Below are 72089 nucleotides of genomic sequence, written 5' to 3' on the forward strand. Positions count from 1 at the left end.
TTTGAGTTTTCATTGGTAATTACAGCCTGTGGCTCCTGGCCTGACAGGCAAGGAGAAAAGCTTAAGGGCAGTCAGTGCTTTGCTGTGTGGGACAAGCACTGTGGAGCTAAGTGTTCCTCTGACACTGCTACGTCGGACCCGTGGGCGCGTCGCCCTCTGCACCCTGACAGGGTCTCTCTGCGGCTGCTCTTGCCCTGTCCAGACTGTGACAGGCCGTAATTTTGCACTAACCTCTGTCATGACCTCCCCCCTCGCCCCGCCATCCCTCAAAACCCCTAAAACACGGGGCACTAGCGTTAGCACTTTTCAGCATCCTTCTCTCGAACATATCTCACTGAATACTAAAAGAGAGCCTTATGACGGATGTCTTGTGAAGCTATGACCTGCTCTGAAACGACTTGTTAAATTGAGTCTTTTTTTTCTCTTCCTTCTTACCTACACACTTGTCCTGCAGGCATGAGGACGAGATGAATGCTGTCATAGAGTGATAGAGTATGCTGAACGAATTGCTTGACAGATGAGAAAATGCCTGTATTTCTTTGATATGACAAATCCCCATGGAAAAACAGACAATGAGACACATGCATGGTTCCCTTTTTATCTCTCTGCAAGGAAAGGGTGTACGAACTAGTATGTAATTGCCCTCTTTGTCCTGAACGTGATGAGGTAGAAATGGAATGTAAATCATTGGAATTGAGTTGTTGTCTCATTTTCTTATTGCCATGTGATCTTCATTTTGATTGATGTTGGTCTGGAAGTATTTTCTCTCCTCTAAAAATGATTCACTTGGGCTTTCAGTGCTTTGTAGTTCTCCCGACTCCTTCACTCGGCCATTCCATAACAAACAGTACAGACAATACCTGACGCATGCATCCTTGTTAATAAGCCACAGTGAAATGGAGTCACATTCAACCTTTTACTCCTGATGTGTATGTGCTGCTGTGTGGACAGTACTGAGCCTATAAAGTCATTCAGGACGGATGAGAAGAGCATGAGTGTCAGAGGTCAGTAGAGTAGCCTCAAGTTAAAAGTACTAAGTTTAACAATATATGACTCAAACAGATTAAAGGTAAAAAATTTCAATCACAGTACACTATTATGTCCAGATGTTTGTAGACACCTGCTCATCAGTGTTTCTTCTGAAATCAAGGATACTGATAATGAGTTTCGACATTTTGCCATAGTAAAAACCTGCAAGGATGGAGTACAGTAGTTGCTGGAAAATTGTTGTAAGGATTTGGTTGCAAACATCCACAAGAGCATTAATGACATCAGGTGATTAATGACATCACTGATGTTGAATGATTAGATTTGTATCACACTCTCCACTGTAATCCATTCCATAAGTACTAGATGGAGCACCATCAATTCAGAGAATGCAGTTCCATTGCTCCACATCCCACAGTTGGCTTTATACGCTTGCCATTAGGCACTCCAGAGCATCCCATTCTATTGGCAATGCTTTTCAATGGATGCAACTTAAAGCAGTACCTGAAGTTGCCAATTAGAAGCGGTGTGAACATTTTTGGAAGAAATGAAGAGGATGAGAGAGATCACTATAAACTTGCTTTGTATTTTTCTTTCAAAGTTGAGAAAATATGTCTGTAACCTGGGGTCATTTATGTCCTTTGTTTTTATTGGCCTAGTTTATGACCCACAGAGGTTTCCATATCATGATGCAATGTTAAACACAAAGACACTCTCAATGAATGGTCTTTGGGCTATGGTCAGGGTATACTTACTGGTGTTAAAACATCCTGAGAGCAGCAAGGCCCTTCCTTGGGTTCTTATATATGTTGTCCATATTGGCTTGAAAGGTGAGCTTATTGTCAATTACTGTTATTAAATATTTGAAGTAAGTGACCTGATGCACTTCCTGACCCTTTATGCTGATTTAATTGTGTGCAGGTCCTGAGCTGCCTCCTTTCATTTTGCCTCCTATACATTGGTCCCTAGTGTTAGAGACATTGAGGTCTAGGAAGCTGTTACTGAATCATGTATTGACAGTGGGGAAGAAGCAACAGCAGGGGTTGGTTTCCCATACATGGATTAAGCCTAGAACTGGTTTGCTCATCATTCTGAATGGAGATTCTACACTAAAATGGAAATGTAGTACAGTACAAGGGTCAATCCCAAGAATTTGTGTTATATTGTTGGATAGCAGTGTTCATGCTGGTGGGGTAGGCTAATATATGTTATAGGTACACTATTACATAATAGTCATTTTGTAAGTTCAGACCATGCCTTCAACATGGTGGTAGTATGAGGGAAGACTGATTGATGGAGGGGGGAGGAATTTGAGAAATTGGGCTGGAGTGCTGACTACATGATGATATCAACCTAACATTTAGCATACAGATACAGTATTTGGGTGGTTCTTGGCTTTTGACTCGACCTATGGATTCCTTTCCTCACTTGTGGGTGCTATCCTTTGAAAATTCTCATCTAGCACAAAAGATATCAAAACTGTACTGAAGTAAATGTAACTGAGAAACCGGAACTATAATTATTGTCATCTGCAGGATCTGAAGCTGGCAGCATTAGATTCATTTTACTTTTTCTCACAGCACAGACTTAAATTTTTAAGCTTTAGACCAAACTGGAAATGTAAGCTTCAGAGCTTGTGTGTTATAAGTTGGTTTATGTATTTATGGTTTATGTATTTATTGATGGTTTATTTTTATTAGCAGGAGAACTAGCGTGAGTTTTGCTGCCTTGGACAGTCTTATAGAGGTCAGGCAGATCAATGCAGCTGAATCAGCCTCTGCAGTCCTTTCAACCCACTTCCAGTCAGTCAGGACTGGGGGTGGTCAGAGTGCAGCTCAGGGGGAGGTCAGGCCTAGGCTGTAATGAAGTAATGAGGCCTGCAGGTTCCTCCACACTATGCTGGGCCAGGTCACAGACACATGTGAGGAATACACAAAGCTCCCTCTCTCATCTGCCCTCTGTGTGTGGGGCCTGTTCACATCTCTCACTCTGTCTCTGAGGTTTGGTGAAGGTCATTAAATGTCCATGATGGAGTGTTGTGAGAATACAGAAAGAGAGTGCAGGAGCAGATGGTTATTTCCTGTGGAAAAGAAGAGTCTCAAGTTGCTTTCCAAGATCTGGTTGACCTTATAACATTCTGTTACGATGAAATAATAACTATGTGGATTTTCCTGGCTGGCAATATTGATGCCAATGTTAGCAGTCATGCCTGCAGTACTCTATGAGTCTATGCACCGTAAAATCCTATTTCCTGTGAAATATATTCCATCCTCATGTAAGTGGGGGTTTACGCTGGACCCTGTCTTATTAGTAGGTAGAACTCCATAGAACTTGAGCGATCCATATCTCAGTCATGAAAATGGATAAGTGAGAGAAGATCGATTCCAGCAGCCCAGATGCTGGAGGTCCAGTAGAGCTAGCCTAGCTCTCTCTCATCTGATATGTACATATTTGAAATGAGAGCTATTGATGTGGACATGTATCAGCCATGTCTATCCATGGCTGTAAACCCATCATTGCTGCAGAGATACAAAGCATGAATGAATGAATAGTTGGACCTTCTCACTCACTCTTATTCTTCTTTACTTCTCTTTGTGACAAGAGGCACACAAGGCTTGAACATCACTTCTCCACTTGGTTCGGTCTGCAGCTGCGCAACATGCTGAATTCCACGTGCTCCAGCCTGCTCTGTTCCTCTCCACCTCCACCATTCTCCGCCAAGTTGTTTTTGGGCGGCCCCTTTTCCTTCTTCCTTCTGGTGTCCACTCGAGGGCAACCGCACAGTCATCATTCCTGTCCCTTCTCAGCACATGCCCAATCCAGTTCCATCTCCTTCTTCTAACCTCCTCGCTGATCTTCTCCGCTCCTGCCATCTCTAGCACCTTTCTGTTGGATACATGCTGCTGCCATCTGATTCTGAGTATCCTTCTCAAACACTTGGTCTGGAAGATGTCCAATTTCTCTTCCTCTCCCTTGGTCAGCTTCCAGGCTTCACACCCGTAAAGTAGTATTGATAGCACTAGACTCTTAAAAAAGGATGCTTTTGTTTTTCTGCTGATGTTTCCGGCTTGCCAGATGTTTGATAGCCACTTCATCTGTGCACTGGCCAAGGATATTCTTTTCTTGACATCTGCTGTGCCTCCTCCATCCTTGGTGACATTTGCACCTAGATAAGCGAAGCTTTCTACTTCTTCCACTTCTTGTCCGCCAGCCTTCAGCTTGTCTTCACTCCTACTGTTGAATTTCATAACTTTGCATTTCTGTCTGTTCAGTTTCAATCCAACTTTAGCTGCTTTGTCCTCCAGTTTTGTCGTTTTGCTTTGTAGCTGCTTCATGGTTGAGGAGAGAAGGGCGAGATCATCTGCGAAATCGAGGTCCTCCAGCATACTCATGAAGTTCCATCTTATCCCAATTCCCCTACCCTCCACCGTTTTCCGCATCACCCAGTCTATTACAAGGAGGAACAAAAATCCTGACATACAGCATCCCTGTTTTACTCCGGTGATGACTGGGAACTCAGTCTGTCGTCTCGTTGTCAACAATGACGGAGCACTGAAAGTCTTCATAAAGGGCCTTGATCACCTGTATAAATTTCTGAGGGATTCCATAATGGCGCATGATGATCCATAGGCTGTCACAATGTATGGAATCGAAGGCCTTTTCGAAGTCAACAAAATGGACGTACAATGTTGCATTCCACTCATTGCTTTGCTCTAGAATATTCCTAAGGATAAATATCTGGCCTGCTGTCCCTCTGCCTGCTCTAAATCCAGCCTGTTCCTTTCTGAGCAAAGAATCCACTCCTGCCTATATCCTGTTGACTATCATCTTGCTGAGAACCTTGCTGACCAAGGGTAGTAGGGTAACCCCTCGCCAATTTCCACATTCCTGAAGGTTGCCCTAATCTTGCAAATGAGTCCTTTTCTCCATTGTGTTGGCTTTTTCTCTTTCTCCCAGATAAGGTCAAAAATCCTTTTCATTTCTTTACTAGTCTGTTCGATGTCTGCTTTAAGCATTTCTGCTGTGATGTGCTCTGCTCCAGACGCTTTTCCTTTCCTTAGGTCCTTCATTGCTCTCTTAATTTCCTGGATGGTTGGTGCTTCCACCTGTATATCCAGTTCTTCTATCTCCTCCTCTTCCTCCTGTGGTGGTTCCTCAGGCGTGTCTTTGTTGAGAATTTCCTGAAAGTGCTCCTTACATCTCCTCAATCTGGCTTCTTGGCTCTTCAGCAACTCTCCGTTCTTATCCTTAAGTGTGGCTGTTGGTCTGCTTCCTTGCTTTGTCAATGTCCTCACAATGTTGTGCAGTTCTTTCTGCCTTCCATTCTCCGCTGCGTTCTGTGCTCTCTCTGCTTTCTCTGCCATCCATCTTCTCCTATCCTCCCTAACACTCTTCTTTACTTCTCTGTCCTTCTCTCGGTACTCTTCTTTCATTCTACTTTGTATTCTCTCCGAGCGTGTACTGTTAATCCTGTTCTTGATGTTCCTCCTCTCCTCAATAAGTTTCCAGCTGTTATCACTTATCCATGACTTGTTCTTCCCTTTTCTAAAGCCGAGTATTTCTTCTGCTGTCTTAACATACGCATTCTTCTGTTGTTCCCATGCCTCCTCTATATCTTCACTCCCCGTCTTGTTCTCTTCCAGCTTGCTCCTTACTGCCTCACAGTATCTCTTCTTTGTTTCTTCATTTCGTAAACGTTCAACGTCTAATCTCGGCTTGACCTTCTTGTTGTTACTGTGTGAGTTGAGGCGCAGCCTAATACGAGTCCTCACCAGTTGGTGATCACTGTTGGCATCAGCCCCTCTCTGTGCTCGGGATTCTTGTTATAATGACCTCCATTGCCCACTGATCAGAAGATGGTCAATTTGGTTCTTCACTTTTCCATCTGCTGACGTCCATGTTGCTTTATGGATGTCCTTGTGAGGAAATAATATTCCTGTGATGACAAGTCCGTTCTGCTGACAGAACTCACAAAGTCTTCCTCCGTTTTCATTCTGTGTTCCCAACCCATGTACACCCATTGTCCTTTCATATCCCATGTTGTCATTTCCAACTTTTCCATTAAAATCGCCCATGATGATAATGATGTCGTTTTTGCTGCACCCATCAACTGTTTCTTGAAGTTCTTGGTAAAACTGTTTCTTGAAGTTCCTGGTCTTCCTTCTCGTTGTGTGGTGCATATACTTGTATAACAGTCACCCTCCTTTGTCTTGAGTAAAATCTTGCAGTTATGATCCTCTTGTTTATGGGTGAGAGATTTCACTGTCTCCCCATTCATCATGATGGCAACTCCTCCCTCGTGCAGTTGTTTGTCACTGCTGAAGATCACGGTTTGTCCCAAATTCATCTTCACTCTACCTGCTCCTGTCCACCTGCACTCGCTTATCCCTAGGATATCCAGATTGTATCTTTGCATCTCCTTCGTGATCTGTGCTGCTGCTCCTCCTCTTTACATCGTCTTCACATTCCAATGTCTAATGGTGAAAGTAATTTTGGGGCTTGCAAAGGACTTTGTCAGACGCTGAGCTTCCCGTAGGCTTTCACCCATTGTTATCGTAGTGCCTAACATGTCGCAGTCCCCGCCCCCACCCCAGGGTTTGATTCAAGGTGATGTTCGTCGTTTCTGTAACTTGTTGGTTTTTATGGGAGGAGGTAGTTGGCCTCTTGCCCAACCCCAAGCTTGGAGGGCCAGTGGTTTTCTGTCAGGGTTTTCCTTCCCTTAGATGGACTGCCCTCCCAGGCTAACGAATTCCATCTACCCGAAGCAACTGGTTTTGAGGCGCCAGTGACTCGCCTTCGCCCCTTCTCCTGTTAGTAGAAGCAGTTCCGCCGTGAGCAGGCCAGGAGTTGGACATTGGTTGTCAGAGGCTTAATGAGACGCACGGCATGTGGGAGTATTTTGTATGGAGTGGGAGCTTATCCCCACTACCACCCCCGGCTGTGACAACCTTCTCACTCACTGAGTTTGCCTAAACATCAAATTTTTATACATCATCTGTCAGTTCCTCCAAGAACGTACCTGACTGGAACAGCCTTGTTAACATAGAGTTAAGGTGTCAGGGTCATAGTTCAGGAGGAACTCTTGAATATTTCTACCTGGTCATTATTGATTTTGTGAATAGAGAATGGTAGGTTTTTTGGTACAGTTGTGATACCACCATTGTTTGTTTAATGTCCATTCAAAAGACTAAGAATGCAGGTTATTCATTTTTCAGCATCAGGAAAAAAGGAAGAAAAGATATATTTAACAGAAACATACAGAAGCATTAACAACTAAATATGATAAAATATGTGTACAGTATTTAGGGAGTAGTGTTGAATTAGCCTGTATTATAGCAATTCTTTTCTAATTCTATACTGGATTCTTTTTGGGGAAATGCATGGATATTTTTCCACATCATCAAAAGTTTAGTCTTGGAAGTTGGTGGCATTTTTGGCTTTTCTTGATCCATGTAAAAGCAAACACATGCAAACTTTCTTTTCAGTTTTTCAAAGCTTTTTGACAGCTACACATCCTTTGAGTCCAATAACACTGAGTGTTCTTCTTGAAGTACAATGATGGACAGAAACCCCTGTGGATTTGGCAGAACTTAAGCAAGAGTGAAGCTTGTTTTTCTTTCTTTCTGTTCTGCTCTGCTTATCTTATTGTGAGAATTGTGGTCTAGCTTGGTAGTTAGGAGTGAACCTTTAAATAATATGCCTTGTCACCCATTTTCCTTTGACTTTGCCCTTTCTTATGCAAGTAGATTACCTTATATCTCCTCAGACAATATATACTGAAATAAATCATACATAATGACTATTTTGGAACAAGAAATTAAACAAACGCAAGGTGGCCTTTTACACATTACTGTATATAAGCTATGTTTTCAGTCGAGGGTGTCATTTACAATAACAAAACAAAAACCTCTCCTGATTATAGGATCTTTATTTCCAGCACAATCATTCCTGGACTGTAGCTCTCTATAGCCCCAAGAGAGAAAGCCTTTGTCAAAGTCTTTTGTTTTCTGCCGTTGAACATGGACAGCTCCACACTGGGCCAGTCAATGGCAATCATTTGTTTGCTGAAGTATAATGTGGCTGAAACAAAAGCCAGCTTCAGTGGAATGCTAATGCGGCTTTTGATGTGCTGATGAGGACCACTCTGCGACTATAGCAAGACTGATTTTTTTTAATGGCACATTTTTGTGTGTGCGTGTCCTTGCATGTCAAACCTCACTGTAGGAGGTCAAACAGAACGCTGAACCAAATCTCACATAAGGCGCGGTGCAAGGTTTCATCATCCCTCCACACTACAGATTGTCTTTGCTTAACATTGTTATTTGAAATCGGTAAGGGGGGATTTGGCCTGCGCCACCTGTGGGGCTCCCGAGTCCTGCTGTTTTGTAATTTCTCAAATTAAATCCTTTTGCAACTCATATTATGCCAGAGAGGTTGCCAAGGGTAAAGATGAAAGGAAGGACACTGGCTTTTAGGGCAAGTTTTGGCTTGGCCCAGTTTGCCGCCTGAACGAACAATCATGTGATTTAGAGCTCCAGCAAAGCTGAGGGAACATATAAACTGGGAGATATCTTAGTGCTAATTTGTGGGCGACCTAAGTAGCACCATTTGATTGCACCCCCCATGCTTAATCATAGACATAATTGAGGAACTAGAGTGGTGGTTTGAAAATCGTCCAGGCCCACTTCAGTTGAGAAGCTTGACAAAGACAAGGAGAGATCAAAGCCTGGGTTTCTAATGTTTCTCCACCTTGTGTCCATTCTACCTCACACCTCTGAAATATATAGTCTTCTGGTCTTCATGGCTAGTTTGGCTTTGTCTAGGTAAATGAGTTCCATAATTGGCAGGTGTGCTCCATGCCTCGCCCATCGTTGCACAATAATGAGATCTTGACTGCTTCTCTTAATGATGGAGGGGCTTTGATATTAAAATCAACACTAGCTAACGTGCTCGGAATTGGATACAATGCATATCAGTGTAATCCCTCTGATCTCCAGCTAGAATGTTAATAGGTGCTCCCTTTGAATATAGATGCTGGGATGTGAGGTTATGCTGATTGCTTATGCATGCTGCCGTAAGTTTGATTCCTATTTCATGTACAAGAGACCTACCGATGAGGCTTATGCGCTTCTGCATGTGCTCATCTGGAAATGTTGAATATTCCTTTATAAAACAAAGTGCTTGACGGAGTGGAGAGAGTGATATGTGTGTAGAAAATGAATAAAGGTAAGAGCATTCCAGAGGTGCACCTCCTGGCTCTGCTACATTATTCAGTAGAGCTTGTCTACAGCTTCTCACCTCAGAGTGTTGGATCTTTGTCCATCTTTTGCTCTGTATGGCTGTTTTCTTGCTTATGGAGTGAACAGTTTTATATTTTATCTCATTATTTGTCCTTTGAGTGAAATTACTAATGTCCCTGGTTCCTGTGCCACAAGTCTTTTGTGAATGCTGAAAACATTGTCATTCCATCCTCAGGCCGCTCATGCGTCTTTTGGCACCGGTTAAAATTCTGTCTCAGAGACAAAACCGTTTGCTTATGCAGAAGGTGCCTTTTAATGTTTCTATTGTTGTAGCAGTCTATCGACATACACGTCTCCAAAAACAGTTCTCTGAATGTCAAGTGCTGGTTACTATCAGTTTTAGCTCCCTATCTTACCTTCATACTGTATTCCAAGGGTAACACTTTTTCACAAAGGTCACATTACCTGTCACATTACATTCATCCATCATTATCCTAGGCTACACCTGCCTAGCAATGCTGTGTGTCTGTGTTTAAACCACATTTTTTATGCTTGAGACTATGTTCACACCACAGGATTAAATGCTCGGCTTCAATTTATTACTCAAATATGGGAAAAATATATCCAGATTTTTTGCTTGATTTGTTTGTGGACTTCCAAGACTGTACAGTGCCATGCAAAATTTCGAGACTGTCAGGAAAAAGAGCAATAAACAAAAAAAAACAAGCTTTTCAGTATTCAGTGCATCCACCCTTTGCCTTTATTAATGGAGGAGTTTCATTCCATTATGCTATATATCTGTTTATAACTATGTTGGATATCATTTTTTTTAAAGAATAGCATCTGACTTATAATGGAAAACATGGTGACATTTCCCTTATAAAGGCGATATTACTCATAATATAGGATATTTCTTGCATTTGTAAAGGCCATAACAATGTATATCATGAAAAAAGGAAAATTCTTCAAAGTGTTGTGTAGTGCAATTCGGAATGAAACTCTTCAGTTCTCCTTAGGAGACTTTTTTCAAAGAAATCTGCAAGGATATTTTTCCACACCTCCAAAGTTCAGTCTTAGAAGTTGGTTGCATTTTCTGCTTCTCATAATCCAGGTAATCCCAGAGACATTCAGTGATATTGAGGTCAAAGCTCTGGGGTGGTCAGCCCACTGTTATTTTTATTCTCAGTTGAAGGATGGACACAAACATCTGTGGATTTTTTCCAATCTGAAGCAAGAGTGGAGCTTCGTTTTCTCTTATCTCTCAAAGATGAAAATGCTGTTCATCTGATTGGGGCAGTATTGACGGTCTACCAGATATTGCATGGTTGTGAAGTGTTCAGTTTTCTCTATATCTTTTAATAAATTCAGTTTCTTTATGGAAGAGATTGATCTTACATCTAATCACCCAATCTCCTCAGAAATATCTCCTGATAAACAGTTTACTTTAAATGAAATAATTGATGGGTAGTCCCAGAAATTGGATTGGGGTGACTTTTACCTGTAGTGTGAACTAATGTCTTTGAAAACGGTGCTGTGTGGTTTGCATTGATACTCTGATGCTGATGTGAGGAAACCTCTGTGCTGGGATTTGGTGTAGTGGTATATGAGCTCGTAGACACTCTAGAGTTATGACAAGGTGGCAGGCGGGGCCTGATCAAAGGGATTAGTCTTTGCAGCGTCTAGCTGATTTCAGCGGCCTTAGACCCAGGGCATAGAATGCTGTAATTCCTAATATCATGGCTTGCCAGGTCCACACATCGTAAAGCATATTTCAGTGCATGCATATGCCTGGCTTCAGCCTCATATCCTCATTAATACAGTCACGCCACGTTTTTAACACATAGTAGAGAAGACGCAATTTTACTCTTCAACAACTGCTGTGCACCTCAAGAAAAGCTGTACTCCTACCACCACAGCTGAGGCTTCTTTATATAGCCATTTCATACTGTAACAAAAACCATTACCACAGCAAACAGCCCCACAGGGGACACCATCTTATTCCATGAGCCTTTGCTCCAATAAAAGCTATAAAGTAATACCATATAACCAAACTTTACAGCAAAAAATAAGAAAAGCCTGATGTTGTTCAGCAGAGGACACTTTTTGGTACCAAAGAGCCCTCGTTTGTGCTGATTTAAGGTTCTGGTGCTAAATTGCTAAGCAGATGTCTTCCTTTAAAAGGCTCAGCTCATAAAATAAACAAGAGGAATAAGTGTAACCTGCAGCCCTCCCTTCACCCAAGCCAATCCATTTAAAAGTGCCTTCAGATTTATGAAAAGATTCTGTACAATAGAGGCTTTAATGTGCTTTATTAATATTTTTTAGTTTATGAAATTGGATGAAAGGGGTCATGGTAGCCATTAAGCAGATTAATGGTCTATGTTGGGTAAAGAAGATGCAATAAACCTAAAAGTTAATGCTGTCGTCGCCACGGAAAAAGGGCTGATGGGAACGCAAGCCGGAAAGCAACTAATAGACATAATTCAGTAAGGTAATGTCTGATAACTGCAGACAAGATGGATATCGCTTGGCAATATTATGGAGTGTGTCGAGAAGCGCGGGCACATTTATGTACATTATTTATGCCTGGTAATGAACACCATAATGAAAAGTGGACACACCGATAAATATGAGGCAGCAATAGATCCTGCCTGATAATCATTGGCGCAATTAACGTGTCCCTCCGAAGTGCCGTCAGCCAGGAGTTTTTCTTTCCTTGCCCCAAAGTAAATTCTGGACTAAAACATCTGATTTAATCATAGATATGGCTCTGAGCGAAAGAGAGGGCCCGAGGCAGGAAATAAAGGAAATAACCTGCTTCTTCCATCATGCAAGATGATGAAAAGTAGTTTACACCCACTTAATTGGTGAGGAATGTTGAAAGCTCTCATTTGCAGTGGCTACCCAGTCATTTATAAATATGTGTCTTTTGAAGGTAATGACTTGTCTGCACAAATGGGTAGAATTACCCTCCCATAGATTGTTCAATTATCATTCGTCTAGTTTGCTTTGGCTCGTGCCCTGTCATGTCACAGCCTCGCTTAAAGATAGTGTTAAAAAGAGGGAGCATTTGTTTATTTAATTAAGAGCACTTTTACATGAAACCTGCTGACAATGACATTGCCATGCCATGAACATTTCATGGCAGATGTCATATGTTGTCAAAAGTTGTCATGATAGATTTTGTTCTGTAATATGACAGTGTCATGTTACCATTTCTGGCAATTGTCATGACTTATACCATATATGCGACAGTTAGTTGCTAAGGCTCATTCTGATTTGTTGACAAGCATGTTTTTCTCACAACAAATGTATTAATGTATTTAAAGTATTAGCCGTCAGTTAGCCATCATTACATTTCTCAGTTTCTCATGAAATGCACAAAAAAAAAAAAATCAAACGAACATTTTTCTTGAGACGATTCCTGAGACAACAGAACAAACTATACATATATTACAAAAATGTTCAATTTTGCAGTACATAATGTTTCAGAAATTGAGGTTACCAATACTTTTGTCCATAACGGACCACCTGAAAAGTGTCTAATTTTTCATCATGTATTTAGCTAAAAGAAGACAAAATGATTTGCTGTAATGAAACTGGCTGGGACTTAATTGAGAACTGTAGTAGGTTTAAAGGAAGCCAGTCTCTTTACTACAAGCTGTTTGATGTGTTATTTTTATCTTTATCTTTTAGCTAAATAAATGGAAAACTTAGGCACTTTTTAAGCGGTCCCTTAAAAACTAAGGTGATGTGCATTTTTTGAAACATTATCAGAGATGCTTTAATACAATGGGAGATGACATTGCTCTATTGTTTGGCATTGAGGAATAGCTTAACAACAGCAGAAAATGGCTGTCTAAAACTAAGGCAGCTGTCTCGTTGCCTTGCTTTCTATGTTGTCTCTTAAGTCAGTGCCTTATTAGGCCATTTTGATGAAGGTACATGCAACTGAATCTCGTTTGAGAAGTACTTTGAAGGCATAGGACATCATGACATTGCCCAGATACGACTCACTGCCAGCTGTTAGCATTTAGATGTCAGTTTTAGCTGTTAACACCTTTCACTCACAAAAATGTCTCTTTATAACGAACCTAAGCCAGTGGAGTTGTGTTACAACAGTTCTCATCAGCAACGGCAAACCTGGTCATGAGTGTCACTTTTACATAAGTTAGTTTTGAAGGCATCATAATTGCTTTTATAATACGCTGAAATACTGGTGTTTACAAACAACAGCTGTTTTGCTCTGCATATACTTGCACTACAAAGAAGTGTTACTGCTGCTGTAGCTAGCTCTGCTGTCAGATCTTTTTCTGGGTTGCTGCCTCTGCACCAAGCTGTTGTGTAATGTTTATTGCCCAGAAGAACACAGTTTGGATGTTTGCTGGCTTGCAAGTTAGTTAAATGTGTGCTATTTTGTGCTGCTTTGGTTTATTTATAAAACAATGGCAATTGCCAAGAGGAATCCCACTTTGGCAAAGTTGAATATTTGAGATTCATGAGTCTTAAGATGGTCATTCATGGGTATTTATAATTATTTGACAAGAATAAGACCTCTTTTGGATGTTAATTTCAATAAAAAGTGAGGAGAGAAAGTAAAATATCAGCGATTGTAACATTTAATTCATATAAAATCTACTTTGTTATCAGCAACACGAGGGGTTACGTTTTCAGCAGAACGGATTTCCAATATTAAGGCACATATGATCTCATTTTTGGGGTTTCTTTGGTTTACTTTTTTATTTCGCACAACTGTTGAAAAAAACAACTTGAGGTTGTGCGTTATAACTAACAAAACTAACAAAACTAACAAAAATTAGCATTTGATATAAGCTTGACATTAAACATTATAGTATCTGTCGTGTTTATGGCACAGTTCTGCCAGTGTTATGTAGCAGTGCTGAAGTAAAGCTCTACCATGAAAAGCTGTAGTAGCACTACAGGTATCCTGTGTTTTTGGCTAGGGCTCAGTGGTGTATTTAGAGAGGTGATTGAAGTCTGTGTGACTTTTAGTTCAGGACATCTAGGCCTTACAAAATATGTCTGTAGAGGAGGTGTTAAGAGTGCCCTTTGTCCAAGTTTTATTGGAATGTATGTGTGTGAGAGTGTGTATATGTGTGTGCGCATGCACCAGAGTGTGTAGCCTGCTGTCTGGCTGTGATAAACTGCCATTACTGAGCTGCTTGTCAGCCAGAGGTGATCTATCAGTGTCAGAACTACTCAGCCTGCTGAACATCCCCCATTCTCATGCCCATATCAAAGCCTATCTCTGTCTGCCCAAGCCTCTTCAGTCCCTCTCTTCCCCTAACCTGAGCCCTGCCAGACGTCTACAGGCTGCTCCAGTCTCATTCACAATTTATAGATCATACCTGCACGTACTCACTGTCTTTGATATATTATGTAAACCATTCTTAGCTTCAAATTGTAGCATTCCTTCTCCAGTCCAAACAGCCCATTTATGGAATTTAAGCTACAAAAACAGCTCATTTGGAATGTATTATTTTATTTGCTGTCATGAAAAGCAACACATTTCCATATATCCACCCATTCACATTGAAGTTATAAGTAGTGTTTCAACCTGGACTGAACAGGGTAGGGCAACCAATCCGTAATGAGGTCATTTGCATATATATCAGTCTTCAAAGAACATTAACAAACCCAGTTTGTAATAAGGGATCAGGAACATTTGGAAAATGGTCATGTTACATTAAATCATGACTGTTTTTGGTACATAAACTAACACGAAAGTGGTGAAAATAGTTGGATTTAGTATTTAAAACATTTGATATCTCATGACTTAAGATTGATGCGTCACATTTGAATACATTTTAACCAAAATGGTTTATATTAATTGGATAAAGTGACAACTAGAACTACAACTAGCGATGACTTTTGTAATCAGTTAACTGGTTAATCGGTTAATTGGTTTGTTATGACTTCAATTAATTGATTATTCAGGAAAAGTGTGGCCAGTAGTCTGTCAATATGTCACGCCTGCCACCAATCCGCATACGCTTCAGGACTACAATTCCCAGAATCCGTTGTGGACTCGTGAGGAAGAGTTGTTTCCTTCCCTGTTTTCTGACTCAGACTCCGTTTCCCAAGATCCATTGCAAGACCACATGACCCAGGACACAACACCGTTGACCTATCAGCGATCCACATCACCTGAATACTGATTTCTCACAGCTGTGTAGTATGGGTGTGATAGTTTAGGATAGATATAAGCCCGGGCTTTAGTTCTGATCTATGCGAAGTATTGTTTTCTTTGGAGACTTACTGAGTGTTCTTTCCTGTGTGTATTATCTTCGTGTATGACATCCTGCCTGTGATTTCTCTTGACCCTGGTTTTGGACTTTCCCTTTTGGTACCTTTGCCTGGTTTGTTTGCTACTCTCTGCCTGTCCCCAAGTAAAACTTCACCTTTGGTTTTAAACTGCGAGTGTCTGCTTTTTGATCGCACGTCACATAATAACTAAATATTTCATGTAATATAATGATTATTCCTCTTTAGTCACAATTTTCTTACGAACAAAAACACGTACCCTATCTTATGAATCATATTTTTGTCAAGATCAACAATGCCACAAAATGCCTTTTGTATTGCACTAAAAATATTAGTTTACATTATTTCTTCTATAATAATAAAGCAACAATAAATTAATTAATTTGTGTGGTTGCTAAGATCATGTAATCAAACTTGATATTACCAAGCACACAGAAGCCCCTCATTCATCAGCCACGTCAGACATGCAGGGCCATGCATCCTACATGAAAACATAGAAAATTAAAAATATTTTTATATTTCAAGTGATGTAAATGAAGAGCACAATTGTAGTAAAGAGAGCTAATTGATATCAAGATTTGTTGCCAGTGATTTGTATTATTGATGCTATCCATAAGTACTGCAGTTGTTGCAGCCCACAGAAACTCTGGAAAGTCTGAGATGGTTACCGCACGCTTTAGAATTACTGATGACTTCCGTAATCTCAGTACTACAAAGGTCAGTATTGGGATGACAGTAAACAAATGATATGTTGTGTAGCTGTTGTGTCAGCTGAACAAGCTGCTCTCCCCACGACTATTCTTAAAACCCAAAATCTTTATTCATTTATTTACCTTGTGGTTGGTGTAGTGTAGTGGGTAACACCCCTGCCTTCTGTACTGTAGACTGGGGTTCAACCCCCACCTGGGTAAACACCCTACACTATACCAATAAGAGTCCTTGGGCAAGATTCCTTTGCCTACCTCTGTAAAAATGATCAAAATTGTAAGTTGCTCTGGATAAGAGCATCAGCCAAATGCTGTTACTTTACTCAATACATTTTTACACAGGTCCCATAATATATAGTATACCCATGGTATCTGTTCATGTTGTGTGGAAGAAAAAATCATTAGGATGGTGTTGTATAGATCGCGGTTTTCGTCACCCGAGATACTGTATTTCATTCTCCCCAGGTTGTTTTTCGCAGTCTGACACATGGAGGTGTGGAAAGCTCACTGATTTAGAGGTTACAGCCCCATGAGTGGTGCTTTCAGGAGAGTATAAGCCTTCAGTGTGACTTCATAAAGTAACAGTGTCTAGCTGTGGATGAGAAACATTCTTAGCTTTTCTTAGGAAATAATGGACCTTTGCTCATAGCCATACAAATAATGCAAGTAATTTAGTGAGGTTTGCAGGAACACCACCATCCTCATCCTCCATGACTCTTAATACTTGTCTTGTCTGGAACAGACAATCTTGAATCTTGTCTTATTTTGCTTGTTTGGCCCAACACAGCATGTTGAAACAGATTGTGCTGTCTGCAGTAGATACACTGGTATGGAACCTGGAATGGGGGAGGGCAGCTATTTTTTATATCTATTTTTTTTTCCTTTGGAGCAGTGAGTCACTAGCACATCAATGTATAAAATCTAATCTATTTTGCACATAAACAGATATTAATTTATCCTTTTACACATTCTGTTTCATTAAAAAAGAGATACTTAATGTAAGTGATAGACATATTAAAACAGAAGTGCTATGCATACACTCATACACCACTTTATTAGGTATACCTTGCTGGTAAAAGGTTGGACCCCCTTTTGTCTTCAGAACTGCCTTAATTCTTCATGGCATACTTTCAACAAGTTGTTGGAAACATTCCTCAGAGATTTTGTTTATTTATTTGAGTTACTGTTGCCTTTCTGTCATCTCGAACCAGTCTGCCCATTCTCCTCTGACCTCTCACATCAACAAGGCATTTTCGTCCACACAACTTCCGCTCACTGGATATTTTCTCTTTTTCAGACCGTTCTCTGTAAACCCTAGAGATGGTTGTGCGTGAAAATCCCAGTAGATCAGCAGTTTCTGAAATACTCAGACCAGCCCGTCTGGCACCAACAACCACGCCACGTTCAAAGTCACTTAAATCACTTTTCTTCCCCATTCTGATGCTCGGTTTGCACTTCAGCAAGTTGTCTTGGCCACCTCTACATGCGATTGGCTGATTAGTTATTTGTGTTAACAAGCAACTGAACACTATACACTCACCTAATAAAGTGGCCGGTGAGTGTATAGTGGCTATATTGTATGTATTTCTAGAAATCGTGTGTCATAATGTGTCAGAAACCACATAAGTAAGTCTACTTGAAATAGGTCGACATGCTATAAAGTCTCAGGGAGCCTACATTTATGTCCATTAATGGTAGATGGGGTACATGCAGAATGTTGTATGGTAAAATAATGGCTAAAGAAATTGTATTTTTTTATTCATGACTATTTTGCTATATATCGCTGTCACCTCACAGCAAGAAGAGCCTGAGTTTGGTTCCCCGGCCAGGCAACCTTTCAGTTTAGAGTTTGCATGTTCTCCCTGTGCAAGGATTTCTTCTGGGTACTGTGTTTTTCTCCCACAGTCCAAAGGCATGCAGTCAGGTCAACTGGACATGTTGAATTGCCTCTTGGTGTGAATGAGTGTGTGATTATGTATGTATGTGTGTTTGCCCTGCAATGGACTGGTGATCTGTCCAGGGTGTTTCCTGCTTTCTGTCCAATGACCGCTGGGGTACGCTACAGCTCCCCCATGACCTAGAAGGAAAAGCAGTTTAAGTAATGTGTGCGTGTGTGTGTGTGTGTGTGTGTGTGTGTGTGTGTGTATTTTACTATTATGAACAATACATAGAAAAACTCAGGAAATGTGTAGGTTCAATAGTTGTAAATACAATGGCTATATTTGCATTGTATCCCAACCCCTGCTTCCTATCACCACCACTGTAAAGAAATCTGAGTCTGTAAGGTTCTCTTCAATGGACCATTTTACATCAAACCACTCTGAATGATTTACTTTATATCCCAGCAAATGGAATTATGCAGAAATTTAGAAAAACTGATGGAATTCCCCTGTTACTATAACACTCGATTGACACACATTTTCTGGGACTTTAAGGCAAGCATGTGGTGATCTATGTTTGCAGTTTGCACAATGCTAATTATTGGGGTATAAGCCTTCATTACTTATTAACCAGACTGATTGTTTTACTTCTACACTAATTTTGAAATTGGTCATTGAATTAATTTTCTAATGCCTTGCTGCTCCAACCAAAAACAGTGATGCTCGCACTGTGGCAATGCTCAGCTGTATGTAACACAGGCCGAACAGCCCAATCACATACCTGCTCGCAGAATTTAGTGGCCGCTCGCTTCGGCCTAAAAATGATTGTCTCTTCAAAAAGCCATCTTTCCCCCTACATTGCTGCTTTACGTCCTAAGGGTAGAGAGTGCTGAATTGATTTGCGCACTGAAGCCCAGATTGAATTGATTTGCTCTTTGTGAGCTCTTCCATACACCTGTATTCTGGCGCTAGTCATTGGCCGGACTGCCTCCAGGCTGAGCCCTGTCATTTCAGAGCCTGTCACAGGCTGTTAGGTGTGACTCTGAATTCCCCACACCCCTCTCCGCGTCTCTGCTTGACCATAAACACAGTCTGGCACCCTGCCGTCTGCTTCATTATCTCGACGGAGGAGCGCAGGACCTGTTGGCCCACTGCTCCCAAAGCCGCTCTCGCTCTCTCCGAATCACTGCCCCGCAGGGTCTGGAAGTCCAATCTGGCTCAGATATATAAAAAAAGCCCTCTGTGGTCAGAGTCACAGAGCCTGGAATTGGAAAAGTGAACTGATTTTTTTCATACCTAGGCTAAAGACCCATGCATAGTTTGGAAAAAAGATAAATTGTGAGTCTTTATTTATGGGTAAAAAGAAGTGCTTTGTAATGAGCTTATAAAGAATAGTTCTTAATTATGCCAGACAAATGAGATTCTAGGAATAAGTAGGAGGGAGACTGCATAGTGAGTTTCTTCAAAGGGCCCTGATCTTGGAAAACTGAATGTCCTGTGCTATTTTAGATAAAATGGTAATGTTAAACATTGTTAAAGTTTCAAAATGTACCATTCACTCCCCAGGCTCATTGTTGTTTTGATGTTACTAAATTTAACCTTGCCCATTGATACTGAAGTTATCAGGAATGTTTCATCACTGGCTGCTTTAAAATGGGGCACAATAGAAGACAATTGGTACAGCAGCAATGTATGTATTTTACTCTTAAACAACATTACAACCCCAATTCCAATGAAGTTGGGACATTGGGTAAAACATAAATAAAAACAGAATATGATGATTGGCAAATCCTTTTCAACCTATGTTCAATTGAATACACTACAAAGACAAGATATTTAATGTTCAAATGGATAAAAAATTGATTTTTTGTTTTTTTGCAAATATTCACTCATTTTGAATTTGATGCCTGCAACATGTTCCAAAGAAGTAGGGACAGGGGCATGTTTACCACTGTGTTACATCACCTTTCCTTTTAACAACACTCAATAAGCGTTTGGGAACTGAGGACACTAATTGTTGAAGCTTTGCAGGTGGAATTCTTTCCTATTCTTGCTTGATGTACAACTTCAGTTGCTCAGCAGTCCGGGGTCTCCGTTGTCGTATTTTGCACTTCATAATGCGCCACACATTTTCAATGGGAGACAGGTCTGGACTGCAGGCAGGCCAGTCTAGTACCCACACTCTTTTACTACGAAGCCACGCTGTTGTAACACGTGCAGAATGTGGCTTGGCACTGTCTTGCTGAAATAAGCAGGATGTCCCTGAAAAAGACGTTGGTTGGATGGCAACGTATGTTACTCCAAAACCTGTATGTACCTTTCAGCATTAATGATGCCTTCACAGATGTGCAAGTTACCCATGCCATGGGCACTAACACACCCCCATACCATCAGAGATGCTGGCTTTTGAACTTTGCGCTGATAACAATCCAGAGAGTCCTTTTCCTCTTTGGCCTGGAGAACACGATGTCCATGGTTTCTGAAAACAATTTGAAATGTGGACTCGTCAGACCACAGGACACTTTTCCACTTTGCCTCAGTCCATCTCAGATGAGCTCAGGCCCAGAGCAGCCGGCGGCGTTTCTGGGTGTTGTTGATATCTGGCTTTCGCTTTGCATGGCAGAGTTTTAACTTGCACTTGTAAATGGAGCGACGAACTGTGTTCACTGACAATGGTTTTCTGAAGTGTTCAGATTCAGATTCCTTTATTGATCCCAGGGGGAAATTGCAGTTGTTACAGTTGCAGCCACTTATGTAAAAATAAACACTTTACTAATAATTTAAGAAAATATAGAGTAATTTACAGTATGTACACAAGATTTAAGTACTTATGAGTATAGTAAGGTGGCAGTGATTGTGATAGTAATATGAAACATCAGGTATAATGAAACATCAGGTTCCTGAGCCCATGTGATAATATCCGTTACAGAATGATGTCGGTTTTTAATGCAGTGCCACCTGAGGGATCGAAGGTCACAGGCATTCAATGTTGGTTTTCTGCCTTGCCGCTTACTTGCAGAGATTTCTCCAGATTCTCTGAATCTTTTGATGATATTATGGACTGTAGATGATGAAATCCCTAAATTCCTTGCAATTGCACGTTGAGAAATGTTGTTCTTAAACTGTTGGACTATTTGTTCACGCAGTTGTTCACAAAGTGGTGAACCTCACCCCATCCTTGCTTGTGAACGACTGAGCCTTTCAGGGATGCTCCCTTTATACTCAGTCATGACACTCACCTGTTTCCAGTTAACCTGTTCACCTGTGGAATGTTCCATACAGGTGTTTTTGAGCATTCCTCAACTTTCCCAGTCTTTTTTGCCCATCCCAACTTCTTTAGAATGTGTTGCAGGCATCAAATTCAAAATGAGTGAATATTTGCAAAAAACAATAAAGTTTATCTGTTTGAACATTAAATATCTTGTCTTTGTAGTGTATTCAATTGAATATAGGTTGAAAAGGATTTGCAAATCAACATATTCTTTTTTTATTTATGTTTTACCCAACGTCCCAACTTGGGGTTGTACATATAAGATGTGTTTTTGTTTTGGATTCCAGATAAAATGTCTATGTTAGCATTATAGATATCATGACCCCTGGTTCCTATTACTACCACTGTAAAGAAATCCAAGTCGCTAAGTCTCTCCACAGTTAAGTATCTGACATCAAACTACTCTGCATGACTTTACCTGCATCCTAACCACTGAATTATGCAGAAGGTTTGAGAAATTTGTGGAATTTGACTTTAAAGGTTGTCAAAGAGTCCAAATGAAAGCAAAAATGGATTTGAACATGAAATACTTAGTATTTTCATGCTTACAAGTCTTCTAGCTAGCATTGCAGTTCAGTCATATAGTTTTACCTTACATGAATAAAAAATACATGATGCAGTTATGTCTCTTGCACTTGTTTAACTCTGTCATAGTGAGTCCTTTCATTCTTGCTATGCATGCATGCTGAATCACAGCGCACTCCTACCAGATCTCGGTTGCAGGTGATGCTTATCTGGATGTCTTTTCAACAGTAGGTGGCAGTATTGCACTTCAGTCATTCCTCAGTTCCTTAAAACGAAGAGCATTGATGTATTTGTTTATAAAATGTTGAGTGGAGTTTAACGTATTGGCTGTAATCTGCCCTGGCCTGCAACTAGTCTCAGACAAATAGATATATGGATCTGTGATGAGAAAGCCAATGAGAGATACCAAGGAGATCAATATTTATAGTGCGGTAATGGGCTCTGAATAGAGACTGGGATTTCTCTTTCAATAGGAAAAGCAGTTGCCTGTATATGTGGGGTGGTTCTGAAGCACTGTTGAACTGTGGCCAGCTGATCAGCCAGTCGTGCTATATTTTCTGTACTTTTCTCTCTTTCGTTTTCTTTAAATCAGAATATCAACAGCTCTGGCTGATGGGTTAATGTAGACCTCTGTGCCGTACTGAATGCAGTTTTTCTGACTTTAGTTTGTTTTCCAGAAAAAGGCATATTAAAGGGTGCTCTTAATTTCATTTGTTTCCCACAATGACCTTTCCAAACCTCTCAGGCTGAGCACAATTACCACGCGCTGTTAAATAGATTGAATTAAAATTAATATTCCCTCAATTAAATGTTGTAAGGTTAACTAACTCTGAATGTTGAGGAGACAGTCCAATATGATTGTTGAACTGCCCTTGATTGCTTCTTGTAAAAAAAGGCCCTCGATATGCCTGAAATAGAAGGGAAATTATACATGAATACCTATGGGGGAATGATAAGGAGAAATGTCCCATTTTAATGAATCTATTGTGTGAATGGAAAGAAATTAATTATGCTCCTAAATATTGGGTGTTGAAATTGACAAAGAAATTAAAAGACCAATCAGGTGGAGAAAATAAATTGGCTTAATTGCCATTTAAAAAGATGATTCTGAAGGAAAACTTCTTTAATCAAACAGAGCAATAAGAAAGTGGTTGCTGGAAGTTAATTAGTTTATGCGGTAATTGGTAATAAAAGTATTGTAAAAGAGACTGGGGAAAATCTAATTGAGATTTTTAGCTTTGTCTCATACTTCAGAGGGAATGCATAGACTGGTCTGCACACTTACGACTGCTGAACGACCCTGCGTTATCACAGACACTCGCATCAGACTAATACAGTAGAAAAACATCCAAATCAAGTCATTCTTAGCTGTTGTACACATTGTGGGTTCACGAAGTAAAGACTCAATTTGCTTTGCACTTTTAGTGATGAAAGGATGGTTTAGACACACACTCTCTCTCTCAAACTCTCTCTCTCTCTCTCTCAGCAGTTTTATGCTGAAATTTAACTGAAATTTAATGGGAACAGTTCTGCAATCATGTGGAGTGAATTAGTGAGCTTGTCACCAGTGGACCATTGAAGACACATTATAGCGTAAAACTCACGCTGGGCCTTGGAACAAGCCCAAACTCATTACTGCTAGGATGGCACTGTCTCAGCTCTGAGATGGAGCCCAGCAACTCCATTGTCAGAAGCGTTCCTAATGAACTCTTGACATGTCAACGTAGAAGAGGGATGATGGCTGATGGCTGTGGACCTTTACACGCAGTCTTAAAAGAATGGTTAACTGTTAAATCACATTATACGCAATGTTCCGTTTACCTCGAGCAAAGTCAATCAGCTAAGACATGTTTGGTATTTGAGGACTGCATTGGCTTTGCTCTTAAACTACCAGTCTAGTATAATTAACAAGTAATTGGAGGTGATTTTGGGTGACATAGACTTCTACTTGAGGTGGGCCATATGACAATATTTTATTGTATTGTGATAAATGACCTCACAATATGCTTTCCTGAGATTATCTTCAAGTATTATTATATTATATTTTTGTCATATCAACTGCCCCTAACCTCTACTATACTGGCTACACTTCAAAACTATTGAAGCAAACTGTAGATGGTAAACACGTCTTGGTTTATCGACTTCATTTATGGTAGGTGGATATTTGTACAATAATGCATTAAACAGCCATGTTAGGTTCCCTAAAGAATGTTTCAACTGATTGGTTCATTAGAGAACTGCTATTGTAAACAAAATGCATGATTGTGAAAAGCATTCTAAACACTTCTAAATGTTATGAACTAGGTGGCATAGTGGCACCATACAGCAAGAAGGGCCTGGGTTCAATTCCCGGCCAGGGTCCTGTGTGTCTGCCCTGTGACGGACTGGCTACCTGTCCAGGGTGTTTTCTGCTTTCCACCCAGTGACCCAGATATGGGATAGACTCAGGCACCCCCATGCGACCCAGAAGGATAAGCAGCTTTAGGAAATATGTGTGTGTTACATACATGTTACTTATGAGTAGTAGCAATTAGAGTGCAAGTCTCTCATTCAGTGAGGGGGCAGGTTAAAGTAACTTTCTGGCAGGCCAAATTAAACATTCTAATGGGCCACCTTTGGCCTGCATGCCACATTTTAGCCATACAATTCATGTTTTTTTTTTCAAGTATGTACAAACAAAGAACCCTTAAGGAGCCTTTACTTTTAACAGTGTCGATAAGACTATGCCGAGCCCCCCACTAGCATCCACTTAAAATGGAGCTCTCAGTGGTATAACAGGAAGCAGTAGACAGTAACTAATGGCATTTGCTCAGAAAGTATTGCAACACATGTTGCTGTAAGATGGATGGATTCTCCCCTCCCTCCACCTTTTGCTCTCTTTCTATCTGTGTTGGTCTCATCGCTCTCCTCAGACCCCTACCTCTCCTCCCCCGGTGGGGTGTTAAATATGTATAGAGATGCTGCCTGTGACGTTTCTTGGAGAGCAAGGAATGGCCGGGCAGAGAGAGAGAGAGAGAGAGAGAGAGAGACAGAGCAGGAGAGAGTGAAAGAGAACAAGAAAGAGATTATTCTGAAGAGTGTGTTGATTTGCAACTGTGTCTGCTCTCCGAGGGCACTCCACATCTCTGTGTCATCACCCTTATCCCCCACCAGCTGTTTACACTGCTGTTGTCATTCTGGCTCATTCTGAAACATTAGTCTCCTCTTGCCTAACCCTACAGGCCACTGTGAGGGAAATTCATTTAGCTTTGACCCTGAGTTCTTTTAAAAACCTCAAAGGAATACAGAGCTGTTTGATGCGTAAGATCATCTCTATTGACCTTGATTTGAATGAGCTTTTGAATCATGACTTGTAGGTATTGATGTTTCTCAACTATAACCGAGAATTGATGTGAACTAAACTAGCTTCTTCGGGCTGGTAACGGCATGCCATATGGCAGTGGGAACAACAAAAGGAGAGGAAAACGTTTCATCTACTTTGTTTTTCCTAAGCTGCGTTTGCGCATTGAAAGATCAAATATAGATGAGCCAACCTGCGCTCCATTCTCTACTCTTCAGTTTCTTCAGGCTCCATTTTCTTGTTTTAAAGGGCCAACATCACACAGACTTTTCCTTACTTTTCTAATAAAAACGTTTGATGTAGTCTATATATTTGATTTCAAAACACGCCATTATTTTCCCAGCCCATATATATTTGTGATATCACAAAAAACAAACCATTTACATATACTTCTAGTCAGTCTACCGCTATTTAGCAGTAAAGCCCTGCCCATTAACGTTGAAGTTTTAAGGAATGCTTCATCCCGGACTGCTTCATAGCTGAACCACAATACATCACAACCAATCAGAACAGAGGTCATTTGCATATACAGCCATAGGCAAAAGTTTGGGTGCCCCAGGTGAATTTAGGTTTTGTTGACTGAAAGTTATTCACATCCTCTATACCTGTACATATTTATATAACACCTTTTTGATAGTCCACCATAAATGCTTTGTAGACTCTGTCTTTAACTTACTTTCAACCAAATCTAAAATATCAACTCTAAACCTACTCTAAAACATAACTCTTAGCCTAATAGTTTCATTCAACTGTCACCAGAAAGTTTGTTTATAATTTAACTATTTTATGGCCATCTAGAGACAACCATCCACATAAAGTGTGACCAAACTGTTCAATACAATCTGCAGAAATGTGTCATATTTAAATGTACTCTATATACAGGATGTGGTAGCGTATTTTTACTTAGAAAATCAACAAAATAAGTAATTTTACCAGAGGTGATCATACTCTTGTATGTGACTAGATCTGTCTTTAAGGGCGCAGTAACAAATACAGATTGTTTAATTTTAAATGAAAAAGACATGTTGGAATTTGGTACTTAAACCACACAGACATTGTAAGTATTTATTGGGCAATGATACAAGAAAAATCTATGATATAGGCACCTTTAAGCTATATGTGGAATACTTCAGGTGACGAGATGAAGGTACACCATAGATAGTTATAGTCATATGGCACAAAGACCTGTGACTTTGACAGGTTGAAGGTCAGAGCTGAATCAACTGCGGCTGCTTACCCAAGCAGCAGAAAGAAAGATGTCGCGGAAGAACAGGCATATCCGCTTAACATGTCTAATGCGCTTCCTATGCGCAAATGCTCATTGGCTTGCTCTTTGAAACTCTGAAAATGGTGATTAATTTTTTTATTGTCCAAATTAGAATTTTAATTTGGAGCTGTAGGATCAAAAGAGTGAGTTTCTATGGCTGGCCAGTTGCAGTAATCCTTTATGACACAACGATTGGCACCAGGGACGAGCCCTCTGCTTGACATGATTCGCCATGTGACAGTTGTAGGTGTCTTCACAGCTTTCCTCTTTTCCTCTTCTTCTTTCTTCTTTCCTCTGTCTATTCTTCTCACACACTCCTGCACACACTTCCTTTGTGTTTGCCAAGTGTGGCTCAGTCACGTTGAATTCCCTGAATAATTTTTTTCCATTTAGTTTGCTTGAGTTATTTCTTAATAAGTCATTCTCATTTGGTAATAAGTCATTTTTATGTGATTGTCATTTTGCATGATTGTTTTATACAGAGTTACAAGGCTTTTGATATTTTTTCCTGCTTTAGGCCATTTATTTCCTACATACCTGCTCAGAATATGTTGAAGAATGGTTTTGGAGTGCCTGTGTTGAGTGCAGCATCAGCTTTCAGTTCTTGGCTGAGAATAGTGGAACCCAAAGTGGTCTTCTGCTGTTGTAGCACCCCCACTTCAATCTGAGTCATCATAGCCTTTTTGTCAGCTCAAACCAGTTTGGCCATTCTCAGTTGACCTCTCTCATCAGCAAGGCATTTCCATCTGCAGAACTGCCATTCACTGGAAGTTTTCCCATTGCACTGGTCTACAATAAATAAATTCTAGAGGCGATTGTATGTGACAATCCCAGGAGATCAGCACTCAATGAAGCCTGTCTAGCATTAACAATCATGCCATGGTCAAAATCGCTGAGTTCACGCTTTTTCCCCAGTCTGATGGTTGATGTGAGCATTACCTGAAGCTGCTGGCTTGTATCTGCATGATTTTATGTACTTCACTCCTGCCACAAGACTGGCTGAGTAGGTAATTGCATGAATAAGTAGGTATACAGCTGGTCCTAATAAAGTGATTGGTGAGTGTATATTCACAGTCCTATACGAAAGTCAGAGACCACACTTCATTTATTTTTTCATTTAATTTGATTTCTAGTCAAAACAGCAATTAAGTACCAGTTATTCATTTTTCAGCATCAGGAAAAAGAAAATGACAGAAAAGTCTCAGTGACTAAATATAATATCACCTTTTTCGGTATTTACTGTGTCCACCCTCTCCACGTCTTTATTATAGCTTTCTTTTTGGGATACTTGCTTTCAGTTGATTCAAGAAACCTGCAGAGATATTTTTTGAGAATCCAAGTGATCCCACATTCAATGATGTTGAGGCCTGGACTCTGGAGTGGTCAGTCCATTGTTCCTGGGAACCCCAGCTTTTGTGTTTGATTTGCATTTTATTTCTTCTTTGTCTATTTCCATTTCTGAATAATAGTTTCTTGACAGCTACAGCACTGAGTTGTCTTCTCACATTGAAAGCATGGACAGAAACATCTGTGGATTTTTCAGATCTGAAGCAAGAGTGGAGCTTGATTTTCTCCTTGTTTATCTGATAGTAATCGTTTCGTTGGTCTTCCAACTTGTACTGTTGTTAGGAGTTCCATTTTCTCTTTATCTTTGACCATCCGCTGCAAGTGGATTATTTTATATCTCCTCAGAAAAATGAACAACTTTACTGCAACTGTATTTAATGGCTGATGTGATTGTAAATTAAACAAATGAAAGATGATTGCGGACTTTTGCACCGTACTGTATATTTTTATCTACATCAATTTCCATCTATAGCCATTTCACTTCAGATTTGAGACATGCCTACTATGTTTAGAGCTGACAGAAGAGGAGTAGTCAGTATGGTGGAGATTTGGAGTTGTGTCAGAGGACATGGGAAATCAGAGCTGTAATCAGTGCTCATTACCTAATTAGCCAGTAGAGGATAGACCAGCATTCCTCACAAAGTGGAGGCCCACACACGCACACACACATATACATTGGTGTAAGCTTCTATCTTCATCTTCTGTGTTTGCATTAGACTTAATTGAATTAAACCTGGGTAGAGAAATATGGTCTAGACTACTGCTGAGCACTTCCTCTCATTTTGCACAGGTCAGAGTACAATTTGCATTTTGCTGCTTTTTTCCACTGTAATTGGGCACTGTTTGAGCTGTTAATTAGCGTGTGCAGAATCCATCCCAAGCTTCTGGAAAAGGGCTTCATTCAGGATGTTTTTGGGTTCTGTGCAATAGCATGTGGTGCTGGGGCGTGCTATGGCCACAGCCTGTGAGAGCAACTGCTGATTAGAGCAGAAAGCACAGCCAGCAGCATCCTGGGTTAATGAGAGAAGATAAATGAACAGGCATAAATCAGCTTTATTGAGGATATAACCACCATTACAAAGGATTTGTTTAGCAATAAATTTCGGAAGATGAGACCAGTGGCTCAACCTGGTATGTCAGCAATTGAGTCCAAATACGGAAAAAAATAAATAAATAAAAATAAATCCCTGACACTTAGATGTCTCCGTTGGGCTGTAGAAAAACTGGATATCACATGCGATTGGGGTGGGGATGGGTGTGCAAGTGCGTGTGTGTGTGCCTGAGAGAGATTGGGTGTGCGAGATATGAAATATCATCCATTTGCTGTTGATGAAAGTGCTGCATGAATATCAGAGCATATAGTATCAGCCTCTGTGGCCACAATGCACACATCCAATTCCCCTGCAGAATAAATCTCATGAGCATAAAGTGATGTTTGACCTTGCCAACTTTCTGCAATCACTGTGTCCTCTCATCTGTGTTGAATCAAACAGGGTTCTCCCTCTAATATTGATGAGTAAATATGTGTCTTATTGATCTGGAGCAGACCTCTTTGACAGCAAACACAGATCTGCTATTCAGAGAGGTGTGGTGTGTTAGCAATTATGCTAATAGCTAATGGGCAGGGCAAGGTGGATAATAAGGAGTCAGGCATTTACACACTGCAGAACTGATTGAGATGATATTGGTAAACTTTGCCTTTTTATGACTGTTCACGTTTTCCTTCAACCCCAGTGTCTCACTCCATCCCCGTGTCAAACACTACAACAGAAAGCATGAAACTAAATGGACTGTAAGTTATGCTCAGTGTACTGGGTAATGAGCAAGTCTTTTCTGTTACCAAAAGATGGAATTTTGTTGGTTCATTACTCCACACTCTTTGAAATAAAGCTGCCAAAGCGGTTATTTGGAGTGATGCCAATTAAGAACTTCTGGTGGTTCCCTAAACAACCTTTCAATTTTGTAAACGTGCTATAAATGAACTGTTAAGAACCTTCACATGATGTTAGGGTACCGTGCTAATTAAAGGTTAATCCTAGAACCATGCTTCCAACTACATACCTACTTAGATACTTTTTTATGAAGAGTGAAACATACTACAGATATATTTTTTGGGGGGATAATTTCAAAGAAAATACAGATGTTTCTGCTTGGGTGGCTCTACTTGTATTATCAAACTGTCTTAAACATAAGTTCCAAAAAGGGTTCTTTCAAGTGATGCCACAGCCATACCACTTACAATTCTGTAAATAATCATTCAATAGAAAAAACCTGAGTGTTAGACAGATCTTCAGACATCTGAACTCTCCTATAATGTACACTATTCTATATAGTACTAAACAAAGATTTGTAAGTTTGGACCGCTTCTTCAACATGTGGTTGTAATATGAAAAAGCCCGTATGACTGTAGAAGAGAAGAGAACTCAGAACCCAGGCTAGAGTTCTGAGTGGCTTCTGCTTTAATATATATATATATACACTCACCAGCCACTTTATTAGGTACACCTGTTCAGTTGCTTGTTAACACAAATAGCTAATCAGTCAATCATATGGCTGCAACTCAATGCATTTAGGCATGTAGAGGTGGTCAAGACAACTTGCTGAAGTGCAAACCAAGCATCAGAATGGGGAAGAAAAGTGATTTAAGTGACTTTGAACGTGGCGTGGTTGTCGGTGCCAGACGGGCTGGTCTGAGTATTTCAGAAACTGCTGATCTACTGGGATTTTCACGCACAACCATCTCTAGGGTTTACAGAGAATGGTCTGAAAAAGAGAAAATATCCAGTGAGCGGCAGCTGTGTGAGTGAAAATGCCTTGTTGATGTGAGAGGTCAGAGGAGATGGGCAGACTGGTTCGAGATGATAGAAAGGCAACAGTAACTCAAATAACCAACCAAAATCTCTGAGGAATGTTTCCAACAACTTGTTGAAAGTATGCCACAAAGAATTAAGGCAGTTCTGAAGGCAAAAGGGGGTCCAACCTTTTACTAGCAAGGTGTACTTAAAAGTGGCCGGTGAGTGTATATCTTTACTAAAGAACCCTTTAAATTTACAAAGAACCATTTTCTGAGCTGAAAGTTAAGCACTCAAGTTATCATTGTTCCCTATATGACAATTTTACTGAAGAACCCTGCATTTTTTAAGAATGTCCATAATGTTACTGTGTCTGTATGGCTGCAGACAGAAGATTAGATTTATGGCTTAAACTTTCAAATCTATCCATGCCATTTCTCTCTACATAGTTGTGAAGGTCAGACACATAGATTCCATGTCGGATAATACTGGCCTGCTGCTAATCACAACTGATCACATCACAATAGGAAGCAACCTGCTTGTTTGATTCATACAAAGGAAAGGTATTTTTTTCAGCTGTCATCATCATGTTACATTCCACCTTTGCAGGTTTTAATGGAAAATTCTGATCATCACTCCCTTTAAATATGCCATTTATAGGTGGACCTTTAGCTACTGTATAAGAGGCAGTAAAGAGTGTTGATAGGAGCCGTGCTTAAGAGAGTTCTTCATTCTGGGGCTTTGGAAGCATTTATGGAAATGAAGCGCTGAATTCACTGGCCCTCTGATCTCAATGAAATAGGAAACACAATGAGATGAGAGCCAGCGAGAGAAAATTTAGATGACTGCTGCCTTAAATCACATCTGACTGTACAATTGATCTTGTTCTCTGTAATAACAGCCTGCTGACGCGTGGTAAAAGGGGAGAGAGCCAAGTTACCTGAGAGACTGTCCACCTCAATTTACTCCTACACAGGAGACGGTGAGCTATTTCTTTTTTTCTTGGTAATACAGTGCAGGGTGTGAATGCACTAAACCTACCTTCCGGTTTAATCATGATCATTATTGCCTATTTCAGTGCTAGTACTGGAGGAGGTATTGGATCTGAAATATGTTGGCCAAGATTACTGAGGTTGAAGTATTTTTTCTACCAAAGGCTTTAATACTGAATAATTTTTTTTGGCCTTTAGAGTTGCACAGAGTTTTGGTCTTTGGACTGGCCACAAAAGAGGGGCCTACATATTTTTTTATTTGGACATGCAATTCTAAGGAAAACCTTTAACCTATACATTATGTGGAGGTGTTTAAGGTTTAAAGAAACAAAATGTAAGATGATACAACCTGTTAAATTCATATAAAGCTGTTTTTTAAAGAATCATCCACTTCTTCTTCTTCTTCTTCTTCTTCTTCTTCTTTCGGCTGCTCCCTTTAGGGGTCGAGGGGTCGCCACAGCGGATTATCTGCCTCCATCTTGCCCTATCCATTGCCTCCTCTACTTTCACACCAATCATCTCCATGTCCACCTTCACTACATCTATATACCTTCTCTGAGGTCAACCTCTTCTCCTTCTACCCGGCAGCTCCATCTCCAACATTCTTTGACCAATATATCCACTATTCCTCCTCAACACATGTCCAAACCATCTCAACCTGGCCTCTCTGGCTTTATCTCCAAACTGCTCCACCTTCACTGTCCCTCTGATCTGCTCATTTCTAATCTTGTCTAGCCTTGTCACTCCTAACGAAAATCTCAGCATCTTCATCTCCGCCACCTCCAGCTCAGCCTCCTGTCTTTTAGACAGAGCCACAGAAGATAACCCATACATCATAGCAGGACGCACTACTGTCTTGTAAACCTTCCCTTTCACTGTTGCTGCTATCCTTCTGTCACACATCAGCCCTGACATCCGTCTCCACCCACGCCATCCTGCCTGCACCCTCTTCCTCACCTCTTATTTGCACTGTCCATTGCTCTGGATGGTTGACCCAAGATATTTGAAGTCATCCACCTTTACAACCTCTATTCCTTGCATCTTCACCTTTCCACCTGCCTCCCTCTCATTCACACACATGTATTCCGTCTTATCTCTACTGACCTTCATTCCTCTCCTCTCCAGTGCAAACCTCCACCTCTCCAGATTCTCTTCCACCTGCTCTCTACTCTCACCACAGATTACAATGTCATCTGCAAACATCATGGTCCATGGAGCCTTCTGCCTGACCTCATCTGTCAACCTGTCCATCACCATTGCAAACAAGAAGGGGCTCAAAGCTGATCCCTGATGTAACCCTACCTTCACCTTGAAACCATTTGTCACTCCAACTGCACACCTCACCACTGTCTCACTATCCTGTGCCCTGCACCACCCTAACATACTTTTCAGCTACACCTGACTTCCTTATACAGTACCACAGTTCCTGTCTTGGCACCCTATCATATGCCTTCTCTAGATCCACAAAGACACAATGTAGCTCCTTCTGACCTTCTCTGTACTTCTCTACCAACACTCCCAATGCAAAAATTGCATCTGTGGTACTCTTTCTGGGCATGAAACCAAACTGCTGCTCACTGATCTGGACCTCTCGCCTTAGCCTTGCTTCAACAACTCTTTCCCATACCTTCATGGTGTGGCTCATCAACTTTACACTGCTGTAGTTACTGCAGCTCTGCACATCACCCTTGTTCTTAAAAATGGGGACCAGTACACTACTTCTCCACTCATCAGGCATCCTCTCAGGATTTTGTTAAACAACCTGGATAAAAAAACAACCTGGATAAAAAGTCTTGCCTTCTCTCCTAAACATCTCCATACCTCCACAGGTATGTCATCTGGACCAACTGCCTTTCCATTCTTCATCCTTTTTAAAGCTGCCCTCACTTCCACCTTACCAATTCTCTGCACTTCCTGATCCACTATCTCTCCCCCCGTTGTCCTCCTCTCTCTCTCATTTTCCTCATTCATTAGTACTCCTTCCATCTACTCAACACTCTCTGTTCACTCACTAGTACATTTCCCTCTCTATCCTTTATCAGCCTAACCTGCTGTACATCCTTTCCAGCTCTATCTCTCTGTTTAGCCACATGATACAAGTCCTTTACTCCTTCTTTACTGTCCAGCCTCTCATCCAGCTCATCATAGGCCTGAGCCTTTGCCTTTGCCACCATTCTTTTTGCTATGCGACTAGCCTCACAGTACTCCTGCCTACTTCCTTCATCTCTCTGGTTATCCCACTTTTTCTTAGCTGCCTTCTTCTTCTGAATACTCTCCTGGACTTCCTCATTCCACCACCAACTTTCCTTGTCTTCTTTCCTCTGACCAGATGAAACACCCAACACATTTTTGCCAATTTCTCTCACCACCTTAGCTGTAGTTTCCCAGTCCTCAGGTAGCTCCTCACTGCCCCCAAGGGCCTGTTGGAACTCTTCCTCTTCTTTGTTTCTAATCTCATTCTACAGACAACCACCCTATGCTGCCTTGCTACACTTTCCCCTGGTACCACTTTACAATCTCCAATCTCCTTTAGGTGGCATCTCCTGCTAAGGATATAATCCACCTGTGTGCACCTCCCTCCACTCTTGTATGTCACTCTGTGTTCTTCCCTCTTCTGAAAATACGTGTTCACCACAGCCATTTCCATTCTCTTTGCAAAATCTAAAACCATCTGACCTTCCGCATTTCTGTCTTTCACACCATACATACCCAGCACCTCTTCATCCCCTCTGTTCCCTTCACCAATATGTCCATTGAAGTCTGCACCAATCACCAATCTCTCCTCTCTAGGGACACCATCTACCACTTCATCCATCTTACTCCAAAATTCCTCTTTCTCCTCTAACTGACAACCAACCTGTGGAGCCTATGAACTGACCACATTAAAAATTACACCATCAACCTCCAACTTCAGGCTCATGATCCTGTCTGACATTCTCTTTACATCCAGAACACTTTCACAAGCTGTTCCTTTAGAATTATCCCTACTCTATTTCTCTTCCTCTCTACACCATGATAGAACGGTTTGAATCCACCTCCAATGTTCCTGGCCTTGCTTACTTTCCATCTGGTCTCCTGAACACACAGAATATCTACTTTCCTTCTCTCCATCATGTCTGCAAGCTCTCTGCCTTTACCAGTCATTGTCCCTATGTTCAGAGTCCCTACTCTAACCTCCACACTCCTGCCTTTCCTTCTCTCTCACTGCCTTCTAACCTGTTTTCCTCCTCTCCTCTTTGATGGTCTTCGACCTACAGTAGTCCAATTTCCACCAGCACCCTGCTGGACAACAGCAGTGAAGGCGGTCGTTGTTAACCCGGGCCTCGACATGGCAATCATATTTGTGATCTGCATGATAGTTTTTGGCACAAGTTTTACGCCGGATGCCCTTCCTGATGCAACCCTCACCATTTATCCGGGCTTGGGACCGGCACCAGAAGTACACAAAGTACACCCCTAATGGCTGGTTTTAAAGAATCATCCACCAAAAATGGTTATTTTATCATTTGGAGAAAAAAAAAACTTTTATGTTTAAGAGACTTGGATAGTACAGATGCAGAGCCATCAAAGTATTGGTATTATCTGAGTAGAAACATCTGTATAGTGTTGGGTATTATCCAAGTAGAAACATCTTCATTCTCTTTCACTCACAAAAATAAAGGTTCCTAAGGTTGCAAGCTTGGACATAAAATTCTAGAAATAAACACTTTTCCCTCAGAAAAATAAATACTTCTGAGGTTCTAAGCTTGGATGAAAGGTTCTAAGAAAACCTTTCATTGGTATAGAACCTTCACATAATGTCAAGGCTGCACAGCTTGTTTACAAAAGTTGTTTTTAAAAGAATCATCCATTGCAAGCGGTTCTTTCACTTGAAAGAACCCTTTATGGTACATTTAAGAGAGTTGGATAACACAGATGTAAAGCCATCCAAGGAGAATATTAGTATTATCCAAGTAGACACAGCTGCCTTCTCTTTCAATCACAAAAATACATTTTCCTATTGTTGCATGTGTAACCATAAGGCTCCTGTAGAACCTTTACATTACATGGATGTTCTTTTAGCTTTGTCACATTTTACTTTCAAAGAAGTTCCTTAAAGAATCATCTTCTAATCGTTCTTCTATCGCTTGAAATCACTCTTATGCCACTGTTATATTTAAGATTATACAGAAGTAGAACCATCCAAGTACAGCTTTATGATCTTTGAAATCATCCCTTTCTCTATCTCTTCTTCACATTTGCAATGTCACTATCAGTCTCCTTAGCATTTTATCTGCAGTGTGGGCTACCTACTTGTCGGTTGCCAGGCCTGCATATTACTCTCTTCATATCAACTTTTCATTACTGTGCATAGCTCACACCAAGGTATAATGTGAAGGCTGGTTATTGCTTGTAGAGGTGCAATCTCAATCACTCCTTCAGTGTGATAAATTGTTTGTTGTTTTGAGATCCTCTAGAAATATTGTTTATTGAAAAGCCTCATGAATCCCGGAAATATTTTTTTGCTTCATTCAAATGGAATAATGGGCCCTTGACAGAACACTCGCTTGAATAATTGGATGGTGGGGATGCAATGGTTTGTGCTTGAATCAAAAAGTGCCTGTGGTGTGTTTTGCCTCCTCAGACCCAATGATCAGTAATCTGGAGCAGTAGTGATGTCTGCTGTCCCGCCATGAGTTCATTTGAGCCCACACTCTTGCCTCCAGCCAGCACGGGGCAGACAGAGCTGCACTTAGATGCACTAGCTCTGAGAAGCTTCTGGAGAATGCAATTGAATTAACCTCCTGCTCTTAGCAGCAGAGCTCATTTTGTTTGTGCAACAAAGTAAAGCCTCTTGCTCTGGTTCAATTTTTGTCAAAGTTTGTGAATGAAGATGCTAGCCTCGTGGCTATTTGGCTCAAAAATGCATAATAGCTCAATACAGATTTAAACTGGCATACTCAAGCAAGCCAGCTTCTCACATACTGTTATGCATAAACACTGATTTCCAAAGGTCCGCTCACAGTGACTTCTTTTAACGCCCATTTAGCTGCACTACAATGTGATTGTTTTGCAGCATCAGCTCCAAGTCATCAGTACAGCATATTGGGGAATCGGCAGGATAAGTTACAAGTAAGCTCATGGGTCCTCTAGTAATTTTTCCTTTATTCTTTTATTAGCTAGTTTTTGCCCAGATTTCAGTAAAGATGTGACATTTCATGACTTCTGATTGTATTATTCACTGGAACTAAAAAAAAGTGTTTTAAAAGAATTTTATAAAGAGATAATCACCAGAAGCCCAACTGGGCACAGCTATGTTTGTTTACATTGACACAAATGCATTCTGGATGCAATGACAGATTTTTAGTTTATATGGCAAGATGGTTCATTTATACTATGTAAATATTCATACTCAGAGTTCACATTACTCATTTCAGGGCTGAGTTTGAGTCAGTGGTCCTCATGGCCATTCGCATCAGGCCAGCTTAGACCAACTTTGGCTACCCGAGGCAAACGAGAGAGCAAGTCTCAACAAGACAAATTAGGACAGCTTGTTTTTATCCAGCTCGGCTGACAAAGTGAACAGTTCCACCAGTGCTTTTTTTACAAATTAAATGTTGCAGAAGTGCATTTTGTTCGTGCTTTTAATAATACACTCAGACTACAAACACAGGCTTTATATGTGCTGTTGTGCAGCTCTACATGTGTGGCCTGTTAAGACGAAAGACAGCTTTCACTCATGCTAGTCATCACAAATATACATCATCAATGCTGCTTTGTTTTGGCTTCTTTTGCTATTTTGACTGATACAGATATTTGATGAATAGATTTGAACACAAGCTGATTGTTGTGCTGGCATTCAAAACATTCTAACTTAGTGTTTGAATCCCACCAGTGAGACAATATTATCTAGGAACCAGCCACAGCAAATCCCACTGGTGGGACTGTACTTGCAAAAAGGTTAATCACTAAATCACATCAAATAAGTTAAACCATGATTGTTTACATAACCGACTCTGTGTTTTTCTTTCCTTTCTCTGCCGAGCTGATCAGCTGCCCATCCTGTGCGTCTGATGCTGTTGCCTCCTCTGCCTTGGTCGGGTGCCACTGCTCACCAGCCTTCTGGACCAGTTTGACCACAACTGAGCTTCTTGCCTTACAACGCTGTGCAGTCCTCACCCTCAGATCTTTTCTTTTCCCACTTTACTATAATACTTCATACTAATAATGTTTGCTATCCGGTGTCGACCTTAGGAGGATGGGTTCCCCTTCTGAGTCTTGGTTCCTCTCAAGGTTTCTTCCTCTTTTAGGGAGTTTTTCCTTGCCACTGTCACCGCTGGCTTGCTCATGGGGGCTCGGACCCGGATTTTCTTTTCTTTTCTTTCTCTTCTTTCTGTAATACTGATTGTTCTGTAAAGCTGCTTTGTGACAACACCTGTTGTAAAGCGCTATATAAATAAATTTTGCTTGCTTGCTTGCTTTTTCTGTGTATTGTTGAGAAATGGGTATCAAACTCAAAACAAACATACATTTTTTCTTTTCCTTTTTTCACATGTGCACATTGGGCATGTGCTCTTATTCAGACCAACCATTACAGTTATAGTCAAAGGTAGCATTAGGAGTCTTGCCTAAGGACTCATATTGATAAACCGTAGTCTGCCATGTAGAAGGTGGCAGTGTTATACACTACACTAGTGGTTCCCAACCTGGTTCTCAAGGTCCCCCAGATGGTCTGGCTTGGGAAATATTGCACTACACCAGACACCAATGGACTTTAATAAATTACATTAATTATGGCTGCCTCCTTGTAAGCTGAAATTGCAGAATTAGTTCATTTTTAATCAGCAAGTGGTTTGTTTAGTTTTCTCCCCAATTTGACCTCTACCACTCCCCACCTGCTAGCTTAGTCTCCCCCTATTGCATGACAGCTCCAGGGAGGGAGGATTAGGATTTAATTCATCCTCTTCTTGGACTGCTGGCCACGGATATGTGTGACATCACCAGGATTTGAACTCATGATGTGGTAACAGGGCAGTTAGACAACTGCACCAAATAATGAAAAAGTAAGTTGAGCAGTCTTGTATTGTCTTATTTACTTTTTAACATGTTTACATTCTTCCTCTGCAATTTTGTGATTCCTGATAGGTGAAAAGTCAGAGTGATCTCTTCAGGACAAGCTCAAGCACCTGATGTTTGTGGTTGGTTTTCAGTTGTAAAGTGCCTCTTTCTACACTGTATTTGGGTCTTCCTCTAGATCCACCATGAACTGTCGAAAACTTGTCCTGATAAGATTAAGCTGAGTCCTAAGCACTGCAGGCTTACTGAGTGGACTCATGAATGAAAGAGCATGTGTTAAACGAGCTCGGTGGTGGAGCAGAGGGATGAGGCTGCTCTCTGCTCTGACCCAGGATCAGTACATTACTGCCTCAGAGACAGATGTGCTTTCTACAGGGCACCTCATCAACATGAAGGAGCACTGCTCTGAGGACTTCCCGCCACCAAAGTCGATCACTCTCAAACGCCCTGCCTGTGACCCAGTTAAAAGTTCAAAACGTCTGTATGTTTGGTTGTGTGTGTGTGCAGAGTCTGTTTTATTCTGTTTGTGGGGACCAAATATCCACACACAGAAAGGAAAATACACAACATGTTATATGGTAATGTAATCAGCTATTGGCAATGATTGACAAGCAACCTGGTGATGATGCTTCAGTTCATGGAAAGTTTTATTCACTTTTTTTCTATTAAACAGTTATGGGGCATTGATAAGCTGTTAGGTTACCATAGAGTGAATTGGACAATTTTGGAATTATTTCACTCATTCAGGTAGGTTTATTAGTCTGAAGTGCTATTAGTATGCAAGTTGCTTTTGTGTGCATCATTTCAATAGAAGAAACATCCATGAACCCACACCAGCTGGTCCTCTCTAATGTCCATGTTTGCAATACCTTTTTAAAAAATGAGTTAATTAATCAGTATTATTTTATTTTATATGTGATTTACATTAAAGCAGTTAATGCCAAAAGATCTTCTAAGTCCCTTCTCATTCTGGGTCACAGGGGGAGCTGGAGCCTATCCCAGCTGTCATCAGGCGGAAGTCAGGATACACCCTGGACAGGTGGCCAGTCCATCAGACAGACAGACATACACATTCACTCACACCTAGGGAAGATTTACCATGTCCAATTGGCCTGACTGCATGTCTTTGGACTGTGGGAGGAAACCATAGAACCCGGAGGAAACCCACGCAGTCACAGGGAGAACACGCAAACTGCCCACATCCAAACTGCATGAACTCAGGCCCTTCTTGCTGTCAGGTGACCTCACTAATGCCAAAAGATCATTATATGATTATATTATTTATATTTAATAATTCTAATTTGGCAAAATAAATAAATAAATAAAACTTGAAAAGCTCAAACATTTTATTTTGGTTGCTAAGGATACAGTTCTGAGTTAAATTACACTCATTTAATTATAGTTATTCACAGTTACTGGAAAAGCTCTATAAATATAGCAATACAAGGGTGCATGGGTGCATGGAGGCACTCCTGTGATCAGCGATTGACTCAGTAGAGAGGCCTAATTTGGACCTTGCTGCTGGACAAATGAGCTTAAGCGGTGGAGGTGAGCCTCGTTGATGAATCTGAGTATGCGCTTTCAGTAATGATGCTCATTCCGAAGTAATGAGCAGGGTTAGCGTTGACGTAACCCTGCGGCTAAGTTAGGGAGATGAATGCGAGTTTGTGTGTGCATGTCCTGTGAGACACGCATCGACAGATCAGGCGAGTGGATCATCTGACAGATAAGTGGAAGTGCTTTAGGACAGCATGATGCCTGGAATCAGGGTTTTCTATCTGAAATGCATTTGCCATGCTGAGACACACCATTCATAGCACCTGCTATCTAATCTCACTTTGAAGAGGCTTTTTTGGAATACAAAATAGTATCTGTTTAGCCTTTTCCGAAAGAGGGGCTGGTATTTGGGATTTTAGAGTCATGATGACCCTTTTTTCGGGAATCTTTTTCACTGTTGGAGGATGTGTGTACACACATTTCCAGAACTGAGCTCTAGGAGCTTTTACAGTGGAAACGCTTGCTCTTGCTTTTTAGGCCTGATGGGATGGCAAAGTGTGCTGGCACCTGGACTGTCGTCCCTGCTTTTGCACTCACAGCTAAGCCGCCTGTGATGACTCAATGCCATCAGCTGCTGCTCCCCCCCAAAATACACAGCCAAATTGGACACTTCACATACACTTTCACCTCCTTGATGGTAATTGCCTCCCAGCTCAGCTGGGCCCATGATGGCGGGCGGGACGCGAACGGAACAGATGGACTCTTCAGCGGGGTGCTTGTGCTCTTCTCTCTCTCCATCTTACATTAGGCCACAGTGTTTGGAAACCTCACTGGAAATTGCTTGCTCACTAGGCAAACAGTGCCTGGACAGACTGCTGGTTAAACATGGGCACTGAGGCATGGATTACAGCACACCTACTTTGCTTTGGTTGGACCAGATCAAAACAGGAGCAGAATTAGGACCACCATGTCCATGTCATCTAATACCATGTCCATATCATCTCTGTTAAAACAAAACCTCATATGTCTGAAATGAAAACATATTTTGGTAACACTTTAATATGGAGAAGCATTGTAATAACCTTATAATGCTCTTATGAAGCTCTAGCATGCCAGTAGCTGGCAATTAAGATAGCTGCTTATTACTTTATTAAGCATTAACAAAGATGAATAAAAATGTTGCTTTTATTTGTGTGGTAAGCATAAACCATACATGACCATAAAGTCTGTATGGAATGTTCTTACTAATGAATTCTGTAATAAAATACAGATGCATGTTAAATGCATTCAATCAGAATTGTTTATTTATTCTTTTCTTTTTAAAGCGATGGCATGGCATTTTCTTTCATTATCAGTACACTTTGGGTTCAAGGAGTTAAGGTAAACACAATGAAGGTGAGAAGTTGGTTTTGTGAATTTACATTTACATATTACATGTGTTCAAATACAGTATATGTATGCTTTATTAACAGGCATTTAACCTTTTTAAGGCATCTCTGCGGAATCACTTGCTACAGATAAGCGCAGCTCTGTTCCTATGTACATGAATGTATCTGGTGCATCAGCTTCAAATCTACTGATGGTTCAAGCCTCTATTTGAAGCTTTTAAAGAGAACTTTACCACAACAGTGGGGCTAAATCACTTTCTTTACAAGCCTTCCACTGCAGGACAACACCAAATTGGATCGTGCTCTTTGTAATTGCTGCTGGGGAAGGGAAAGCAGCACATTAAGCACCTCCGGCTGATGTAACACGTTGTTTCAAGGTGTGCCAATTTACAATCGATAGACTTATTAAAAAAAAACATCTTTTTATGACTCCCGCTGCTTCCAGACACTTCTGCACAGCCATTACCTGCTGATGGGGAGACGGCCTCATCTCACTCTGACCCCATGTTTCTGCTCGTTTATGTAGGCAGTAAAAACCGTGTCGAGAACAAAACTCAGAATTGCCTCATACACAGCAGAAGTTACCTTGAGAGAAAGTTGCATGCCAAAGACAATGAAGGCTGTTTCTAGTGCAACAGTTTCAACTGAAGTTGTCAAAAGTTTTTGTTCTGGCATGGTTTATTCATCATCTGCTGTTGCGTACGTCTGTCTGACTGCTGATGCGTATGGAATCCAAAATGGCTGTGGCATGCTGGGTCAGGTAGAGAGAGGCTGTGTGTGGAATGGAGGCCCTGCGGTGAGGGAAATGGAAGCTTGGGTAATGTAGTTATCTTCTGGCCCACACGCACTCGTGCCTTGATACGAGTGACTGCATTAGCTGAACTCATGGGGCAGGTGATCTGATTGGAGACCCGAGTGGGGCGGAGCTGATGGGATTAGCATAAAGGCCTGGGTTTGGATTATGCTCTTCCTCTGATCGAGGTGCCTGTCATAGTTTTGTTTACTCGTGTTCCTCTCTTTCTTCTCACAGTCAGGAGCTCGGTGGATAGGAATATCTTTGTTTGCTTTGTGACAACGGCATGCTGGGGTTAAAATGAAAGAGGACGGCGATAGCGCTCATACAGGGAGCCATCCCACCTACCCACCACCGGCCGGCAGGCCTGTCCACCTCACGCTGTTGCAGGAGCCATTCAGACCTGACAATTTAGGGAAGAAAATTGCTCAAAGTGCTGGCAACCAGAGGGAGGGAAACGAAGAAACAGAGAGAGAGAGAGAGAGAGAGAGAGAGAAAGAGAGAGAGAGAGAGAGAGAGAGAGAGAGAGAGAAATGGTGATGGTATGGTGCTTGATTTGTCAAGCAGTGGGGGAGTAGGGGTAATTTTTAGGGAAGGTGGCAGAACGTTGTGGATGGCTTTGTTTGTATGGCTGTGTGCTCAAGGTGGATCAATGTGAAGAGAGTAGGGTTTGGCAGGTAGAACAATAAAAGCATGACTGTGTACCTTCAGTCCATCATCTACTGTGATTCTCAAAATAAAGCTCTTAGATGCTCAGAGATAAATGAAACGGTACCCAAGGACTGGAATCAAATAGAAAAGCGGAGGAACCTAGTACCTGTGCTGGAGTAGTATATAGTTTCAAAGCTTAATTGAATCTCCTGTTTGCTCACTTTGAACTTGAACACTGAAGCACTTCCCCCCAGGGTCTTAGGGTTTAAATAGTTTATTTCCCAGCTTGAGCACTTGACTTGTTCTTTTTGACACTTGTGGTACTACTAGGCTGTTGCATGTTTTCTTTTTTTTTCTTTTTCATTTTTTTCTAAAAATTTTACTAAATATAAAACAGTTTTCATTGGCAGTGTATTTTTTGGACAGTAATATCATTAATATCAATGAAAGAAGGGAATGCTGCTAAATCTGTCTTCCATTTAGAAAATGTTTTCACAATATTTAGAATTACAATTCGTGATGGGCACCTGACCATCACACCTATCTGAGCTTGTTGGACATCCCATTCCAAAACCATTAATACTGAGCTGGCTGGATTATGTGGCTATAACAGTGTCCACTTTTCTGTGAAGGCTTTCCACAAGATTTTGGAGTGTGTCTGTGGGAATTGTGCCTATGTAATCAAAAGTGCATTTGTGAGGTCAAGCAATGATTATGGATGAGAAGACTCACAATCAACATTATAGTTCCTCCCAAAAGTGTCCATCGAACTGCACATTCTGGCAGGCAGCATTATCTTGGCATCCATCAAACCCGAATTTCTCCATTGGACTGCTGGATAGAAAAGCATGACTAATCACTCCAGAGGACACAATTCCACTGCTCCAGAGTCCAGTGGAGATTACACCTCTACAGCTGATGCTTGGCATTGCGCATAATGATCTTAGGTTTGTGTGTGGCTTTTGAGACATGGAAACCCACTTTATGATTTCCCAATGTGCAGTTCTGGCACTGATGTTGCTTCTGGAGACAGCTGTAAACTCATCTGAAGACAGGTGATTTATATGTGCTACATGTTTCAGCACTTGGCATGGCTTGGTCTGTGCATTTGTGTGGTCTACTGCTTTGTGGATGAGCTGTTGTTGCTTTCATTTCACAATTACAGTTCTTACAATTGACTGGCACAGATCGAGCAGGGCAGAAACTATAGTAACTCATTGGTGGAAAAGGTGGCATCCAATGATACCACTTTTAAAGTCACCAAGCTCTTCAGTACAACCCATTCTAATGCCAGTGTTTGTCTATGCAGATTGCCTGGCTATATGCTTGATTTTATATAGCTGTTAGTAAGGAATGTGGATAAAACATCTGAAACTCAGTAACTGGGGTGTGTCTATATATTTTTGGCCATATATTGTGCAGTAGCGGGCGGCATGGTGGTGTGGTGGGTAGCGCTGTCGCCTCACAGCAAGGAGGGCCTGGGTTCGATTCCCCGGCCGGGCAGCCGGGGTCCTCCCTGTGTGGAGTTTGCATGTTCTCCCCGTGTCTGCGTGGGTTTCCTCTGGGTTCTCCGGTTTCCTCCCACAGTCCAAAGACATGCAGTCAGGCCAATTGGACATGCTAAATTGCCCCTAGGTGTGAATGTGTGAGTGACTGTCTGTGTCTGTCTGTCTGCCCTGTGATGGACTGGCGACCTGTCCAGGGTGTATCCTGCCTTTCACCCGAAGACTGCTGGGATAGGCTCCAGCGACCCTGACGGAGAGGCGGTTTGGAAAATGGATGGATGGATGGATGGATATTGTGCAGTTATCTGGAAAAGGGCCATTTTTTTTCTGGCACTTATACATTTTGAGTTTTCAAAAGAATTTACGCTTGTAATTTTATATTGCTACATGCAAAAATAGCAAAGTATGTACAGGGTTAAATGATAAATAAGGTATGATTAACATCTATTCATGTTTGTTTACTATTTAGTCAAGCATTGACTACCTATCATGCAAATGTTGAAATCATTACACCTTTGGTTCAAACAATTTCTATGACCATGGCTATTCAATACCATTTGCACTTAAATTTATAAATCGCTAACTAAGTGTGCATTGTCAGCTATGCAGGGCACAGTACTTTTATTTATTTTTATTAAAAGGGTGTGAAACTGCATCAGAAACCACAATACAACCGTAACTGAGATTATTTGACATGGTTTGAGGCAAGTGTGGTGATTTCAGCATACCGCTGGTGCAAATAAGCTTGTATTACTTGTTACGCTATATTTAGAAAGAAAATTACTTATCCATGCAAATTATTGAAGTCAGGTGTTCCAATCACTTCCATGGCCACAGGTGTATAAAACTAAGCACTTAGGCATGCAGACCGCTTCTGCAAAGATTAGTGAAAGAATGGGTCACTCTCAGGAGCTCAGTGAATTCCAGCATGGTACTGTGATAGGATGCCACCTGTGCAATAAGTCCAGTCATGAAATTTCTAAAAATTCCACAGTCAACTGTCAGTGGTATTATAACAAAGTGGAAGTGACTGGTAACAACAGGCCATGTAAAATGACAGAGTGGGGTCAGCGGATGCTGAGGCGCATAATGCTTAGAGGTCGCCAACTTTCTGCAGAGTCAATCGCTACAGACCTCCAAACTTCATGTGGCCTTCAAATTAGCTCAAGAACAGTGTGTAGACAGCTTCATGGAATGGGTTTCCATGGCTAAGAAGCCACATCCAAGCCTTACATTACCAAGCGCAATGAAAAGCATTGAATACAGTGGTGTAAAGCACCGACTCTAGAGCAGTGGAGACATGTTCTCTGGAGTGAGGATTCATGCTTCTCCATCTGGCAAACCAATGGACGAGTCTGGGTTTGGCGGTTGCCAGAAGAACGGTACTTGTCTGACTTCATTTTGCCAAGTGTAAAGTTTGGTGGAGGTGGGATTATGGTGTGGGGTTGTTTTTCAGGAGCTGGGTTCGACCTCTTAGTTCCAGTGAAAGGAACTCTTAATGCTTCAGCAGACCAAGAGATTTTGGACAATTTCATGCTCCCAACTTTGTGGGACAGTTTGGAAATGGCCCGTTCCTGTTCCAACATGAATGGGCACCAGTGCACAAAGCAAGTTCCATAAAGACATGGATGAGTGAGTTTGGTGTGGAAGAACTTGACTGTCCTGACCTCAACCCGATAGAACACCTTTGGGATGAATTAGAGCGGAGACTGGGAGCCAGGCCTTCATGTCCAACATCAGTGTCTGACCTCACAAATGCGCTTCTGGAAGAATGGTAAAAAATTCCCATAAACACACTCCTAAACCTTGTGGAAAGCCTTCCCAGAAGAGTTATAGCTGCAAAGGGTGGGCCCTTGTGAATTTTGAATCAAATTGAAAAAACAAAAACAAAACAAAAAATTATTATTGGCGCCCCTTGATTTTTATATATTATGACATGAAATAAATTGTATTAAGTACATGTTGATATGAACTATAAATTCATTTAGAAGTATTATTATTATTATTATTATTATTATTATTATTATTATTATTTATCACAATGAAAATACCTATTTACACCTTTTTTTTTACAAAGAAGTATTCAACATTATTTGTATGTTTTTCCCATTGAACATTTAAATAATGACAAAGCAGATGTGGTGATCTAACTGTCCAGCTAAAAACTCATACAAACTCTACTCCAGCAAGATCGAACACATGTTATTTAGCCAGGGGTGTTCAAACTTTTACATGCTAATGTATTACACTGGGGTTCTTGTTCCCACTCTACATGTTAGCCCACAGCTCCAGTGCAAAACTAAAGCTTTAACATTTGGACACCACACGTCTCTCAACTGAATTAAGTAAGTTTGAGTTTAGTGGAAAATCTGTGTAAATTTGATTTTCCATTAAAGCATTCCCTTAAGAGAGAAGAAAAGCAAATTATATCCAGTAGTTCAAAGAACATTTTCTTTATAAAACTTCAAAAACAGCTGGGCAGTTTGAAAATGCTCTGATGATGTTGTCCTTTGAGGGATCCATTGTTGGTATAATGTTTTGCATGGTATTAGATTGTAGCAGTCTCTTTTTCTAGCAAAGGAAAGAAACTGCTTTGCACTACTTTGACTAAAGCCTCTTTCTCATGCTCATCCTTCCGTAATTTACAGTGGGATTTAGAGCCTCGCCGCATTTAATTGTCTCCCTATTAATCAGACAGACGGTGTGAAATTGATCTAAATAAAACTAATGATGTCATCCAGTCACCATAAACATAGGCAGGCAGGCTCACGCATAAAGCTGTCGGCTAGCCTCATCTCTCTGCGATTAGTCACATGGAGCCATGGCCGGAGAGATGAGCTATGGCCCCCAAATACTTTTGGGAAGGAAATTTAGACTGTAATAAAATCACATTTAGCTTAACCTGATATCATTCTTATGAATATGGTAGATTGTCTTCTCTGACAATAATGGCCCATATCATGGAAAGCCCAATTTACCTCACTTTTTAAAATGAGTAATAATGCAGTATGCAAACACGTTAAAGCTTAAAAATCGACCAATTCCCTCCCCAGGCTGTACCATCCATATACAGAAACAACTGCAGAAACAGCCTGTTTTTTAACTTCTTGTTTTTGTGATGTCACATAAACCAAATCATTTATGCACATCTGTCTATATATATATATATATATATATATATATATATATATATATATATATATATATATATTAGTTTAGCTCGGCCTGTTCACCTTGATGTTATTAGGAATATTTCTATGAATGAATGATTACTGTTTTAATTTGTTTTATTTAAAAAAATCAAATGTAAAATGTGACCTGTACAAAAGTTTTAGTGCATTATTTTCTAAACATGTTAAAATGAGCCTAGAAGCCAGAGTAATATCATATTCTGGGAGATAAAGATAACTGAGAAACGGTCATGCATATCAATTATGATTGCATCTCATACATAAAGCTACACAACCAAATTGTAAATGAACAACAGGGAAAAATAATAATAAAAAAAAAACTATAAACATGACTTGGAACCTTTAATATCAATATTCCTACATTTTTAACTTCAGTCATTTACAAAAAAGACCACTCTTCCTACTTCTTATGTAACGTCTCAGACAGGACCATGGCTCAAATTAGCCTTTTATGTTGTATGCTGTTTGCAGTGATGAACGAGCAGTGATTTGGAAATACTGCCCTAATGATCTCTCCAGCAAAATTGCACTCATGGATAGAGCTACATGTCATTTGAAACTATCTATCGAATATGTATGGGTCTATGATTGAATCCGGCCGTACTACATTATGAACCAGCAGAGTGGCACAATGGAAATTACATTTCTGCTATAAAAATGTTCAAGATGCCAGCCGCGGTCATTCAGATTAATATCCATAGCAGATAAATGAACGATACGTTCTCGTTATTGAGAATAGACTCCGGATTCCAAACAGACACTCTATGCATTATGCAAGCTAATTACTGTCAACTGCTCCCAGATTCTGCCACAGCAACCGTAGACTAAGTAAATACACTTAAAAGAGCAGCTAAGGACAATTTTAGCCCACACTGTGCCCCCTTACATCCTTCAAACTAGCAACTCAGCTGGCTAGCAGCCTTGTCAAACTCTGAATAAACTATTGCTTTATATAAACTACTCGCTCTCTGCAACACTTGCTTTATTGCATTGTTGCAGGTGGATTGAGCGAGTGGGACCATTGCATGATTTAACATTTCCCAACTGACATGGTGACACATGTTGCAGTATACAAGGCCCTGTTGTCTTGTTGCGCCAGCAGAGGCTCATAGCTCAGCTTATTACAAAGCCTGAGCCCAGATGGTTATTGCTATGGAAAGTGGCCTTTGGAGAAATTTGAATGGAGTAACTAGATGGATATTTAGAAGGAGAAGAGGGTGAATAAGCTATTAGTTCATTTTACACAGCTTTGGCCTCATTCTTCCACCTCATTCTTCCACCTTTTGGTTTCAATATGTTTATAACTCTTAGAATAGGTGAAAAGTGGTGCAACCTGATCTTATTTGTTACTCTGCATCTATGAAAAAAGAAAAAATATCTATCTATCTATCTATCTATCTATCTATCTATCTATCTATCTATCTATCTATCTATCTATCTATCTATCTATCTATCTATCTATCTATCGTGGTGGATCATTATCTGGGGATGTAATGACATCTGGAGTCGGTTTGTCATGAGGCAAAGGTATTGCCTATGTTACGTGTAAGCACGTATTTTGTTTTTTTGTTTGTTTGTGTGTCTCCCCTTATCTCTCTTGGTCTCTTCCTTCTCAGAGGTACCTGCTCTGGAACCAGTCATGTGAGAACCAATCAGAGGCCTGACTGATGCAGTTGGGGGAGGAGCCCATGTTTTAAAAGAGGCCTTCAAGACTGATTATGTGTTTTGTATTAGTTTGTCTTCAAGCAGGTAAGAGGAGTGTGCTTATACATTTGCACCATGTAGATGTCTACTCTGTCTAGCTCCCTAGGTCAGAGAGTGGACACTGCCACATGTACTTTTGGTTACTGGCTAGGGAAGAGTAGAGTAGTTGGCTTTTGTTTCTTTAGTATTTTTTTTTAGATCAGCTAAATATCGTTTCAGAGTAGGTAAGCATGGTTTGGTTTTGATTCGTTCTTTTCTTTGGTGCCGTCCAGTTTGATTCTTCCAGTGTGGTACTAGATATCACAACACTCTGGTTTTCTTGATATTTTAATAAAAATGGCTTCAAAAGCTCAATATTGGTTTGCTCACGATTCTAATCAATTCTCACCAGTTCAGTATTTTAATGCCACATGTTACTGATCCCACATACCCTAGACAAAACGATGGGGTCATGACGATGGGGTCGTGTGTGAGTGCAATACTTACCTGTAAACCTGTAATCTGTAATACTTACCTGTTGTCTGTTCCTTTTGCAGAGTCAGTAACAGGGAGGCTGAGCTAACTGAGCTTGCAAGATAGCGCCCACCATGGGAGACGTCTTTGAGTGTACCTCCTGCAACCGACGCTATTTATTACTTATTTTAACTTTATTATTTATTTTAAATGTACAGAACATCTATGGTACAGTTAGTTACAGTAGAGAGGGACTCCTGGAGATTGGTAAAGTTCATCATGAACTTACCTTTAGCCTCTCGGACTTCAACTTTCTTTTACTTTCTTCATGGGCTACATGCTAGGCTAAAGGCTAGGGCTACACTGCCACCGCTACCTAGCCTGTTGCTAGCTAATGTTCGTTCCTTCGAAAACGAGCTGGATGAGCTGAGGACCACAATAACAACTCAGCGTGAGATCAGAGTGTGCTGTGTTCTTATCCTCATGGAAACCTGGCTCTCGGACAGCACGCCAGACTCGGCAATCCAGTTGGAAACGCACTCCGTCCATCATGGGGACCACATGGCAGCATCAGGGAAGAACAAAAGCAGTGGTGTCTGCATCTACGTGAACAACAGGTGGTGTATAGACATAAAAGACTGTTGAAAAACATTGTTCAGCTGATTTAGAGCTGCTGATGGCGAAGTGCAGAGCCTTTTATCTGTCTAGAGAATTCAGCTCAGTAAACAAGAGACCGTGCACCTGGACGCCGTGTTCATTGTTGCTAGCGACTTCAACCACTGCAACCTGAGGACTGTCCTCCCCAAGTACCATCAGCACGTGAGCTTTCCGACGAGGGAGAGTAACATACTCGACCAAGTTTACAGCAACATGCCTCGGCCGCACTTTGGACAGTCTGACCACATCTCCGTGTTCCTCTACCCAGCATACAGACAACTCCTCAAGCAAGCACTTCCAGTGAGTAAGAGACTCAGTTTGGAATGAAGAAACTGACTTGGTGCTTTAGGACTGCTTTGACAATACAGACTGGGATGTGTTCAGAACTGCTGCTATGAGAGAGGACTGTACTGTTGATCTAGAGGACTATGCTTTTGGGGTAATGGGCTACATCAGCAGCTGCATTGAAAGCGTTGTCCCTACAAGGCACTGCAGAAAATACCCTAACCAGAAACCCTGGATAAACAGGGAAGTTCGGTCCATGCTACGTGCTTGCCATGCTGCATTTCTCTCAGGCAACACTAAAGATTACAAAAGGTCCAGATATTACCTGCGGAGCTCTATCAGATAGGCCAAGAGACAGTATAGGCTGAAGTTGGAAGGCTACCACACCACCACAGACACCCAGCACATGTGGCAAGGTCTACAGCACATCACCCACTACCAACAGATGAGCAGGGTGGTCACAACCAGCCACACTACACTATCTGATGAGCTAAATGTTTTATGCTCACTTCGAGGCCCTCAACCCTGGCTGACCGAGAGACATTATGGCCACACAGAACACATCACTCACTGTGACATCAGTGGATGTGTGCAGGACCTTGAAGAGAATATACCCACGGAGAGCAGCTGGCCCTCGCGCAAGCTTTTGTGCCATCCTGCTTCAAGTCCACCATCATCGTACCCCTCCCAAAGAAAAGCAATGTGACCTGCCTAAATGACTATCGCCCTGTTGCACTCACCCCAATCGTGATGAAGTGCTTCGAGATAATAGTAATGGCTCACATCCAGGAGACCATTCCAAACACTATAGACCCTCTTCAGTTTGCATATCGTCGGAACAGGTCCACAGACGATGCAGTGAACACGGCCCTTCACACAGCCCTCCTTACAGCCCTCACACACCTGGAGGGCAAGGACACATGTCAGAATGCTATTCATTGACTACAGCTCAGCATTTAACATGGTCATCCCACACAAACTCTCAGAAAAGCTCCACAATCTCAGACTGACACCTGCCCTCTGTAACTGGGTGCTGAACTTTCTATCAGACAGACCCTAGTCAGTCACACATCCAGCACAAGAACAGTGAGCACAGGGATCCCCCAGGGCTGTGTGCTGAGCCCCCTTGTGTACACACTCTTCACTTATGACTGTGTGGTCTCCCAGAACAACACCAGCATCATCAAGTTTGCTGATGATTCTACAGTCTGATCACTGGTGGGGACGAGACAGCAACAGGAAGGAGGTGGCTGAGCTGGTGGCCTGGTGTCATAACAATCTTTCCTTGAATGTAAACAAGACCAAGGAAATGATTGTTGATCCAACGAGGAAGCGGGAGATGCACACATCACTGTACATAGGTGAGACAGAGGTGGAGAGGGTGAAAACCTTCAAATTCTTTGGCATCCACATCACTGTACTTTCTGAGAAGACTGAGGAAATTTGGCATGCCAGCCAAAATTCTCAGCACCTTCTACAGGAGAACGATCAAGAGTGTTCTTACCAGCTCCATTGCGGTCTGGTATGGAAACTGCACTGCTCAGGACAGAAAGGCTCTCCAGTGTGTGTGATCAAAAATGTATAGTCCATCCCAGGAGCAGCCTTCCCCTCACTACAGGATATTTATCATGCCAGGGTCATCAGGAGGGCCCACAACATCATCAGGGACAGTGCACACCCCCAGCACAGACTCTTCACACTCCTACCTACTCCTACCTACGAGACATTACAGGAGTGTGAAGTCCAGGACTACAAGACTGACCAACAGTTTCTATTCACAGGCCATCAGGCTGGTGAAAACCTCACTTACTAACTCTTTCCCCCTCCCACTCTGAACTAGTTTACACTCAATAACTGCACCTTACCTACACTGTACTGCTGCTGTAAGAGCAATACTGTTTACATCTATTACCTGCACAGAACAATATTGTTTACTGTTTACATCTATTACTTGCACCAAACACTACTGTTTGCTGTTTACATCTGTTACTTGATGCACTTTATGAACAGTGGCTCTACATATTTGCACGTACGCACATGTAACTTTAATTTTATTTCAACTTTGCACATACGGTACATTTTTTTTCTTTTACTTTTTACTACTGTTTTTAGTTATTCTTACGTTTTCTTTTTTATTCTCTTAAGATAAAATTTGGTGAATGGAGGAACAGCAAAGTAAGAATTTCATTGTATGGCGTAACTGCCTGTTCTGCTGTGCATATGACAATAAAACTCTTGAATCTTGAATCAATAACAGCGCGCCAGAGGGCCCACGGACAGCTCATGGGAGGGGTGATGTCTTCAACTCAGAACCTATAAGAGAAACAGACAGGTTAAGGTATATGTGCACATTGAATTTAAAATATTCCTACTGCTGGCACAACATATCAAGGCCTTGTGACATTAACTGCTTTTAGATCTTGTTTGTACTTACTCTCATTATAACTTACCCTTGTAGGATAGCAACACCCCTGTGGAGTGGAATGGTTCAGCTCAGGTAATACAGTGATGGGGCTTATCCTATAAGAGGTATGGAAGAAGGTTAGTGGGCTGAGAAGGCTGGCTCAATGGTACTCGCCTCAAGCTGAGAGAACACGGGGAAATATGAGTAGAGCTAACTGAAAGTGAACTTGTACTGTACTGCCAGAGTCATGATAACTCTTCTTTTAATTACCATTTACTTTTGTTTGTACAGTTTTTCTTTTGTATGTTTAATTGTATGTTTTTAATTGCTCTACCCATAGTCAACACACTTTTCCATCTGCAAGTTTGTCTCTTTGACCCTTCAGCCACCACCTATCCAGTGACTTTGTGTCTCCTCACAGGGTCCACACTTCATGCAAAACTTCTAAAAATATGGAAGAAAGATGATCAGCTTCTGTATATTTTTCTGTTCCATGTGTTTACTCCATTTCTCCCCCCATTATGCTGGAAAATGAATGGCTTGTACATGTACAGGATGCCTCCTTGTGTCTGTTCTCTTTTTCTTCTGGGATCAGTTGAATCCATGGACTATTAAGAGAACTTCAACTCCCATGAGCCACTGGAAGATCACTCACTTCACCAACCACGAATGAATGTCCATTTTTTTAAAAATCCTCCTCACTGGAATTCTGAATTCACTCACCTGATGATCATCTAGTCATTAGCTAGTCAGTATTTAAGCCCAGGCTTTAGACTAGCACATTGTGAAGTATTGCCAGCCTTCCCTGTTGCAGACTGGGCATCCTGTTTTTGTTAAGCTTTTTTGCGTATGATCTTTTTCGTGTTTGGTCCTTATCAGCTTGTTTGATGCAATTGTTCTGATCTCTTGGGTTTTGAATTTGGACTCGTATCAGGTTTCACTCTCCTGATGTGCCTTTGGTTACAGTTTAAAGTCTGTAATTTTTGCCTGTGGGACTGTTACGACTACCCTCCTTGTGATTCTTCTAAACCTCTAAGTAAACTACAATCATATTTTTTTTAATTTGCAAGTGTCTGATCTGTTTGTTTCCTAACAAGAATTATTTGAATTGGATGAAAGGTTTATTGCTGTGGGCTTTTATTCATTGAAATAATAAACAAAAAATGATTAATATGAATAAAAGGCAGAAATGCTAACCTGTGAACGCGGAATGTAAATTGAATGTAAATGTAATTCATTATTTAACTGCTAACTACATAGTTAATCATGTAAATATATAATTACATTTGAATGGTAAAGCAAAATGACAGTGGTATCACTCTGGGGTAAACTGTTTACGGCAAGTCCCTCAGAGATAGATTCCTCAATTATCCACACACTTTCATCTGCTGAAATGTTTGTTTGTCTTTGCGTTACATCTACAATCTTACATCTTAATTTGCAGAGATGCTTAACACTGCATATTGCGCCAAGGGGCATTTTCAATTAATGTGAATATATAACCTGTGTATCTAGGCATGGAAGAGGATGCCTTTGAGAAAGCAATGCAATATCTCCTCCCAGTGGTCCAGTGGCTCAGCTCTGCAGGGGGCATTTACAAACAGAAGGACAACACTATGATTTCATTTGCAGTAGCCGCATTTACTTCTCCCTGCCGCTGACTGTTCTGAGCTGAGCTTTATTGCGAAGGGGGAACTCAGATTAGATGCAATGGTGGGGAGTGGGATTAGAATTGAGGCTTTGGACAGTGGGGTGATTTCAGGCACTAAAGCAGCAGGCTGGGTGTATTTAAGAGTGGTGAGGAGTTGTGCAGACTCGGCAGCTGTTCAGAGGGTGGCGAAGGCCTTTGTGCTGAGAGAGGCACTTCTTACTTTAGGGTGATGCAGGTCACAAGCTGACAGGCTGTCCTTGGCTTCAGTGTGGTGGCTGTTGCACGCAGGCATTCAGATAAACACACACAAACACACAGTCACACACACACACTTTTTATACTCTCTTTCCAACATTCACATGCTATGTTGATGTCTTTGTGCTTTTACTACGCTTCAAGGTTTCTTCAGTGTAAGCTCTTCTGTTGGCTCTGCACTCCTAATAATAAAGGAGTCTATATGGTTCTTGGCTTGGACATACAGTCTTTGTAAAACTTTTAACTTTTAGGGAAGACAAGGGAGCATTGTAATACTTTTTTATTTCCAAAGTTTTATGGTAAATATCTACAGTATGTCACAAAGATGAGTACCCCCCTCATATTTCTGCAAATATTTTATTATATCTTTTCATGGGACAACTATAGAAATGAAACTCGGATATGACTTAAAGTATTATAAATAGCAGTACAGATTTACTGTCCTCTGAAAATAACTCAACACACAGCCATTAATGTCTAAACAGTTGGCACACAAGTGAGTACACCTCACAGTGCACATGCCCAAATTGTGCTCAAAGTATCAATATTTTATGTGACCATCATTATTATCTAGCACTGTCTTAACACTCTCGGGGATGGAATTCACCAGATCTGCACAGGTTGCTACTGGAATCCTCTTCTACTCCTCCATGATGACATGATGAATGTTAGACACCTTCTGCTCCTCCACCTTCCGCTTGAGGATGCCCCACAGGTGCTCAGTTGGGTTTAGGGTTTGGCCAGTCCTTCACCTTTTCCTTCAGATTCCTCAGCAAGGCAGTTGTCATCTTGGAGGTGTGTTTAGGGCTGTTATCATGTTGGAAACTGCCATGTGACACAGTTTCCAAAAGGGAGGGGATCATACTCTGCTTCATAATGTCACAGTACATGTTGGAATTCATGTTTCCCTCAATGAATCACAGCTCCCCAGTGCCGGCAGCACTCATGTAGCCCCAGACCATGATGCTACCACCACCATGCTTGACTGTAGACAAAAGACAGTTGACTTAGTACTCACCAGGGTGCTGCCACACATGCTGGACCCCATCTGAGCTAAACAAGTTTATCTTGGTCTCAACAGACCACAGGACATGGTTCTAGTAATCCATGTTCTTGGACTGCTTATCTTCAGCAAACTGTCTGTGGGCTTTCTTGTGCGTCAGCTTAGTGGAACCTGAATTGGAAAACCACCGTATGACCATGGCCACAATGCTATAGCTCAGTTTCAGGGTGTTAGCAATCTTCTTATAGCCTAGGCTATCTATGTGGAGAGCAATAGCTCTATTTCTCACATCCTCAGAAAGTTCTTAGCCATGAGGTGTCATGTTAAATATTCGTTGACCGGTATGAACGAATTGTCCCCAAAACATAACATTTAACAGCCCTGCTCCCCATTCACACCTGGAGCCTCTAACGAGTCACATGACACCAGGGAGGGACAACAACATAATTGGGCACAATTTGGACATGCTCATTGTGAGGCCTACTTACTTGTGTTGCCAGATATTTAGACATTAATGGTTGTGTGTTGAATAATTTTCAGAGGACAATAAATCTACACTTCTATACAAGCTGTACACTGACTACTTTAAGTTATATCCAAGTTTCATTTTTATAGTGTTGTCCCATGAAAAGATATAATACAATATTTACATAAATGAGAAGGGTGTACTCACTTTTGTGAGATACAGATAGTTACAAATGTGTAGAAATCTCCTGTTTAAAGCAAGTTTGGGTCAAATACAAACAATTTCATTACACATATTAGAACTTAACTCAGTGACTCCCATACATGTTGATTGACTTGACCCTGAATCACCCTTAAATGACTTGTTACTCCAATTTCTACTTTACTTTAAATGACTCGTTCATAAATGACTCACATTGTGGTTTGCTGATTGAACTTAAATGAGTCATGATTCACCCTTAAATGACTTGCAACTCGGCTTACCCTTAAACAACTCACTATTCTACTTGGGACTTTCCCTTAAATGACTCGTGTCTTGACTCATACTCATCCATAAATGATTCACGACTCGGCTCACTAAATTGCCTTTAAAAGATTCATAGCACAGCTCACTAATCACCCTTAAATGACTCATGGCTCAGCTTGCTAATCACCTGTAAATGACTCACGACTCACCTTGGACTCGTTTTAAATGAATCACAAGCTTATAGCAGCAGTGTCAGGTCAGTGTCAAGATATTTTGTTTTGAATGGTCCTTTGTAGATAAAACTAACACTCAATGGACTCAAAGGTAAGTATTATGTTTTGAGATGAGGTTAGGGTTAGGGTTAGGTTTTGTGTAATACAAATGCACATTAACTTAATGTAAGTCATGTATCAGCAACACATCTACAAGATATTTACTTCAATTTATTCAGATGCTTCACCGTGGCTTTTTTACTGATATGTTGCTAATGTGTTTTAAAGACCACTCCAAATAAAGTGTTATCAAATCTTCTGAGCAAATGCGATGTATAAAAGAAAGAGGTATGACACCTTGAAAAGATTGGCTACAGCATGTAGCTTCAGTATTAAGTATTCTAGCAAGTGTAATAGCTAGCTGATGTTTTATTATGCTACAGAGTTCATTAAAACTTCAGCTGGATTTGCTGTTATATTAGCTAGCAAGCTTATTTATAGATACAAACCACAGACTCCTGAAGTGGTTGTGCCTCTTTCCTTTAAATTCCATGTTTACTGATTGTAGTGCTCCAGTTCTGTCCTTCAGACTGAAGGGCATTTCATTGTTACAACCTTTCTCTGTCTACTGCAGCAGTAGATTGAGTAAAAAGTAATTTATTGAGTTACATTAAACTGAGAGCAGGAAACAAATTGAACTTATTAGTTATTACCAAAACATTTTACACTAATAATGTATGTGAGTGTGAATGTACATTAATTTAAGAAAGAAGTAAGCTGTGGATGATGTAAGATGAAGTCCAACTTTAAATTGAAGTTTACCTTATTTGAGTGGGTCCATATAAATGCACAGTCAGGGGCAATTATGAAAAGAAGGGTGCTTTCCTCGTTGTGGGACAAATAAGGGTCACTTAACTTATAACTAATGTGAGTGGGCTTGTTGTTTTTTTGCCAGTCTCCCTACGTTTCATGTCCTGGTCAGTCGGGATGGTAGATTTGATGCATATAAGTAAGCATGTTTCTACAGAATTCAGTAAACCTCATTCTTTCACATTGCAGTGCACCACACGCCTGCATTCTCTGTCTCACTGAAGGGCACCTTTATGGGGTTCTTCAGGTTCTAAGGCCTCCTGTCTTTTGTCTATAAATATGAAAGTGTCATGTCTCTTTTTTCTTTCTACAGAGCTGACTTTGTGTGAAGGTTGGGGTTCAAGAGCTTGACAAAAGAGCAGGCGCACAAAAGGTAGCAGAGTTTCAGGCCTCTTTATTACAGTATATGCCACCCCCGGTCACCTTTAGGCCAGCACCTCCCTCCAGACTTCACAGCCAGTAAAGGTCTATACCCCTGCTGACATTTCCCTCCTTATTGAAATTCAGCTGTGCAAAAGCCAAGAAAACGACTGTATCTCACCCAGGCCACCGCTACACACCACTTACACTCTGGTGGTGAATTCATATCCAGAAAAGTCCACCCAGGTCTGCCCAAGCCATGCTAACTTATCTAAAGATACATCTGTGTTATGAAATGGAAGTAGTGTGTGCTATGAAACCTTCATATTGTTACATATATTTACATACTGTAAAATTCTTTCTCACTTGCAGCTTTGAAGAAAGTGTAGTACTTCTGTCAGAAGTGCTGTTTCTAAACTTTCAACTGATACCACTTTTATATTTGTAAATGGAGAAGGAGATGGCTTTGGAGATGTGAATTTGATAAAGTTATTGTTGATTGTACAGTTGTGTTTTTACATGTTTGCCACTTTGTCATATAATGTAAATGAAAAAAAGTGGCATCTCCAGGTTTGAACTGAATGTAAATATAACTCACAATATGAATCAGAATCTCTGTATTGCACCAAGTATGTTGCATTTATAAGGAGTTTGTCCTGGTGAGTGCCCAAATGCATGCTATACTAAACAGACCAGTATTTAACTAAGGGAAAAAAGACAAAATACAATAACTCAAATAAAGAACAGAGAATAAAAAAGAGCCATGATAAAGGAGATAATATGTATGTGAGATGTGTGGAGATCTGTACCTGTGTAGTTTTTAATTACATAATTATACCATACTAGTAATGTTATGAGTTAATAATTCATTAATAAGGCATTAATAATATGCCAATAAATCAATTAGACTTTATATAGTAGCATGAGAGGGAGAGGGCTGCAGTCATGAAGTCATATGTTGCCACTGTTGCTCTAAATGGGTGTCAATGAAGAAAATTGAAAACTGTGTTGAGTCTATAGAAATCACTAGACTTTCATGTCCAGGTTCATGTAAACTTGGCATTCACGTTGTAGAAATAATGTTGTCAACTTACTGACAGTAACATATGCATTCTAATGAAGCTTATGTCATGCAGTCATATAGCTGTAGCAAAGCATTCTGCTTTTTAATGGGAAAATCTTACTTTAGGGTCAAATTTGCATAAATAAGACAAATGCAATTAATTGCAATGAACTACATGAAAGAATGTGATTCATCACAATTTATTATTTTATCAGTTTGACCGCCCAAGTAATTACATATTAATAATTAGGTCAAATAAATAAAATATATTAAAAAAGACAACAATAATGACTCTAGCCTTTGTAAGTGTTTTGTATTGCACCTATGGCTCAGGTCATTCAGAATGAAATGAAACACAAGGACTATTGTTGCACATCTGCGAGAGGAAGGGCCTGCAGGTAGTCTGCCCATCTATAATTTAGATGAGTTGGAGTGATTGACAAGTAGTTGCACGCTGAGCATCTATATTCAACTGACAAAATGAGCAGGCTGGTTTTTTTTCCAGAAAAGAGAGAAGGATTTAATCTGAGCCCAGGCCCTTCCCCAGGAACAGAGGATCGAGAGGAGGAATTACATAGGAATGAGGGAATGAGGGAGACAGAGAGAGCGTGCAAAGGAGAGGGACATACTGTTTGCTGTGGTTGCCAATGAGCCTCTGTGGGAGGCAAAAGAAGGCACAGCACTTCTGTCACAGCAGTGATTTCTCTCTCTCTCTCCCTCCCTCTCGTTGCCTCTTTCTCTCTCTCACCCCTTCAAACTCAGCCAAGCCAGGCTGATTAACTTTCTACTTAATTCCATCACCCACAAACTTTGTGCAGACAGTGCTTTTAAAGGGCAATATCCTACATTTTTTCTGTGATTTTAAGTGCCAAAAAAATCGACCCTTCCCTTAGAATGAAAGAGGCTGCCTTTGTTACTGTGTCTTTAAAGGAATGATATCATGGAAAAGTAAAAGAGTTTGATTTCACTCAATCACTATTCACTTGCCTGCATAATCCATAGATGTTAGTTAAGAGGCAAAAAATTCACTATTTTTGTGATGTCACAAAAGTGTTTACATACATCCATCAATTGAGCCTACAGCAGTTTAGCTCACTTCATTAACTCTTCATTAACATTTGTTTTCAAAAATAATATTACACAATTCTAGTAATAAAAAAAATAAATGAATTTAATTAAAATAGATTTCTAGAATAGAAATAGAGTGAGGGATAGTACAGGGCATCAGTTATAAGTCTTAAAGGCGGCGAAAAAACAGACTGTTAATGTTCTAAGTGGACCTCAGTGAAAAGCAAATACTGAAAGGTATGGTCCCTTTAAGACCTCTGTTCTGATTGGCTTCTCAGTCTGGTGCCTCTTTCTAAGAAGAGACTAGGCTGAAACATTTCTTATAACTTCAACTTGAATGGACTGGCTAATGCTTTCATCTGAAGTTTCAATATTAGGATCATGACTTGCATCATTTTAAACTTTAACATTGTACCACACCAAACTGTTTACTAAAAAAAAAAAGAGAGCGAATTCAGTCTTCTACAAGACGGGCCCTTTAAACTGTCCCTAAAGCACCTCAAAGACTGCATTTAGAGCAACAAGGGGGCTAAAGTGGAGTATTTATGGCTCTGACTGGGCAGGAGGTGGGTATTCTGACTGCTGGCTCTGCGCTGTCCTGTACTGAAGTGAACTGACGTGAACTCTGTTGTGCTGGGCTGGGCTAGACAGCCTGCTGCTCTGCTCGCAAGTTAGAACAGAGGAAAAAGAGAGAGCCCAAGAAGAGGGAGCACACTCCACTCTGCTGTCTGTGAATCGACGACGCTAGAAAAGAGAGGAGCGTGCACTCAGGTAGGATTCTGAAGGGGCTGGGAATGTATGTGAGGCACTATGTGAATGCCACCGCTGTGACTACAACTGTGGGAGAGTGACTCATCTTCAGTGTCATGGAGGTTATCTGATTCATCCAAACTTTAGTTTCTCTTACAGACGACTGCAGAAGAATGAAAATGTACTGAGGAAAAGTGGTGCATAGAGTTCTCTTGATTCTCTTGAATAAAATACACCACATGTTTCAGTTTACTTGCATTTGGCAAGAACTGTGTTGATATCGTGCATTTTATTCATGTTGAAATAATATACGCATTGGAATCAGGTCAATTGAACGCATCACTGTTTTCAGGGCATTCATTCCTAAGCATATCTTTTCTTAACTGGTCAGAGATCCATGAGTCTGAAAGGGATTTAATGTGGTAGTGATGCATATGACTTGTATCTTTGGCCTATGATTGCTCTCACTTTATTCTCATCAGACGCCAGTAAAGGTCTATGGATTTATGATTCTCCTCTATTCACTTTGCCAGTACTCTGTTTGAACTTGTGCCTCCCTGTGGGGTGAAACCAATCTCTCAAGAACAAAATGAAAAGACGCACGCAACCCGTCTTCACTTAAGTGAAACAACCGCGTGCATGTATTCAAAAATGCTGAAGAATGGTTGTCCTTGCTGTACTTTGATGTTTGTTTCCATCAGAGGGGAAGTCAGGGAGTCAGCTTTTATATCACTTAAACGTATCAAAATGGGCTTTTAGAAGGTGGAAAAGGAAGTTGGGAGAGAGCTAGATTGAAACTATTCAGTGGCAAATTACAAAGGGGAGTTAGGGGGTTCCTTCACATGCTAAAGCCTTGCTTTTCCCATCTGCAGTGTGACTGCTCTTCTCTGAAGGTGAATGAAACCGTATTTGATCTATGTCTACTGAAACGGAATATCAATCACTGGCAGAAAGTTGGGTGGCAGCAAAACCAACTCTGGGCCATGTTTATGAGCCTTCTCAGTGTAAGAGTACTGATCTAGGTCTGGCTTTTGCCATTTGCAATCAAACATGCCATTAATACTTTGCCAAGCTGCAGAATCCTGGACCACTGTGCACCACCTACAACACTAATCTATTCATACACCATCTATCTGCTTATATACAATTGCCATCATTTGAACCTGTATTTCCTTACTGGTAATCCTGCCTTGAGAGTACCCATCATAGGAAAAGTAATGTATGCAGTACTGTAATTTTTAGTCAAAATGACCACTAAGCAAAAGGAATACATTTTCATGCATCAGGAAGCAGAAAATTACACAGAAGCTTCAACTAAGCTAAATATAAAATCAAACGTTCAGTTTTTAGTGTGTCCACCGTTTGCTTTATTAATGATTTCTTTCTTTTTGGTGAACTTTTTTAGTGTTTCTACAGAAATCTGCAGGGATGTTTTCCCCATACCTCCAAAGTTTAGTCTTTACAGCATTTGGCAGATGCTCTTATCCAGAGCGACTTACAATTTGATTATTTTTACACAGGTAGGCGAAGGCAGTGTTAGGAGTCTTGCCCAAGGACCCTTATTGGTATAGTGTAGGGTGTTTGCCAAGGTGGGGATTGAACCCCAGTCTACAGCGTAGACGACAGAGATGTTACCCACTACACTAACCAACCACCTTAGTCCACCTAGTCCACCTAACTAGTCTTCGAACCTGGTTACATTTTCTGCTTCTGCTTTTCTTCTTTTTCTTCAGTAACGACTACTGGACATCTACATGTCCTTTCAGACCTGTAGCGTTGAGTTGCCTTCTCTCCGTTTAAGAAGGAACAGAAACACCTGTGGATTTTTCAGATCTGAAGCAAGCTTGATTTTCTCCTCTCTCTCAAAGAAGAAAGCTTTACTGTTTTTACAGTTTTGATGGTCTACCAGGTCTTGAATGGTTGTTAAGAGTTCCATTTTCTCTATCATTGAGTAGTTTTTTGATCTCTAGTTTTAGAAACTCCTGTTTTTTATTTTTTTTATTTATTTATTTTTTGCTTATTTTCCTTTGACTTTGTTTTCTTATGCAAATGGATTATAAAATATCTGACCTCTTCAGACATATCTCCTCTTGCCTTTTCAGATGTGCATGAGAAATACATTTGCAGGTGTGTGTAAATGTTAGTGTCTCTTTGAAGGAGAACATAATATCAGTGGCTCCACGGGAAATAGCTTTCATTGGGAGGATTTGTAACTTGGTTTTAAGATTGGAAGGATGGAAGAGCTAAAGTGACAGCAGTGGAAACGGACTTTTTACTGGACTTGGTATTGAAGGCTTTTTTTGTAATGAATAACTTTTTCTTAACCACTGTTTGAAATGGAAATTTAAATAAAAAAGCATGGTCTCTGACTTTTACACAGTACTGCATTTGCATAAGAGCTCACTGTGTTTTCCATGTTTTAAGCCCTGTTATGTCTTGTGCACTTCTGAAATGAACTTGAACTTCAGCTGTGAGAATAAACTGACGGCACTCGTGCCCCTCCCTTTTCCTTTTAAAATAAATCTTTCCCTCTAAATTGGAGGATTGGTTCCTCTATGCAGGCAGAGAGATGCAGAACTGTAATTGAATTCCTTCTGTTATTGATTTAGACAGTGACAAGCCACAGGAAACAACTGAACAGCTGTCCGCCAACACTGTTTTTCTTAAGTACAGTCTCTGGCACACATATAACTCATCCACATTTATTTAAAAGCCTGATATTTCCCAGTGTTAGTCACTGCCAGTCTATGTAGCCGCTATTGCCCAACTCAGAACAGTTGTATAAGAAAACAAGAGTTTTTAACACACATGCATCCAGTTAAGCAGAACATATTTTGTTCATGCTAAAAAGATACTCTGCACAAATGAAAAATGTAACCTTTGCAACAGCTGTTGTAAACATGCCTGCTAACATCATACAATAGCACCGCAGTCACCTCTAGAGACAGAATTTTTGGTTTAAAGGCTAAGAAAAATCTTTCTGATTTTTGGTGGCTGTATAAAATGTTGCTTTCTTTCCAGCTGAAGATGTGAATCTTGTTTGCTATAATGCTATGCTGCAGAATTCTGACATAAGAGAGCTAAATAACATATTAACTCTCTTATGTCAGAACGCATCTAAAACACTAATCCTTTTGATGTTAATGTTAACATTAATGCTGTTCTCTGTCATGGTTGGCTTCTCCCACTACTCCACATCCCTAACCCTAACCCATCTCTGTCTTTTCTCAGCTTGTGTGCTAACAAGGTAGTATTAGTATTTCAACATTGATTGGATTTAAATATTGGTCACGGAAACGGATGACTAGAATAATACTTATCGATTTACATCACTTTACCACCAACTGTGTTGATTACCCTTTGTCCTGAATTTACAGTAAATCCTCATTGAAACTCTTTGTCAAATAGATCTATTTATTGCATTTATGAATTGCTTTTGGTTATTAGTTTTAGTTTTCTTGTCATTCAGCATTTGTTCATGGGGTTATGCTGCTAAGGACTTTTATTGTGAAGGGTGGAGCTAGTTTGGCCCAGGGTGAATATGTGTGTTTGTGTGTAAAATGAAAGCTAAGTTGCAAATGAGCTGTTAATAAAGAGAAAACTTTAGCTTTATGGCATAGTTGTGGCCAACAGCTGGATCATAAAGCACAAAGACTTTAAATAGCTGTGAATGCTACAATATATCAAACTATTGAAATACTTAATATCAAAGTAATTATTTAATAACAAAAAACAAAAACACACAAAACAAAACAAAAAAAAAAAAACACAGAAAAATGCAACACAGCCATGCATGGATTTACAGGGGTGGCCAGGGTGGCCAGTGTACTCCTTGAAATCCAAATGACCACCCCAGACACCACTGTAACAATATGATTGTCAATGAACAGTGGTTCACATTTCAGTAGGCACCTGTTTGAGTGACACACACAACTCTGCCCAAAGGAGTACAGGTTTATAGAGCCGCAGCAGTAGTCACACACGAGAGTTTCAGGATGTTGTAGTTCTACCAAATAAATATAAAGCTAAGACATTGCTTTAACCATCCATTCTGTTTATTGTCAGTGTACAAGAGAGAAAGAGAAAAGAATGAAACATGGTGGCAGCGGTAGATGAACAAATTATCGGAAGAGTGTAAGCCGCGAGCTAATGCGCTAACGCTGTTATCCCTCCACGGTGAAGAGGGACAGTGCTATATTTGAAAATGGAGGGAGTCATTCCACCAAGCGCCTTAAACATGGATTCAGTCAACTTACCAAAGTCCTGGAAAGCTTGGAAAGAGGAGTTTACGCTGTATTTGGAGCTTGCCATGCCAGAGGCAGAGGAGACCACTCGGGTAAAACTGTTTTACTACCTAATAGGTGAAAAGGGCAGAGAGCTGTGTAATACTCTGAGAGGAGAAAATACAGAGACAAGAACAACCGTGAAGAAACTGATTGAAATGCTTGATGAGCACTGTAGCCCAAAAGTTAACGAGACTTTGGAGAGATACAGATTCTTTGTGAGAAATCAAGGACAGGAGAACAGAAAAACTCCAGAGGGAAGAACAGTAGAGGAGGTCCATATGGTTAAAAATTATGGATTGAAGGACAAAGACAATGAGATTTCCTGTAAATTCTGTGGGAAAAGGCATGAAAGAAATAAGAAAAAATGTCCAGGGTTTAGAAAGAAATGCATGAAATGTGGACGAGATAACCACTTTGCTGCAATGTGTAAAACTCGGAGACAAGTAAACAAAGGAAACCAGTGCATGCAGTAACAGAACATATGAAGACATTCTGACAGTAACAGAGAACACAAGAACAGTCTTTACAAATAGACTGTGGAGCGTCATGTAACATCATACCTGTACATCTCCTGAACCCTGATACACAGTTGGAACAGACTGCCAAAGTGCTTGTGATGTATAACTAAACAGAACTGCACCCCATAAGTAAGTGCAAAGTCAAGGTGAGAAACCCCAGAAACCAGAAACTGTACAGATTGGAATTTCAGGTGGTGGACCAGAAGTGTGGTATTCCCTTGCTGGGCAGAAACGCAAGTGAAGGAATGAAATTGACCAGAGTTCAGTATGAGAACATACTTGCTAAAGACAGCATTGTGAAAAAAGAGGAGTCTGAGGGAGGACAGTGGACAATGTAGGAAATAATGACGGAATTTAAAGATATGTTCACAGGAGATGGCTGTCTTCAAGGTGAATACGTCATTGAGATTGACAAGACAGTACAGCCAGTTAAGCTCAAAAACGCAGAGTACCAGTTGCAATGATGAAACCACTTAAAGAAGAACTTGCAGATCTGGAGTGATGACAAATAATAGCTCATGTTGAATGCAGTACAGATTGGATCAGCAATATGGTAGTTGTACAAAAACCATCAGGTAAATGAAGAATATGCATTGATCCAAAGCCTTTGAATAGAGCACTCAAGCGCAGCCATTTTCCACTTCCTACCATTGATGACATTTTATCAGACTTGTCAAACACAAAAGTATTCACAGTCTGTGATGTGAAGCAAGGGTTCTGGCATGTGAAACGAAGAGGAATCAAGCTATGTTACCACATTCTCCACACCCTTTAGCAGATTAAGATGGCTGAGAATGCCAATGGGTATCAGCCCTGCACTATGGATCTTCCAGGGGAAGCTAATGCAGGCACTTGAGGGCCTGCCAGGTATCTTCATCATTGCTGATGATGTTCTCATTACAGGAGAGGGAGAAACTGTGGAAAGTGCAACCAAGGACCATGATGAGAAACTGAGACACTTTTTGAGCAGAAGTCAAGAACAAAATATCAAACTCAATGCAGACAAGTTCAAACTGAGAAAAGAGGAAGTTCCTTATATTGGTCATTTGCTGATGTCAGAAGGACTGAAAATAGACCCAGAAAAGGTGCGAGCAGTCACCGAAAAGCCAAGGCCAACAGATGTAAAAGCAGTTCAACGCCTTGTAGGTATGGTGAATTATCTGTCCAAGTTTTATGCTCACCTATCAGATGATTGTGAGATACTGAGACAACTCACTCACAAAGACAGCATATGGGACTGGGCTCCGATGCCCACTACTACAACTTACAAGATGAACTGACCTACCAGGATGGAATAATCTTTAGAAGAGAATGAGCACTCATTCCAGACACTCTCAGAGAAGACATTATGCACAGAATACACTCCTCACACCTAGGAGTTGAGGGATGTCTCAGACGAGCAAGAGAATGTGTATATTGGCCAGGTATGAGCGAGCATATCAAAACCTATGTAGCCAAGTGTGACACATGTAGAGCAATGGATATCCGACAGCAAAAAGAAACCTTACATCCACATGAGGTACAGACCAGACCATGGGCTAAAGTAGGTACAGACCTATTTGTCTTTGAGAACAAAGATTATTTAGTAACAGTGGATTACTACTCCAATTTTCAGGAAGTAGACTACTTACCAGATACTACATCCAGTACGGTAATAAGAATGCTAAAAGCTCATTTTGCGAGACATGGGATACCGGATGTCGTATGTTCAGACAATGGACCCCAGTATACTTCTCAGGAATTTCGGCAGTTCAGCCAGAGATGGGAGTTTGAGCACAGAACATCGTCACCTGGTTACCCCCAAATCAATGGGAAAGCAGAGTCTGTTGTTAAAATGGCTAAGAGGATAATGAAGAAAGCAAAAGCATCAGGTCGTGACCCCTACCTAGCTATACTAGACCACTGGAACACACCAAGCCAAGGTCACAACACAAGCCCAGTCCAAAGACTTTTCAGTAGGAGAACAAGGACTCTTTTACCAATTACTGACAATCTTCTGAAGCCAGAGATATGACAGAACACACAAGGACTGAGAAACAACCAGCAACGACAGATTAAATACTATAACCGAACAGCAAAGGATTTGCAGCCTCTGAAACAGGGAGACAGAGTAAGAGTTCAACCTTTTGAGCCACAGACAGTCTGGAAGCCAGCTACAGTAATCAGACCAGTTGATCACAGATCCTATGAAATCAAACTGGAAAATGGAGGAGTTTTACGGCGGAACCGACGACACCTTTGAAAAGAAAACAGGACATCACCAATGACTGTTCCAAGACACACACACACTGAATGTCAACAAGGAGTTGTTACTAGGTTTGGACATGCAATAGTCAGACCTTGTTATCTCAGACACTACACAACTTAGGGACTGAAGTAGAGGAAGAAAAAAAAAGGGGGGGGGGGTAATATAATAAGCCAGGTTGATCAGAGACTGTTTTGTGATAGGCAATTTTGATTAAGTAAGTGATACTTTTTTGATCCCACAACCGGGGAAATTCCACCTCCGCATTTAACCCATCTGTGAAGTGAAACACCACATACACACTACTGAACACACACACTAGGTGGCAGTGAGCACACTTGCCCAGAGCGGTGGGCAGCCCTATCCACGGCGCCCGGGGAGCAGTTGGGGGTTAGGTGTCTTGCTCAAGGATACCTCAGTCATGGACTGTCGGCCCTCGGGATCGAACCGGCAACCTTCTGGTCACAGGGCCAGATCCCTAACCTCCAGCCCACGACTGCCCCCTATCCTTTCTGATCTCTCCTCTCCTCGACTACAGTCCAGATTACAGTCCAGAATTATTATTTTCTATTCTGTGATTAGTTTGGATGTTTTTAGTTTGTGTTTTTATCGTAAATAAGTAATGATGTAATGTTCTTGTTATACAGAACACCTGAGGGTTACATGAAGTTCTCAAGTTTGAGCTGTAGTAATGATGTTATTTTTGAAATATGTTCAGAAAGAATGTTACTAAACGGTGTAAAGGAGCCTACTCAAAACAAAACAAAAAGGGATGTAACAATATGATTGTCAATGAACAGTGGTTCACATTTCAGTAGGCACCTGTTTGAGTGACGCACACAACTCTGCCCAAAGGAGTGCGGGTTTATGGAGTGGTAGCAGTAGCTGTAGTCACACACGAGAGTTTCAGGATGCTGTAGTTCTACCAAATAAATATAAAGTAAGCTAAGACATTGCTTTAATGATCCATTCTGTTTATTGTCAGTGTACAAGAGAGAAAGAGAACAGAATGAAACAGCCACAACAAAATTCTGCCACACCATTGGCTTCCACCTCTCTGTGGGTGGTTGTTTGCACTTTTAAAAGGAGAATTATTTTGCTGTTTACATCTCTTCTGTACCAATTTGCCCTTAAGGGGAGGATGGATTTGCTATCAGCGATTGGCAGAACCACTGTCCAACCTCTCTCCCCAACCCCCTGCTTGCACTTTTGCAATGGCACCCTGCCACCACATTGCCATCCTTGGTAAAATTTTCTAGAACTGCAACTGACCAGAGCAATCATTTCTTTCTGCCTTGACAGACCATTCGACCATTGTGAGTGGACATGCGAAAAGCTCGAATGTGATGTGGCAGTAAATTACGCTCTTTAAGAGACATATCTGCTTCTTGCATACATGTAAAAAGTGAAATTAAAAGACCATGTTTCAGGATCCTTTGATGGTCCTAGCTCTAAATACAGTCTTCTCTTTTAGGAATTATTTTGAATGGCAGGCCCTGAACTCCCATGTGACCCCTTAAGGCACCATGCTGTGCACGCCTGGATATTTCCATGCCTTTTTCAAAACTGATGTTGATTTATTCAAAATAATCTTTGAGAGCTTGCAGTGAGCTGTCAAATAGAGCTAAGTTTCTTAATTTAGTTTTTATTAAATCAAGTGAAATGTTGTTCTTACAGATTATTGTTCCATATTCATATTTTATGGTGTATTCTTTTCTAGGGTAGTAACTGAGTATAAAGGCCCAAAGATTTCCTAATATTTTCCATAAACCCATAAATTTTAGTGAATTTAATAGTCCTAGGTATTGCATTGGGACACTTTCTGTCCAGAGGTTCGTAAAAACCGAGGGGGCCATTGTATGTGTCCAATGTGGTCCAGCACCAGGATCAACCTAACCTCATCATCTTTGTCATCTTTCTTCAACGTGCTGTCCAAGAGATGCATCACATTATTATTTGGCTGGAACACAATATATACTGTCCAAATGTTTGGAGACACCCACTCATTCAAAGTTTCTTCTGAAATGCATGGTGTAAATGAAGAGTTTGTCCCTCATTTGCTGTAGTAGAAGCATGTTGGAACCTCGCTATGAGAATTTGATTGTGTTTAGTCACAGAGCTTTAGTCAGAACAGGTACTGATGTTGGATGATTAGATTTGGATCACTCCAACTCATGCCAGAGGTATTGGATGGAGCTCCTTTACTCTAGAGAACACAGTTCTACTGCTCCCCAGCCCAGTGTTTGAGGGTTTGTATCTCTCTGGCTGACACTTGGCTTTGGGCATGGTGATCTTAGGCTCATGTACAGAGTTTCCTGTTCTATTGACAGAACATTTCTACTGAGATTAAAGAAGCCATTACCCACCGGTGCCAGCAATAGGTACAACTTACAGCTGATAACTGTGACTTTTAATTGTTAAATCAATCATGGTCTTATTGCAGGTTTTAAAAGTGTCATCACCAATGCCAGATATATGACAGGAGCCTTTTATCAGCATTCAAACTTTCTGATATAAGAGATATAATGAGTATGAACGATTGTCATCTTATTTTGACAAATTCAATTTTAAGACGGTAGGTTGTATTAATAATTCATGTTTACTGTGGTCTTCTATGACATTTTTTAATCATTTGTGTTTTGACCTGAGCTATAACCCTTAGTCTTCTATATCTTAAATATAAAACTCTCTCGCTCTCTCTCTTCCCCCTCGGTCATTATGGAGGTTTTAGAGCATGCCAGGGTTCCTCTCCTGAGAGTTCAGAGTCAAAGGTGAGGAGCTGTGTTGTGAGCATGCAGGACAAAGAAAGTGCAGTGATGCCATTTTCTGCATTGAGCTCATGCTCTTGAGAGATACAGGTCTGGAATGTAGGATTTCCCTTACACAGGAAGCATTTACATACATATTAGAAGCTGTAATTTACAATTGTAGTAGTAAAAGGCACAAATTTAAATGCCATGCAAATGCTATCTGACCCAGCCTTGGTCAGGAATGAGAATGTGGTAAAACTGAAGGAGATGGTAAGCAAAAGAACTACTACAATAGATATAGGCAGAGAGAAAGTGACATTTAGACACAATATTTTCCCCTTACTCAGCTAGCTTTAAGCTTATATTGATCTTGGTGGCAGTGGTGACAGTACTGCTTTTTTATCATTATAATTGCTCTATTTTTTACATGTTTAAATAATCTGATTTCTTTCTCTTTTTTGATATCTCCTTCTCATGTTTTCTAAGATTTGGCATAAACATCACTTTCACGAGGTAAAATCGGTTTAAAATGAGTTAACTGTGTCTGTGTTTGGTAGAAACTTGCTTGCTTACAATTTGGTTTATTAGCTTCAAATGTCCATATTATCTAGAATCACCAAAAACTGTTAATGTGAATTGCTATTAGCTCTGCCCTAATGTACTACTAGAATCCCATTGGAATGCAAGCAGAGTTTTGACACTTATGACCCAAACTGATGGCCTAGCTCATTGTCATGCTTTGCCACTGTGATATGTTATGTTCTAGCTTTCTAGGGGGCAAGAACTGTGATGAATTGTAGTTAAGAATGTTTTGTGCTCAGATGTGTTCCCACAATAAAGTTGAATTGAGGCACCAAAATGTTGCATGTGAATCTAAATTTGTTACCTAGCATTATAGCACCAGTGCACA

Source organism: Pygocentrus nattereri, chromosome 8, assembly GCF_015220715.1.
Source record: "Pygocentrus nattereri isolate fPygNat1 chromosome 8, fPygNat1.pri, whole genome shotgun sequence".
Classification (NCBI taxonomy): Eukaryota; Metazoa; Chordata; class Actinopteri; order Characiformes; family Serrasalmidae; genus Pygocentrus; species Pygocentrus nattereri.